We start from the raw sequence: 72,089 nt of genomic DNA on the forward strand, positions 1-72,089 counted from the left end.
TGCACTGTATGTGTTCCCCTTAATCCCCCCTTCCCTAATTAGGCCTTAGTGTTAGTTAAATACTCTTCAACCAGTGTAGATAAAGGAGAGAGGTTAAATAAGCATTTTTAAGCCTTGAGACAATTGAGACATGCATTGTGTATGTGTACCATTCAGAGGGTAAATGGGCAAGACAAAATATTTGAGTGCTTTTGAATACGGTATGTATGGTAGTAGGTGTAGGTTGTTTTTTTTAAATGTTTTTTTTTGACCAGCCCACCCAACAAAAATATGGTCCAACCCATCTGGCATTTGCCAGAATTGCCTGATGGCCAATCCTCCCATGCTTGAGAGATGTACATAGAGGAAAGCTCCCTCTCTCTGTATGGATGTGAGGTGCCAGCCAATTAACTTTCACTCAGCATCAAACAGATTCTCGGGTAATGAAATGAGAGACAGAGAGCAGATCGCAGTAGCCCCCACCTTCAACAACAGACAATTTCTTATTGAATTGAAATGAACATTAGACTCCTATTGTCACGCCCTGACCTTAGAGATCCTTTTTATGTCTCTATTTTGGTTTGGTCAGAGCGTGAGTTGGGGTGGGCATTCTATGTTTTCTATTTCTGTGTGGTTCTCAATCAGAGGCAGCTGTCTATCGTTGTTTCTGAGAAGCATACTTAGGTAGCCTTTTCCCACCTGTGTGGTGTGGGTAGTTTTCTGTTTTGTGTTTCTGAACCTGAATCATTTTTTAAATAAAAAATAACATGAACACTTACCACGCTGCGCTTTGGTCCTCACCTTCTCCATACGACGACTGTTACACCTATCTTAGACTGAACTGCTATTTTTTTCCCTCCCCACTCTCTCTTTCTCCCTCTCATTCATAGTTAGTAAAATAAGCAGAAATAATGATTTGTGAGTGTACATATACATTTATAGAGTCCTGCGGCCTGGTTGTATCTGTAAGAGAGAAACAGTGAGATCTGTAAAAGGTGGAGAGTCAATAGGCATTAGTTACTGTGTTTCCTAACCTCAGCGCCCCTTAGAGAGTTAGACAGAAGTCATAGAAGAGCCCTACAGCACTTTACATCAATTTAACCAGAGGAGATACATTTGTTATTTATGTCAACTTATCCCTTTCACCCAAACACTGCCACTGGAGACATGATTGTGCATATGTCTACCGTTGCCTGTGCGAAATTGCACTTTACGTCCATTTGAATCCCTGCCAAATGTATGTTCTATGCCTGTAGTAAGCTGCAAAGGTCTTGCATTCTACTTTCGCATTCCCCAATTGACACTTAAATGTATGAACTGTCACTTACCAAGCATTATCTTTGGTTGGAAAAATGAGCCCAAACGCATATAAAAGGAAAAGTGACAAGGAATGATGTGTTGGCATTTTTATAATTCAATTTATTACACATTGATAAAAATGTCAACATGACTTTTTTCCACTCTTTTATTTAAAGACTTATGCAGAGAATCAGATTCTACAGAGGGCCATATCGTAACAAAACCAAACATTTACAGAAGGTATACCTTTCCACCCAATCCAACAGAATACTACCCCATCTCCATCATCGTTTGGCTTGTAATCATACGTTATATACCACAAACACATATCAGTGAGTGTGGATGTGTTTTACCCCTCACCCATTATATATCTTCAACATTTGTGCTTTAAAAAAATGAGGTTTTATTTCTAAATTAATAGTTATTTTTTTATGCCTGAAAAATAAAAACACAAGAAAACAAAAAACTCCCACAAGTACCTAACATTGATCAAAGACCCAACTTTGAAAAGCAAGTACTGTCCAGAACAACAGTTCTAAATGGGGGATTACTTGGTCTCCAACATAGGGGATCGGTTTGCGATGCATTTATATACATGTTACAGCTGCTGTATGTGAAAGGAGAAGGGGTTGGAAGCTCATGTTTGCAAATGTGCCACAGATTCCACAGCCAGTGCTCTGGAACAGATACAATGCCTTCCTAAATGAGTATGAAAAAAATAACAACACTGGTGGAGGTCCACTTTCCACTCTGAATGGCAGGAAGTGTATTTTAGCTGAGGTTTTAATTAGCAAACAATATATAGAAACTCTTCTTTGATTTTGCTATCTTGAAAGCTAAAGGAAAAAGGAAAAACATTTATTTATCCACTTAGCAATTTATCATCACTGATTATTAGCAAATCCTCAAATATAATTATCCATGTGAACTTAATATACAGTACTTTTCTGGTTTTTCCATTGACTCCATTTATTGCCATAAAAAAAAGCCATCAAAGCCATCTCCCCATCAATAGATCGACCTGCACATCAAAAATAAAGAAGAGTAATTCACGATTACCCAGCAGAAATATGGTTAAAAGTCTAAGGATGCATGGTTGATTAAAGAGTTAAGCTTTTTACAAGACCTTGTTAATTTGAAAACACAGGGGTCGGGGGAAAGAGGCTAATTAACGTGTTTCAAAGCTGTCCTTGGATAGCACAAAGCTGACTACATGAATGTAAAGGACGCTTCTAATGTGAAAAATGCCTAACAATAGGTTGGTACAAACAATATTTATTATCTTGGGTAGTATTTTTCTATTAAATAGTCATATATGCATTATGTATATTATTTATCCTTTTTTCGTCATGATAGTAAACATCCATACAATAGGTTTAAATTGAAATATCTAAATATTTATATTTACACATTTCACACAGGACTTGTGTGCACTTTGCATACTGAAAGCCTTCTATCTCCAGCAACAGATCCTCTCACATCGGTCATAATGCAACCGACTCTCTCCTTCTCCCTCTGGGACGCTCTATAACCTTCTCACCCCTGTGCACTGATCTACAATACACACAAGTCAGTCTACACAGTCCAGAGATATCGTCACCACTGCACAATGTCCAGTACTACAATACCCATTTATTGTAAAAACACCACAACCCATGCCATACAATGCCCCCACTCTCAATTTGGATCATGGTTTTCTGAAAGCAAATTGGGTGCTGACGACTTGAAAACAAGAAAGACATGAAGCCCATGACCGTTATTCCAAAGAGTTTTTGGATACCGACGCTGCACATGGAACTATGATTACTGAGGTCAACATAAAGCTATGGATATCACCCCGGAGAATGCAGATCTTTTTTAAAAGCCCTTGCTAATCAATATTGCTACATTAACATAATTTGAGGACAATTAACTTCAACTTTCCACATCTGAGAAAACATCTCTTTAGTGTATGTTTGAATGTGAAAAAATAAAATCAATAAAAAGAAAGCAACAATATTTTTGGAACATGTTCGGTTTAGTACCCGTTGGGTCTCTCGGAGGAGGGATTGATATCATGCTACAAAAATATAGGTATTCGATACTATCATAGAACTACAAGACATTTCCTGTGTGTAGGACACAGCACTAGCCCATCACGTTTAATGCCTCTGTGTTCTCTCCCATCAACATCAAGCAGCAACAAATGCAGTCAAAAATGAACATTCCCCGAACGGCATGTGAGACTGAAGGCAGTGTAGCTGGTACTTTCTGAGTGTTGTCTAAAACATCGTCAACAGAAGATGGGAACCACGGCGCCTTCACAGGGTCACGGAAATAGAGCAGGATGTAAAACTTAGTGCCATGAATCAAGGGAGTAGCCAATCCCTAGTTAAACCCTGAAAATGTAAAAGGCACTGCTCTTCACTCTCAATGCATTTGCCACCGCCCGCCCGTTGCAATGCTTACTGCTGGCAGCCCTCTTAGAAACTAAACAATGCTGCTGACAGTCCTCTGGGCCCTGTAGAAATGACCCTCTAGGGGCTCTTCTATGCCATAGAAACCAGAAACCATAGTAAATAATAATAGTGTTTTTTAATTCTAAATATAAAATGCATTCCGACATTTAGATTTGACAGTTTTACATTCTTACTCATTTAGTAACCCGCCCCAGACTTTGACACATTGTTGTTGTTAGTGTGTACATAGCTATGGGATTTAGTTGAATAGATATGAACTTATATTTCAATTATAACCACTGGCAATGTTGACCAGCCATCGGTGGAACACTGACTTGGTAAGGAACTGTCACTTAGGAGTGAACCAGTGAATACTCTCTTCATACAAACTTTTTTTTAAATGTTTCATAAACAGTAAAAAAAAAAAAAAAATGTCCTCTGCCACATGTTGAATATTAATACCCTTTAGTTACACTTTTGCAAAAGCTTAAACGTAATATTGACATCTCTAACACTTGATACTATTTACAATAAAACGAAATAAATTGTATTCATAATGTTGCACATACATGACTGAATCGTTTCTATCCTCTTCTTAAACCCATGAATGAATGACATTGTTTCCACTGAGACATGTTTTATTGCTATTGCTGAACCCCTATCTTGATTCTTTCAACAAAGGAAATGAACAACCCCAAAACATCAACGACAGAGAATGGAAGAATATTTGACAGAGATTGCAGGTAGCATTTTGTCACTGATATCAAACAAACTAGGCCATCAGTTGATTGGTCTTTGAGAAGAAAAATTCCCAGTCCATGCAAAAAAACACAATTTTCTTTTACAGTGGCAATGATCTAATGCAAAACAACAACTGAACATATATATAAGATAGGGGAAAACTAAAACAAAGAATAGATCTTTATAAATTGTTGGGCTATGTGAATTTGTAGAATAGCATTCTCTTGCGTATATCATGTATTATTTATAGCATATTATCTTTAGTAGCATAATCTCTCCCTCCCAAAACAATTCCCATTATAGTCATCACATTGCTCTGATCCTAAAACCTTTTCTCTTTTTTACATGTTGAAGGTACAGTATGTGACATTGAAGCAATGTGGCGACTGGGAACTCAACCGGCTTTGGACACCATGTTTTCTGAAAATAAACATTCGGGAAAAAAGAGAAGGGAGGGGGATTGGGATTAGTGGGATCCCGGGGTCATCCCCTGTAACTTGGGCTTTTTATTCAAGTAAGTTGCCCAGTAGACCAGGTTAAAGGTTCCGAAGAGTAACGGGAAGGCTATTCTGGCGATCCTGTCGATCTTGCTGACGCTGTTGAAGGTCTTCTTGGCCTCTGGTGGCTTGGGCTTGGGCTCCTCCTTGGGCTCGGTGGGGGGAGGGGGGGCACTTTTGGCAATGGTGGCCAAACCAGGGTCCCTGGCAATGTTTGGAGCGAAGGCTGTGGCAGTGGCGGCGGTGTAGGCGGTGGTGTTGTTCTTCTTCAGGAGGGACTCCTTCTTCTTCTTTTGCTGCAAGTAGGGTAAACAAACAGTGCCTTGGATTATCTCACGAGAAACCAACCAACAAAGCACATTGACGAGCTAACAATTCAAACTGGGGACATCCTTTATAGATAAGTATTGATGTCTGATAAAAAAAAACATGGCAAAACAGTGTGTGATAATGGCAAGACATTGTGTAAGAGTTTGTCTAATATTTTGTCTCAATTTTGTTTAGGAGCAGGTAGAGACCACACAGTAATGTACTGTACGTCTAACTGCACCAGAAGACTGCAGGAACTCTAAACTATTCATGTTTTTGTCATGTCCCAAGAATCTCATTTGCATTGAGATGAGTTTGTGACATAAAACTAAACCCTCGCTTGCTGTGCTCCACCGATAATGTAGAAGTAACTGCTCTGGTTTTGGGTGGAATACCCCTGATGATTATGTTTGAGCTTTGCTATCTTAAAAGCTAGAATCCTTAATTGAAACAATAACAAAGCATTCTTCCTGCCCCTCTTTCACTAAAAAAGCTACGGGATGCGGCTGGTGAAATGTAACCACTCTCACATTCATAGACAGCTATTGATGCAAGGACTGACCATCCACGATATCAAATGTATACGTTTTAACGATGTCTGAGGCTATACAGTGTTTCTTTACATTTACGTTGTTAACAAACATCGGAGTAAAACAAGCAAGATATTTTAGGTTCTGATTGGTTGTACGGAAGTTGAACTAAGCTCATGAGGCTTTTATTCATTATATTCTTCAAGAATTAATGGATAACAACTAAGGATTCTAGGATTAATATATCACAACACATAATTTATGTGAGATAACACCACTAATACCTTCTCTGGAACCACACTTTTTCCGTCCCAGGCATAGCCCCTCTTTGTGAAATAGTTCACTGTAGCAAACTCAATGAGGGCAGAGAAGACAAAAGCATAGCAGACTGCAATGAACCAGTCCATGGCTGTGGCGTAGGCCACTTTTGGGAGAGAGTTCCTAGCGCTGATACTGAGGGTGGTCATGGTCAGCACAGTTGTCACTCCTGTAGGGACAGAGAGGGAAAATGAGTTACATTCTAGACGAGAATAGATAGACCATGTTCCTGCTGGTTTGGGTTTTACATTGTACGCTAAATAGGCATATTACGTCCTACAACTACACACTCTGTCCAACCTAGTCTAGGATGTGTGGCCATTTCCAAAATGGGGATGTTCTGGTGAGAGTAAAGCACACTGCTGTTGACATATGTAACTTTACGCATCTTGAATCAGTACCAACACAATTGGCCACTGGGTAAAATTGCTTAAATGGACAAAGCATAAGCTACCATTATGTTGGCAGCCTGAGCATAACATTTGATTGGCTGGTCGAAAAGCTTGCCAACTTCTCCAATAACCTCCCTGATTCCAGCTTCATGCATTACATGAACAATGAGACTGCAGCCCCAGAACAATAGGAATTATCACGTAATGCCGGTGGAGGCACATTTATTTTGGATAAAAGCACCAAAAGACATGCGTTTCATTTTAAGCCTGCATAATACCTGCACACAAAAAGGTTGTATCACTTTAAAAACAGAAAGGCGGAGGGTGTTAAGCCTACAGGATTATGCAAGGTTGTCGTTCTGTACTGTGGACGGGTTTTGTTAAAGCAGGGGGATCTGAGAAGAGAGTAGGGGGGGATCTGAGAAGAGAAGCAGGTCAGGGGATGTCTGTCGGTGCATTGCTCATCCACGCGGACTGCTGCAGATGTTTATACCACAAAACAACAACAGCCGAGCGGCTTAGACACAGAGATCTCGGCTGGGGCCAAAGAAGACAATTCAAGGGACAGAATGAGAGGCTGCTTATGAATTAGCCAATATAATATAGTATTCCTCCAACACCATAGTGTTACAATGCAATGGTACTGGGTGCACAGGTTTAGGGAACGGGCAATGCGCGCCTCGTCGTCATATGTTGATAGACTTGATAGACGTTGTCTCTCCCTGCTCTGCTCTGCTTGGAAGACTTAGTTCACTGAGACTGAAGTGGAAAGATGAGACACACATCAGAGAATCAGCCTGATGCTGTATAGACTGACAATTTGTGACTACTGCTTTTGGTCTGGACTTTGGTTGTGTGATGTGGTTTCTACACGACCATAAATTGCTACTGTGGAGCAATTTTCCCTCTAAAGCCACGTAGAGACAAGAGAAATTGAACTTTGCCAAGTTCGCCACATTAGATTGCACTATATAGATCAATGTTTTTTCTGTGATCGAATCAACATTATATCAGACCCTTTTCAATGCAACAAACCAAAACAAATGTAACTTTGCAAGATTGGGTCTGTGATTTTGCTGCAGGCAGAGCCAGAGCGCAACGGAGTAGAATGATTTTGGTGGGGGTAGCCCACAAGCGGTCTTTCAATCATCGAAGAGTGAATGCGCTTTTCAGTTCAGTTCAGATCAGATCACAGAGCCTTGTGTGTGCGCATTTGTTGATATTCTTTGCTAGTTAGCGAGTTATTAGGCCAGTTATAGATACAGTGCATTTGGAAACTATTCAGACCCCTTTACGTTTTCAATTTCTTTTATGTTACAGCCTTGTTCTAAAATTTATTAAATTGTGTTTTTTTCTCACACTACCCCATCATGACAAAGCAAAAACTGGATTTTAGACATTTTGGCAAAAGCATTAACAATGAAAAACTGTGAAGAAAAAAAACACTTACATAAGTATTCAGACCTTTTATTAAGTACTATGGCAGCAATTACAACCTCAAGTGTTATTGGGTATGACGCAACAAGCTTGGCATACCTGTATTTGGGGAGTTTCTCTCATTCTTCTCTGCAGATCTTCTCAAGCTCTGTCCAGTTGGATGGGGAGGGTCGCTGCACAGCTTTTTTCAGGTCTCCAGAGATGTTTGTTCGGGTTCAAGTCCAGGCTCTGGCTGGGCCACTCAAGGACATTCAGAGATTTGTCCCGAAGCCAATCCTGCGTTGTCTTGGCTGTGTGCTTAGGGTCATTGTCCTGTTGGAAGGTAAAACTTTGCTTCGTTCTGAGGTCCTGAGCGCTCTGGTGCAGGTTTTCACTAAGGATCTTTCTGTACTTTGCTCCGTTCATCTTTCCCTCAATCCTGATTAGTCTCCCAGTCCCTGCTGCTGAAAAACATCCCCACAGCATGATGTTGCCACCACTATGCTTCACCGTATTCGATGGTGCCAGGTTTCCTCCAGACGTGACCCAAGGCATTCAGGCCAAATAGTCCAATCTTGGTTTGATCAGAACAAATAATACTTTTTCTTATGGTCTGAGAGTTCTTTAGGTGCATTTTGGCAAACTCCAAACGGGCTGTCACGTTCTTTTTACTGAGGAGTGGCTTCCATCAGGCCACTCCACTATAAAGGCCTTAATTGTTGGAGTGCTGCAGAGATGGTTGTCCTTCTGGAAGGTTCTTCCATCTCCACAGAGGTACTCTGAAACTCCCTGACCAAGGCCCTTCTCCCCTGATTGCTCAGTTTGGCCGGGCGGCCAGCTCTAGAAAGAGTCTTGGTGGTTCCAAACTTCTTCCATTTAAGAATGATGGAGGCCACTGTGGTCTTGGGAACCTTCAATGCTGCAGAAATGTTTTGGTAGCCGTCCCCAGATCTGTTTCCCTTGACACAATTCTGTCTCAGAGCTCTACGGATAATTCCTTCAACCTAATAGCTTGGTTTTTGCTCTGATATGCAATGTCAACTGTGGGACCTTATATAGACAGGTGCATGCCTTTTGAATTTACCACAGGTGGACACCAAACAAGTTGTAGAAACATCTCAAGGATGATCAATGGAAACAAGATGCACCTAAGCTCAATTTTGAGTCTCATAGCAAAGGTTCTGAATACTTTTATTTTTATTAAATGTGCAACATGTCTATAAACCTGTATTTGATTCGTCATTATGGGGTATTGTGTGTAGATTGATGAGAAAAAAAGATGTATAATCCATTTCTGAATAAGGCTGTAACGTAACAAAATGTGGAAAAAGTCACAGGGTCTGAATAGTTTCCAAATGCACTGTAAGTGTAGATCAGTAATGGGGAGTTACTGCTTTCTACAAGAGTATAAAACATGTAGGCCACATTGCAGTCAGGTAAAAAGCTTATGTCTTAATTAAAGATGGAGTGTTGTATTTTAAGACAGGCTTGAATATATGCAAATAAGTCAATAGGCAGAGAGGTATCCTACATTGTCACATTATGTGTATGGTAATAACAATTGTTTTTCTTTTGTAAAATGGTTTCTTGCATCATACAAAACAATGCAATGCAATTTAAAGTCACATATTTAGCCCATGTTGTTACAGACCAAGAATTTTTTTTTTTTTACTATTGTCAAGCCCTTCATAATGTAATTTAAAAAAAAAATGTAATGTAAGCCTGCATTGAACACCACATACAGTATAGGCTACTGTCAGCTAAATCATATAAATCAAAATCTATTTCCATGTGAAAATGTTCAGGGATTTGTTTATTGTCATGCCTGCTCCCACTCTCCTTCCCTGGCGCTCGAGGTCACCAGACTGCCCTGCATTACACACTCCTGCCACCATCCTTACGCACCTGCTCCCCTCATGAAGCACATCAGCGTTTCATTACATTCACCTGGACTCACTCACCTGTGTTTATTTCCTCCCCTATATCTGCCTGTTCCTGAGAAGGTCCCCCGCTTCAGCATTAAAGTTCGTATGTCTTTGTATTACTCGGTTCTGACACTGTTCCTGTCCTGTTCCATGTCAGTGCTAAATTACATGTTCAACTCTCTGTACCTGCTTCTCATCTCCAGCGTCAGTTCTTAAACTTAGTTGGTTTGTTCATAGGCCTACATTATGCTCAAATAGCCACAATATTCTATTGGCTACTGTCTAAAACTGTAAGTGCACAGCCTCAGTGTTCCCTGTAAAAGCGCAACGGAAGATGCACAACATTTTCACAATGTTCGAGTTTCCGCTCACAAAACCAAAAATTTGCTCAGTGCCCAAAACAAATTCAGGGAACATTACTGGGGAGTCCAGATTATTCTTATTAATTCTATTCCTTTTCCATTTATTTTGGAGAATAGAAGAAATGAAAATAAAATGTATTCTTTAAAGCTAAACTATCCATTTGAACCAACTTCCCTGGTTTTAAACGGCCTATGTGGCATTGATATGAGTCAGAAACAGAAATTATTTTGTCAAAATTGACTACAAAGAGTAAATGTGACTGACCGGCTCAATTTGGTCTTATGTAGCAAAACATGTTTTTTACATTGGATAAAAGTAGAGACTCATAGCTAGACAATTGTATATCACACATTACAGTTGAGGAACAATGGGAAAGTAATTCTGCTTTGAAAGTTGATAAACTTGTAATCTCACTTTTGAGAAAATGGCCCTGAATGTTTTGGTACACCTACTGGAGAGCTCCACCCATTCAGCATCGTTCATTCCCTCTTATTAAGCTTTAGCCCCACCCATTTCTTTACAGATTCACATGTGAGGCCATGTACTAAACAAACAAAAATGTCAAGACTAAAGGCTGGTTTATACTATGGGTGTGTTCGCAAATTTAATTCGGAGTGCCTGTGTGCTCTGGGCATTCGTAAACTCAGAGCGTTGTCAAATTGTCCGTTCATAACTGAACGCTCTGGCCGAGGAGTAGGGTTGACACGAGCGTTCTGACTTAACAACAACAGTCAAGCACCCAAGAAAACTGGCTAACATTGGCTAGCTTGCTAGCTACTTCCAGACACAAATGAGAGAACAGCTCACTCTGACCGTTTTGTTTTAGAGCTGGTTAGGCTTTTATGTTATCCAGAGCGTTGGTGACTGCAACTGTGCTACTGGCAACAATTTAGTTCGCTTTTTTGCCTACGTTTACTGACACCGGCCATATTCAACAGGTGTTGAGCGTCTGTAACTTCATCAGTAATTCTGCACTCTGGCACCTTCAGACGAGAGTGCTCTGAAATCAGAGTAGATAGCAAGAGCGAATTTACCAGCTACATCTATGGACAGTTGTCACAGAGACATCATGAACATTCTATTGAAATGGTTACTTGCATCGTGCAGTCTTTTGTTTAGACATTGTAGCTAGCTAGCTAAACAATGAACTATAATCCCAACTCATAACGTTATTACCCTGCATGAATCTGCAGGTAACTAACCAACCAGGTTCAATGTCAGCTAGCTAACATTAGTCTGTAACTGGCAATGCAAATGGCTCTGAGATACTAATAATATTACTTCAATGATCATACACAAAATGTTAGCTAGCGAGCCAGCCAGCTAATGTTAGCTAGCTAGCTAACAGTACACTTTAACTTTAAATGAAAACAACTTTCTGACAAAATTAGAAACGTGTAATATCTGAAAATATAGTTAGCTAGACTATCTTACCCATATACATGGATGGACGCTTCACATTCTCTGTCACGGATGCCATGGTTGCCCTTAGTTTGAAGATGTAATCCGGAGACAGGTGTTTTATATAACAGCGTTCTGTGTGTTCTCTGGTCGACTCCGTCTGCATATTTGCAATCAAACGCCAGAATTTTCTCCATCTTCTTAAAAATCATACTCTAATTCCACTGTTTTCAAAAGCAACACTTATGCAGTTCTGCTACGTGATGTGTTAGAAAGGATAAGCTACACATACTGACCAGCTCATGTTATAGACATAACCATGCTACATGGCAGATCAATCCGAACTCATCTCTCGGCACGTCAGCCCACTCATAGCAGCCAGAACCTGGGGCGGCAGGGTAGCCTAGTGGTTAGAGCGTTGGACTAGTAACCGAAAGGTCGCAAGTTCAAATCCCCGAGCTGACAAGGTACAAATCTGTCATTCTGCCCCTGAACAGGCAGTTAACCCACTGTTCCAAGGCCGTCATTGAAAATAAGAATTTGTTCTTAACTGACTTGCCTAGTTAAATAAAGGTAAAATAAAAAATAAAAAACCTCCAGACAGTGAGACAGACCTGTCCATTACATAGCGCCTCTGTCTTGTTTACAAGTTTGGGGTCTGTCACTTAGAAAAGCAATTTTTTTGTCCATTAAAATAACATCAAATTGATCAGAAATACAGTTTAGACATTGTTAATGTGGTAAATGACTATTGTAGCTGGAAATGGCAGATTTTTTAATGGAATATCTACATAGGCGTACAGTCCATTATCAGCAACCATCACTCCTGTGTTCCAATGGCACGTTGTGTTAGCTAATCCAAGTTTAGCATTTTAAAAGGCTAATTGATCATTAGAAAACCTTTTGCAATTATGTTTCTCAAACTAGACACTCTAATGTACCTAATCTCTTGCTCAGTTGTGCACCAGGGCCTCCAACTCTTCTTTCTATTCTGGTTAGAGCCAGTTTGCGCTGTTCTGTGAAGGGTAGTACACAGCCTTGTACGAGATCTTCAGTTTCAATTTCTCGCATGGAATAGCCTTCATTTCTCAGAACAAATATAGACTGACGAGTTTCAGAAGAAAGAGCTTTGTTTCTGGTCATTTTGAGCCTGTAATCGAACCCACAAATGCTGATGCTCCAGATACTCAACTAGCCTAAAGAAGGCCAGTTTAATTGCTTCTTTAATCTGTACAAAAGTTGTCAGCTGTGCTAATATAATTGCAAAAGTGTTTTCTAATGATCAATTAGCCTTTTAAAATGCTAAACTTGGATTAGCTAACACAACGTGCCATTGTAACACAGGAGTGAGGGTTGCTGACAATGGGCCTCTGTACGCCTATGTAGATATTCCATAAAGAATCTGCCGTTTCCAGCTACAATAGTCATTTACAACATTAACAATGTCTACACTGTATTTCTGATCAATTTGATGTTATTTTAATGGACACCAAATTGGCTTTTCTTCCAAAAACAAGAATATTTCTAAGTGACCCCAAACTTTTGAACGGTAGTGTAAGTCAACACATCGACAGTGTTATGTTGAAATATCCCTTGGCCCTAAGACCTTTATGGAGTGGCTACTTGCTGATATGTTTGATAGTGTCAATTACTTGAGAATGGAGATGATCAGAACGCACTTGTATCCCAACTGCAACTTGTCAATATTTCAAAACCCATTTGCGAGCATCTTGTGTCGCCCCACGACTTGTTTTGTAAAATGATTCCCTATGAAACACTTCGAAACAGATGCCCACTCTGGTAATAGATAGTGAGAAAGTTATAAAAAAAACAAAATGGCACCGAAACACACACGTCGCCACTCACCAGTGACCTGATTGTGGCCTGGCTGCTCAATGTGCCTGCTAGCTAATAACATGACTTTCTAGCATCATTGAACAAGTTTAAACTTAGCTCACTAGCAAGTGATTTTTTTGGCACTGATAAACAGCATGTAGCTTGTACTTTATTTACGATAGTTTACCAGCTTGCAAATCAGTCAGCATCACTGTGTAGCATGCATACAACTCCATTCGGTGCACAGTAAGTAATGCTCAACTTGGCTCACTAGTACTATATAGTATCACACTCAAATACAGATAACTGCAGCGCCATCTATTTTCTTGGCGACATCTCGTAACATCTTCCTTTGCGCAACACATGCAGATAACTCCTCCTCGACTCATGAACAGGAGAACTGGGTTAGACTCTTGCCAGTGACAACATTACACTGTTAACCAAAACATATATCTGTGTTCTTATTCAAGTACCTTCAATAAGCATGAACTTTAAAGTCAAGAAGCAGACTACCCGTTTTCCTCTTACAAATATAAATGCAAAAAAATATATATATAACCTTTTAGATGAAACAACATATTCTTTGGAGTATCTCACAGGTGGCCTGATATTTGCCTTGGTTCTGGTGTGTCTCAGAGTTATATTTTGAGGAGGTGGGGCTGCTTCCATATCAGCAGCCTGTTGTTTACCACCAGCTTGAATGGCGGGTTGGTCCCATGGTCCCCAATCATCCTCATCCATATTTGTTTGATGGTCGTTCGGGGGGATCCTGAGTTGTTCAGTCACTGGCCAAATGTCTTTTCTGTTTCCCCCATATTGTTTACCATTCACTATTACTACATATGACCGGTCCCTGAGTTGATCAGTGCATATGCCCAGCGTCCAAGTGCTGGCTGAGCTGTTTGGGTGGAGAAGAATCCTTACTGTTTGTCCTTGGACGATGTTGCGCATGTCACAGGCATGTGTGTCATGGTGGTGTTTTGCTGTCAGCCCTTTTTGTAGTTTTCTTGGAATTCCATTTTGTACCACTTGGGGTTTGAGAAGTTTTGTCATGGTGGGTAGGATCGTGCGTGTGCATTTGGACATGAGTAGCTGTACCTGTGAAGTCTCTCTATTGGAGTATTCCGCCATCGCAGCCTTTCATAGGAGCGTTTTAGCCATTTTCACAGCTGATTATGCTTTTCCATTGCTTTGACTGTGATACGGTGATGACGTCACATGTTTCAAGTCCCACTCATCAGCAAATGCCCCCAACCCCCTTCTCATTCTGTGTGGACAATGCCATGTCTGGTGTGGTGTCCGTCAGCTCATCGAGCTCCCAGTAGTCCAAGTAATAATCGACCATGATGAGGTAGTTGCTTTTGTTGACTGTGAGTAAGTCCATCCCGATCTTGGACCATGGGAGGGATTTGGTGGAGGATGAGGGTCTCCTTTTTTTGTCTCTTCTGGATGGAGTTGCAGGTTGCACATTTGCTCATAAAGATCTACACCCTCTGTCATCCTTTGTCAGAAAACAGCATCACATCCCTTTCTGAGACTGGCCAACTATGCTTCAGTGGCCAGAGTGTATTTTGTGTAGAAAGTTAGCTCGTAACATGTCAGGAATGAATATCACTCCATTTTCTGTGGTGAGCTCCTCTTTGTACGTCCACTGTCTTAGTTGAGATGTTGACATCACTGGTGTGATCCACCTGTTCCAGGTCAGTTGTGGCTAGACCCATAGCGTAGACCATGGCTGGTGTTTGTATTTGTCTGTGCTCTGTGGTTGATTGAGCTGTTCTGGAAAGGAAGTCAACTACATGTAGTTCTTTGCCTTGTTTGTATTGCACGTGGAGTTGGTATATTTGTAGCCATAGCAACATTCTCTGCAGTTGCTTGGGTGCTGTGAGTAATAATTTCTTGAAGATCGTCTCAAGCGGTTTGTGGATGCTGTGTATTGTGATGAACTCTCTGCAGTGCAGATACTGGTCAAACTGCAAAAACAATGGAGAGACATTATTTCTGTCTGAGTCAATGTTCTGGAGGAAAATTCAACAGGTTGTCCTTTCTGTAGGCATCACACTGCAGTGTGACTTCATCATTCAGGTTGTAGTCTTTGAGCACTGGATGTTGTGTGACTAACTGATTGATAGTCTCAACTGCTGCGTCATGCTGTGGTAGCCATGTCCATTCAATGTCCTTGTCAGTCAGTCTTCTGAGCAGCTCACACACATCAGATAGGTGGGGCATGAATTTTGCAAGATAGTTCACAAACCCCAACAGCCGCTGTAGTGACTTGACGTCAGTCATTGTACCCATGTTCTGAATGGCTGTTATTTTCTCTGGGTCAGGGCGAAGACCCTCTGTGGTGAGAAGATGACCCATGTATGTCACACTAGGTAGCTTTAACAATAATGTATTTTTGTTCAGCTTCAGGTTGACATCTCTTACTCTGCAGGAGAGCTGTAAGGTTTCTGTCATGATCTGCAATCGCCTCTTCCTGTCACCACATCCATAGAGTAGAATGTCATCTGCGATCACGCTCACTCCTTTTAGTCTCTCTAGTACTTCACACTGCCTGCGCTGGTATTCTTCATCTGCTGACTTGCTTCCAAATGGCATTCTCAGCCATCTATACCTGCCTACAGGTGTCCAGAAGGTTGTTAGATCGCTGCTCACTTCATCAACTTTGACTTGCCAATATCCATCTTGGCATCGAGTACTGAGAATACCTTTGTGTTGCATATCTCTGGTAAAATCTCTTCTGTTGTGGACATCTGGAAGTGAGATCTCAGTAAGGCTTTGTTGAGTGCACTGGGGTTCATACATATACATAGTTTATCAGGTTTCTCAATGACAACCATGTTACTGACCCACGGTGTTGGCTCTGTGAATTTTGTGATGATGTCTGCATTGTCCGTTGAATGTATGGCCTTTGTGATCCTTTCCTTCAGTGGAATAGGTATCCATCTTGGTTGCTGCTGCACATGCCGGGCTGCATTGTCGACCTCAAGGTGTAGCTCTCCAGGAAGGCAGCCAAGCCCATCGAACACGTTCTTGTACTTGGAGATGATCTGCTCAGTTGTCATGATGACCTCAGTGGATGTGGTGCTCGGGGTGTCGACGTAATGTAACACATGGCTGTGGTTCAAATGTAGTAGACTGAGTCTTTCACACGTGTCAGCTGACAGCAGAGGAAGCTGGGATGTCTCCATGACCTGAAATTTGATATGAAACGATTTTCCATCATGATCTGCTTTGAGATTGCATTCTCCTGTTGGCTTTATCAGTGTGCCATCATATAGCGCTTGAGTGTAGCCTTGCTACTCTAGGTGGGAGAACTGGATTGGCATCTTGTATGATTCGCTGTAGGTCCCCATAGCTTATGACATCCACTGTTGATCCTGTGTCTAGTTGACATTTAATTGTATGGCTGAGGTCATATGTCAATGGCTCATCACTTAGTGGAGATGGCTTAAAACCTGTTTGGGATAGGGGGTGGTATTTTCACGTCCGGATGAAAAGCGTGCCCAAAGTAAACTGCCTGCTACTCAGGCCCAGAAGCTAGGATTTGGATAAAAAACACTCTAAGTTTCTAAAACTGTTATCTTTATGTCTGTGAGTATAACATAACTTATTTGACAGGCGAAACCCCGAGGACAAACCATCCAGGAAATGTGTTTTTTTAGTTGACTGTGTTTTCAATGATATTCTATGGGAATCTAGATTTCTGAGGCATCTGGTTGCAGTTCCTAGGGTTTCCACTAGATGTCAACAGTCTTTAGAAATTGGTTGATGTTTTTCTTTTGAGAAATGAAGAATTATGGCTGTTCAGACTGAGTGTCGAGTCTAGTGTACTGTTGTGTTTGGGGCGCTCCACTTTCATTTAATCCGCTATTGAATACAGTTTATTCCATCTTTTAAATTTGATTGATTATTTATGTTTTAAAATACCTAAAGTTGGATTAGGAAAGTTGTTTGAAATGTTTGGACCAAGATTATAGGTAATTTATTAGATAATGTGTAGTCATGTTGGGCGAGTTGGAACCTATGTTGTTCTGAATCAAACGCGCCAAATATATTGACATTTTGGGGATATAACGACGGAATTAATCGAACAAAAGGACCATTTGTGATGTATATGGGACATATTGGAGTGCCAACAGAAGAAGATCTTCAAAGGTAAGGCATGAATTATATTGTTATTTCTGAGTTTTGTGTTGCTTCTGGTGGGTTGAAATATGATTGTCATGTGTTTGTTTGATGGGGTGCTGTCCTCAGATAATCGCATGGTTTGCTTTCGCCGTAAAGCCTTTTTGAAATCTGACATGGTGGCTGGATTAACAAGAAGTTAAGCTGTATTTTGGTGTATGCACTTGTGATTGTATGAAAGTTAAATATTTTTAATAATTTATTTTGAATTTCGCGCTCTGCAATTTCACCGGATGTTGTCGAAACGTTCCGCCAGTGGAACCCCTAGCCGTGAAAGGTTTTAAGGTTAATTAACTTTTTTTTTTGTCTCGTCTTCCACAGAATTTACCTGTGAGATGTACCACATTGCATGTTGTTTGGCCATCTGACTCATTATCTTCCTCTAATAGATTCAGTTGAGGTTTGTGCTGTTTACAAACTCTGGCAAAATGGTTTTGTTTGCCACATGCTTTACAGGTGACACCATATGCTGGGCATTTGGCTTTGGATGAACTGAACAACAGTAATGACAGGGTAAGTCATTTGCATTCTATGTTTGTTATTATCCCCTGTAAACTCTGTCTGTTTACAACCATATGTTTGCCGTTTTGATTCTGAATGTCGCTCCCGGGAGGTATAATGTACTTGGGTTCAATTTTCCTGATTTCCATTTGTGCTTGTTCACTTGAACAACGCATGTCAATGGGTTCTTTGAGCATGTGCACTCACGCAGCTATATCTTTAGTGACTATGATAAGCCTGTCACAGACTACTTCCTCTCGTAATACGCCAAATTCACGTGTCTGCCAGCTTCCTCAGATTTGCAATGCACTGCTCTGATGTTTCACATTGACTTTGTTGACAAGCATTAAATATGTAACTCTCGTAGATCACGTTCCTGGATGACTCCAAGTGTTTCTGTAGTGCTTCTATATTTTTTTACAGTCAGTTCTCTCTACTTCAGGCACATGAAGATGCCTCTGTAAAGAGATTACGTTATTTTCCCATCACGGTTAGCAGAGTTGCTATGCGTACTTTTGCTTCCTTTTCATCCAGACCGGTAGCTATCTCATTGTGCTATAACAAATGTCCAGTTGTTGTATGTATCGCCCTTTATGTCCATAGGCTCACGTACTGAAATTACCGGGTAAGTCATTGTTGTCGTTATTCAAATGTTTTGATGCTGGTTAGCTAGTTTGGACGTCCCGTCCTACTATGTGTTTATCCCTGATTAGTCAAGGATATACAGTACCTATTTGGTTCTGAATTCTGACACCATGTTTTGTATGGCTTTGATTCCATACAAAAGCAAGGTAATGTTGATATGTCTACTTCAGCCTCACTGTGTAGCACGCATGCAGCTCCATTCAGTGCATAGTAAGTAATGCCTAACTTGGCTCACAGCGACTAAGACCTCTGCAAAAAAACTTGTAAATGAATAACAAGATTTCTTGATTTATCTTAGATTAATTCTGACTATTTTATTTGATTTATCTTAGATTAATTCTGACTATTTTATTTTGAGGAAGTGGCTATGTTGTTGCTACGGTAACCAATGTTTTATCTAAACTGTGCGCGTGCCGCCCCGAGACTGCCACGCAGCTCCCTTGGACTGCTATGCATAAATGTCAGACCACAGAGAGAAGCACAAGATTGAACTTCACTCAACTTTCTAGAGCAGTGGTCACCAGCCGGAAGTAGTCGATCTCTAAGGCATTCCTAGTCGATTGCCAAACATTTCTGTTAAAAAAAACGATAAAGCCTTTTGTGTCCCTATTTTTATTTCTTTGGTCTCGGGCTGTTGGTGCGTCCGATTCAGCTGCCCTGCATGCCGGGCAGGCAAACTGTTAACATTTTGAACCATTTCATGTGTCTGAAGGTACAAGATCGGATGCCTCAGATGACCATGTCTGCAGTAAATAGCAGGCATAAAAGAAAGCTACAGCAAAATTGATACTGTGAGATTTCAAAATGTTTAAAACCATTACTAGAGAGAGACTGTCAACGAACACAGTGAAGCGTTGCTGTATTTATGATTGAGTTCATGTTTAAATTCATACTCAGCACTGTCAACACTTTTATAAGCCATAAAATGCACATTCTTCCTATTTCCACTACAATAAGCAGTGCAGCAGTAATGAATGTTTAGGAAAGTTTATCTATAGGCTTGTGTTGTTGATATTATTAGCGGCTTGGGTCTTTTTTAATATCGAGGAATATTTCACTTTCTCTGTTCATAGGAGTAACAACATGAATTTGTGCATGAGGCTGACATAATCTGGTGCGACTCGAGTTTCTCCATCCGCTGGAAGAGACGGTGTCCCTTTTTGGTCCGTGTCAGTGGAGGAAAGGGAGAGCGGAGGGATGTTGAGAGGTGGACCCTCAGTCTGCTGCTCTCTCCCTCCACTGAGACTGACCATCAGATGCAGGCACCATCAGCCCAGTAAAATAAAAAAGCTCATTATTTAAATGTATGCTAACTCAGCAAATGCTCACTCAGCATTTTGAATCAAAGTGATCTTGACTCAGAAAAGGTTGGTGACCACTGTTCTAAAGTTTTCCCTGTTAACACCATTAACATTTCCCTTTACTGTGGCAATTGCGATTGAATCAAGGCAATATTAGCCACTTTCAATGCATCATACCGAAACAAAACTAACTATGCAAGAGATTTTGTTGTAGGCAGAACGCATCGGAGTAGGATTCTATTGCATTGACACGCACTACTCAGCCCGTACTCTACACAGACCAGTGCGGCATAAACAACCAGAGCTGCAGTAAGCTTATATGCAAATAGACCATTTCCATTTATGGATCTGTGCCATTACTTTGAACTGGAGTGTGTTTAAAGCATGAGCGGTCATAAGTAGATGCGCATGTTTTTGAGACCAAAGCGAGAGCTACATGTAGCCACGTGTGCAATTCTTTTCAAATCCTTTACTAGTTAGTGAGATATTAGCCCAGTTATAGATCATTTGTAGTCAGCAATAGGGGAGTGATTGGTTCCTACAAGAGCACAAAATGTGTACATTTCTAGACATCTTTGAAAAGTGAGTCAGGTAAAGACCTTTTATTTTTGTCTTAAAGGGGCAGTGTTATATTTACAGACAGGCTTAAATAAGATAAGTACTGTAGCATAATTGATTCTCAGTAAGAATGGTATGGAAATAATAATGCATTTGATTTTGTAAAGTGGTTTCTTGCATCAAACAACACAACAACATTTTCAGTCACCTTCTTGTCTGAAGGACAAGTGGATAAATAGGTTAATGTCAAGCCCTGCATATTGTTTTCAAAAGTCTCATGGAATGTAGGCCTACATTGAACACCACACATTGGCTGCTACTGTACGCTGAATGGTAGAACAGCTATTTTCATGTTCAAATGTTATGGGATGCATTTTCTCCATTGTTTTTGTTGGTAGGCCACTCTGGTAGGCCAACATTATGATAAAATAGCCACAGTAGCCTACTTGACCACTGTTAAAACTGTAACTTAAGGCGGGTACAGCCTCAGTGTTCAGAGTAAATGTGTGCTGGAAGATGCACAGAATTTTCACAACGTTCAAGGTTATGCTCAGCAGAACTGTCATTTGCTCAGAGACAACATTTTTTTCTGAGGGAACGTTGACGGTGACCCAGGAGGGACAAATCTGCCAGGGTACGATATGCCAACATAACACCCACATCAAACCACACCGCCAAGACATCTCTCGTTTAGCTTAAGCATTTCTTTATGAGAAATCTTCAAAACGAGGCCAAATCACGAAGTACAGTCGCCCTTTAAACCTACCTAAGGAATTATTGTAGACTTCGCAGTCTTTTGAGTGAAGTCTTTTGAAAATAATTATATCTGGTGGTGTGGGGCCTTCTGACATATATTTACCACTAATGACCTTTCCTTGTTACATTAATCTAATTTTTAAATCACAAATCAGACAGAACTCATGCAATCTTAAAGCTATGAAAGCAACTAAGTGAAGCGATTCACTTTCTCCTCCGAGCTCTGAATGTCATTGTTGGCCACCAGAATGAACAGTTCTCTGTTGTTCCCATGATGTTTTTGATGATTCACAGTCCGTCACAACTCCTACACCCTATTCACACACATTAAATGCTGAGACCCTAGTGTTACAAAGAGATCATAATAATGCAATCACGTCAACGACAAATACAAATGGTAAAAATAAAAAATAAAAAAAATGTCCCGAAAACATGCATGCTCAAACCTCTCCACTCCATTTTAGAGGGAACAATACATTTTGCAGATAGGTATAAATGGAAAAGGGAAGAGATACCTAGTCAACTGAAATGTGTCTTCCGCATTTAACCCAACCCCTCTGAATCCGAGGTGCGTATAGGGTCAAGCCATGTTGCCATTTCTACTATACCAAAGTACCATGACAGCGGTGTAATTTCTTTGAAAGGCCTTACTACCATCAATATTTATTTACACAATCTTGACAATGAAGCAGTCCTCAGACACTTTCCTTTATTTTAGGGTGTCAAATCAGCTCCATCTTCTATTACTGTCATAAATTGGCGACGTCAAAGGCTCAGACTGTTCGTCGTCTGGCTAGATAGGGCGTTTACAGTAGAAACATCTAGGTAGTGTGAAACGCAGCAGCGCTGACTTCACGTGATCCACCCCACGGCTCAGTCTGCTCATCACTGGCTGGGTTTCCATGCTAGGAGATTTGCCGGGGGTGATTACAAGTTGAGGTCCCCTACATGCCATCCTTTTGTTAGAAGTTCAGCTAGGATCCATAGCCTGCAGGAAAACGCATCACAACTGCATCTCGACGTGCCTTAAGAAGGTTCACGGGGGTTGGTTGGTGGTTGGATGGAAGTACGTTTGGGCAGCTGCCTCCCTCCCTTCCTTCCTTCCTTCCTTCCTTCCTTCCTTCCTTCCTTCCTTCCTTCCTTCCCCACCACACTCTTCTCCAAAGTATCCTGAAGGATCCACTAACATACATAAAGACAGCAAGCTGTGTTGCCATGGAAACATTGCACTGGCTCTAATGTTGTTTCACGTCGTATTTGTTTTTTTTTAACCACAAGTGTTATAATCCCAAATGACGTGTGGAATGAAATCAAAGTCATGTGGTAGGCACGGTAGCATTTGCTTATAGAATAGAGAGTGACACGGTTAGGTATTTCTATTTGTTTTTAACTTCAAATAACTGCAGCGAGGGATTCATTAAAACATGATTTTGACGCTCGTCTTAAATGACTGTATTGACAAGTTGGACTAATAGACTGCGTGTGGCGGGTGAGTTTGAAGGCCCTTAATGAACAGAGAAAACCATCCGGAAAGTTCTGGTGGAGTGGAGTGATGGCGGTATAAGTCAATTGTTGGGAACCCTTCCGCTCAATTGAGCTCTGTGTGCCGAAGCAACTGACACTTGATTTAGATAACATACATCTTTTAACAAGGTTTGCCTCGCACACAGACGGCAGGTAGCAGGGAGGAACATTTTGTAGATAAAGGGTGATAGTGTTGAAAGGTACACTGCAAAAAAAATGAAATTCAACATTTCAGGTAATGAATGGCAAGGTGGGGCAATGAGACTGTCACACTTTGCTGACTTAGATAGAGAGAGCACTGTAACAAGGAAATCATGGAAAAAAATCTGAACCAATAAATCAAGTACATCAAATGAAATCTTAAATTAAACTAATATTTAACTCTGGGCCCTCTCCATTCCCCTATCAGAGAAGCCTACTGTGTCAACCTTAAGGCTACTGGTTTATTCATGCCCTTATCAATAACTAAAAACTAATCTGCACATGTCGTACCGTGCCAGTGGCACGCGCCAACCCAGAAGACGTTCAATAGCGATGCTCACATTAAGAGAAGGGAAGAAAAAGAGCTAATCTTCCCGAGCACCGTTGATGTCTATGAAAGCCACAGACAAATAATAAGAGGACTGCGCTCCAAAATGAAATATAATGGAACATATGAATTTTCTTTCAGAGCCATACAATCATTATCATATTTGTATGTTTTTTTTTCATTGGGATGATAGATAAATAAACAGCAAATCGTTTTCCCACGACAATATCCTGGCTCTGAATTGATCTGCCTTCTTTAATCACAACAATGGCAAATAGATAACCCTATGCTGCGTTTTTAAATTGCCAATTTATCTAAAAGGGAGGCTGTGCATTTGCTATACGCCGTGTTTGCTCACTCACACGGAACCCCGACATCGGATATCAGCCAGGAGGCAATACACATAGCATTTTATGTTAGTTAATATGCTAGCAAATATGTTTTGATGAGACAAATACTACTTACTAATTTCACTAATTATTTCTTAATGTCTTGTACAAGTTACGTTGCAAGAGTTGTGAAGACAGGCTTGTTAATAAACGTCTTGACAACAAATAAACATGAATTTACTTTTTGTCAACAGCCTAGCGATTAATGTCACAATAAAACATACCAACTGCCACTCGCATCATTCATTATGCATTATTTATTATCAATGACATATGCCATTGACCAAGCCTATCTCTTGAAACATGCCCATCTCCTGCCTGAAATAATGAGTACCCTATAGCGAAGTGTAGTGTGCGTGAGTTCTTTGCTCCCAGAGACAGAAGTACGGTACATGACATGAGGAAGACACACGCTCCAGATAGTGCTGTGCATCTAGGTCAACTTCATTCCCCTACTCCTCATTCTGCCACATTATGAACAGCACCAGGTAGGCTGCGTAACAGCTCCGCATGAACCCTGCAGCAAACACAGTACAGGCTAGGGCTGCTGTTGAAAAATCATATGCATCACACTCACAAAGACACTTTATTATGTAGCTTGGAAAGCTCCTTTAAATACTCGGCCAAGGGAGACACGGACATCGGCGATGCGCATAGAGAGGAGGAGGTAAAGCAAGGACAGCCCAGCCAACCGCCGCTCTGTTCTGCTAGAGAGCAGCATTCTGCAGACTGACGAACAAGAGCCTTCCTTTTGGATGCTGTTGCATAAGAGCTCAGACACACACACACACACACACACACACACACACACACACACACACACACGCACATCCATGCTCACAGCCACACTCAGCCAACGTAGAACTTGAAATTCCACTGCAGCCAATGTTGAATCAAGAATTAATGCTCCTCTGGCTGGTGCAGTGTTCCAGTATACAGTAGGCTTAGAACTCAGACGGTAATAAGAGGATTCAACCAATCCGGTTTAATACTGACTTTAGGAAACCAACCAATGTGAGTGAGTGTCAGTGTTACTTTTCCTTCACTTTGATACAAGCTCATTAATTGATGGGCACCAGACCTCTATCAACATTGCTACTATAGTAATTGAATTCAAGCTGTTCCCTCTGGTGTGAAGGCCTGCTGTGGTTCGTTAACACTGTGTGGTGACTGTGTACATTGCATGTCAACTGGTTTACATTTGGTATGAAATAGCAGGGACTCACCGAACACAGTCCTGGCTGGGACGGACTCTCTGTTGAGCCAGAACGACACCTGGGATAGGATTACTGTCATGATGCAGGGCAGGTACGTCTGGATGACAAAATAACCAATCTTCCTCTTCAGATGGAAGTGTGTCGTCATGACAACATACTCTCCTGTTGTCGGGCGGGATGGAGAGAGGTTAAAACAGAGAATTATGCCAGTCGGAAGGCCACTTGTTAAAGCTCTTGTGCTCCTGTGAATCCTACAAATCCGACCTGATACACAATAAAGAAATAGTGAGATTGCAGTTTTGACTGCGACATGCTGGAGCTTGGCGCCTGAGACTTTCACTGCACCCTGCAATCACACCTGCAACCCTTGTACATGTGACTATTACACACTCTGGATCTGCATCTGAATCAACACCCCCCCTTTAAAAAAATGTACATGGAAAACATTAGATCCAATCTACAGTAGGTGCTTTGCTGGTCCATAATGTTCAGATGTGAAATAAGACTGTTATAACATACTAGAGAGGAAATCTGTTTGTGGGCTTTGCAGTGGATTGCCATGTTACAAGCATGGTGTTTTATTGCCATTGAGATTTATTAGTATTGTTATAGGCCTCATTTATCAACTAACTCAGTAACGTGGCTGTTACGGATACAGTTATCCTGTGTGTGTGTGTATCCTGTGTGTGTGTTTCTTTTCTCTCCTTCTCCCCTCACAGGTGAAAATCATCACTCCCCAATCAGTCAACAATCAATCATCAATCAGAAGACACACCTCCTCCTATTTCCTACCCTATCACAGTTCCTTCCCCATGGTTTAAAAACCCCATCATTTGTTTGCTCTGAAGCAATCTCTCGCTCAATCTCTCGCTCAATCTCTCTGTAAATGCCATGTCTGTAGGTCTCTGTGTTTCACTCTCGCTTTGTGTCTTAACCTCTCTTTTGTTTAAAGCACCTCCATAGCACTTTGTCATCACCTGTGAGTATTGTTTTTGGTTATGGTGTTTGTTTGTTGCTGGTGGGAAAAGGGGGAAACCAAGACAAGTCGCCCATGGGCATACACTACCCGAAGGTGAACTTTGTTAAATACACTAGTTAGAACTGGGCGGACCACCCACTGTATTTTTGGTTAGTTAGTTAGCTGTTAAAGTAGGCTAGTCTATCTTAGGGGTGTGTTTTTGTATATTTATTGTTTCTTTCCTTGGGTCCAGCTCAGCCCCTTTTCCTGCTCCCCCCATTACCGTGTGTTTATAAATAAACCTGGAGTTTGACGGTAGATTTCTGTTGTCGTGGTTATTTCGTTCACACTTTTACTTTGTCACAATAATAATTTGCATGAGTTATGTTACGGGTCTCATTACCATCCCCCCTAGACTGTCGGGCCAAAAGGGATTCGTAACAGTGGCATAACCCAATTCATCAATGGATTGACAGCAATGGGAATTAATTAGGTAGCAATAAATTGCCTCTTTATGTTTGACAGAGACATAAACAAAGGAATCAATATGCACTTATTAAATGGCCATGCAAAATGAATTAGATTTTTTTGATAAATCAATGGTACCTCAGAATTAGCATATACAATTTAATGAGATGGGTATTGTGACTTTCAAACACAGACCAATAAAGAAACAGTAAAGTCTGTCTTAAGCATAGATTTCTATGGTCTTATGCACTACCTCTCTGCCTGCAGCTAAACTCACTGTAAAGGGGTCACCCATTTTACACTGTCACTAATTATGCCATGCAGCATCAATGAACCAAAAAAAAGAGAAATGATGTGATGCCCACAAGGGAAATTACAAATCTGGGACATGTTCTTGAAGTAAACCTACAAATGGAGAGCAGTGGGAATGTTATGCAGCTCTTTGGAGAGAAAGGAGAGGGAGGTTTAGTGTATGAATTATTTTACAAGGGAAACAAACCTGTGCTGGACTGGACAACCCCAGAGTCCACACTTTGCCCCATCAGATCATACTGGTTGAGCCGAGAGCCATCTTCAGCCACCACGACAGACTGGGCTGCCCCTCTCGTCCACACGTACACAACCTCAGCTCTGGTGTAAGCATCTGGCAGGGAGAAGAGAGAGGGGAAGAGAAACAAACAACGTCTCAATCTGACTAACCTTTAAACAGCCAAGTCAGATGTCCTCCCTCCTGGCAAACCATCTGACACGTCAAAGCAATCCACAGTACAGTGTTGCTTCAGCACTGCAGAGGATTTGTACTGCAGAGGAGCCTCATTACTGAAATATTTAGCGAGCCAGTTTAAAGTTGAGGGTTGGTCTTTTATTCATGCTGTGTTATTCTGAACAGACTGACTCGTCATTGTCGGGCTCCTCTCTCTCTCTCTCTCTCTCGCTCTCTTTCGCTCTTTCTTTCTCTCTATCTTTCTCTACTTTTCAAGGATGTTTTGGGGTCAGAAGACCTGGCAGCCATGAGCACTTGGCACGATGTGCTGAAGGTATGACAGGGAGTACTGCATCCGATAAACAAAGGTCTCTGCTCTGCCATGCGCCTAGTGAGGCCTAGCGGGGCCTGGGAGGTCAGATCCTGCCTGAGGACAGCTGTAACGTCACTGTCAGCTCGTATCAGGTACGAAAAGCGGGTTTCCGGTCAGAAGGGAACAAGAGAGAGAGAGAGAGAGAGAGAGAGAGAAGGGGAGGAAACACTCACAGCTGCCAAACTTCAATGGACAAGCATGGGCATCCATGGGGAAGTCCTCCAGGTGCATGGGACACTCTGCCCTTACTGTCAGTCTGGAAGGAGGGAGGAAGTGAGGGAAAGATACAGAGAGAGAAAAAGAAAGAGAGAGGGAAAGCCAAAGAGAGAGAAAGAAAGAAATAGAGAAAGGGAGAGATGAAAGTGAAAGACAGAGAGAGAGAGAAAGAGAAACTGGCAGTGAGGGACAATGCTGCAAACCTGCAGCCTTTTCCTGACAACACAGTAAAAAAGGGGAACGTCAACCCACCCATGACCCGTCATCCATTCGTCACCTCTACATCGCCACGCCATGAATTAGAACTCACACTGTGTCCAGAATCTGCATAAAGAAGGTTTTATGGCCGGCCACCCCCTGTGACCCTCACGTTAGCTCTGTTTTGTGAGCATTGAAAGTTCACGTCTGGGACCATTAATTATAATGTTTCACCTCAAATGAAAACCCACAGTGGGCCTCCACTCTACCACTATATTCTACACTACTCGCTCTACTCACTAAAGGCCTTATCTTAGTGCTCCCCACTGCAGTATACAATCTCTTTAAGGATTCATATTTTGCTGGATACCAACAGTATTTTCTAGGGAAGAAACCTTACAATGTACTGGTTTCACGATCACCATGGGACTGGTAGACTTTACGACTATTGTCTTCAGAGAAAATCATGTTCTGCTTCCCAGTAACGATTTCCATTTTCAGTGTTTAAAAATACCTCTTCCTGAATCGAATGCAACGAAAACACGTACCTCATAGTGTAGAGCAGAGTTCCCTCCTCGGTGATTCGTAGGAGTTTGTTGGGCATAGTCATGTTGTGGGCCACAGACTTCTTGCCATTGTGAAAGAATGTGTCAGGGGTCCAGATTTTACTGGCCATTAGGTTGTTCAAACGGAGAACAGACATTGGACCTTTGAATTTTAGCCGCTCGTCCTTCCAGCTTTGACGAAAGAACACGTCGATGGTGTATTCCTGTGAGAGAGAAGGCAAGGTCAGGACCCAGGAGAGGTAGGTTGTCATCCTATATCTGCCAGGCATGTTACAGACTATATCTCTACTTCCTTTATCTCACTTCCATGTCGTAGAAATGGCCTGTTTTTCCTGCTGGTGACTGTCTTGTCTTGCCAAGGTAGAGGCTTCAACAAAGGTAGGTCTATCTAACTGGCAGAGTGGCTTCCATCTCTCCCTTCCAGCTAGTCCTCATGAATGTGTCGTCAATAAACATGAGGAAGAAGCACATTGCTCTAGATTTTAGCACACCTAATACAAACACTGGCGCGATATCTCACTCTAAACATGCACTAGTCGCCATTGGCTAAGAGCAGCTTTTAATTATTTCAGAATGCCTGACGGGAGTTAGCTAGCCAGCGAATTTACAGCGTTCCGGTTCTCTGTTCTTCCCCGGCCGTGAGTTAATTACTGTGAGCGGTAACAGAGCTGCAAGGTAATGGAAGTGGACTGGAAAGGGAAATGGTAGCTACTGTAGCTGTTCCTTTTGGCCAGCCCATTCCGTGACTTACTGTGATGTGGCGAGCAGCAGCAAAAACGTGCAGGTCCATATGTTAGAGCATGTACAGTAATAAAATCATAATATGTCAAATACACATGGTTCAAGTGCACCAATGGCAAACCTTCATCAAGATTGTGAGACAATATCAGAGGCAGAGAGAGAGAGAGAGAAAGAAAGAGAGAGACAGTGTTTCACATACTGTATGTCCCGGGACTTGTTATTTCTGTGTACATTACGCAGAGTCAGATTAGTAATTGTTTTACGCTGATTCATCCACAGTGGTTAAAGAAGACATCTCAACAGAGCAATTATGAATAAATCAATCTCACCACCGCTATTGCCATTCTATCAAGAATATCTCTTCAATATCCCACATGATTTTCAAATGGTAGGTACGCCCACTTTTGGTCAATGAAATTGCGTTTGGAAGCAGGTAGGAGGACAGATAGAACATTCTGAAGGGTAATTTTGCAAAGACTAGTCTGAATCATTTCACTGTCAGTTTATATCTCTGAGTGGGATTATATCAAATCACCTTCTCCCGTCATGATAGCCATAGGAAAGGTAATGTCTCTAGCCATTACCATAGTATCTGTTCTCTGTGGTTGAATCCCAAATGGCACCCTATTCCTTATGAAGTGCACTTATTTTGACCAGGGCCAATAGGGATCCATGAAAATGTGTCAAAAAATAGTGCACTAAGTAGGGGTTCTATTTGGGACAGGGACTGGGACTTTACAATCTAGTCCCAAGCACCTGCCAATGCACTCTACATCATGGCCAAATCTAAAGACAAAGGCTACACAAGATCCAAAGTCATTACACCCACATCAATACCAAGCCCTCTCCGCTTGGGTCATATGCCATGCAATAAAAATGGATATACAAATATAATTCCATTCAAGACTAGAAGTTGTATTCATCGCGGAAATGAATGAGCCAATTGGTCTCGTAACATTTCCTCGCTCGTGACATTTCATTTATGTCGAAAACTAATGGGGCTGATTCAAATGTATAAACATTTTTACCTTTGAAACCACATCAAAATAGGTTAAGGGGAGAACATGGACACAGAACTGGTGACATTTCAGAGAGGGGAATAACAGAGAGGAAAGACGGGCATACCATGTCATGGTCCGAGACGGGCCCAATACTCGTCACGAAAATGTCAGTCTTGACTTCAGTTACACGCTCTGTTGAACCAAGAAATTAGGAGAGTGAGTGTCGATCAGGGCTCCTCATTAGCTCTAACTAGCACGTAATCCTGGGGAGCATTGCCCTTTGATCGTATCAATCCCTAATTTTCACAGAGCCCCCTTCCAAAATGACACCTTTACAATCCTGATTTTGAGGTCAATAACCATTTCTGCAGTTCTCCGTGTCAGTGTCAGGACCATTACCTGGGGACTGATGCAATCTCTTCATGAATGTTCAAATCTCTTGGCTGAGATCAAATTTCACCTGGTCTGACGTATGTTGAGTACCTTCATCTGTACAGCATTATGTTTTGAAGTGGAAAATGGAAACATGATTTACATCAGGAATGGTGTCCATCATAATGTTTAATTTCTCTCCATTTGCCACTGAAAATGTAATATTCCCTTGCCTGTTTGCCTCCACACAATCAATTCCATAAGAATACCCTTCACGTTCCAGTAGGTCTAGATGTCTCTCCATTACTCTGTCAAGTTGAGTCGAATATAGAGCAGAATACGCAAGAACTGTCTGGCACAGTGCACTTCCCATGAAAAGTGACAAAACTACCCAAGGTCCCAATGAGAATATCTACACCATACACTATTTCTCAAAATGATTAGTTGAGTTATTCACCAAGGAGCTTTATTTTCATGTTAAAAAGATACTTGCTCTTGATATCATGCTTCTAAGGAAGGAGCGAGCAGTAAATCGCCCTCCTGTAGATTCCACTGATATGACTGCAAAGGCAGAAGAAGAAAGAAAGACATGAGGATGTGACGATAAGCGAATTAAATGCTGATTTACTTTTCATCAAGCAGGACAAAGGACTCCAGCCGTCCTTTTTGTATGTGTTCTGGAGTGCTATCATCCAATTAATGGTATTGGCAAACGACCAATAGTAAACCTTCAGGGTGGTGCAATCTCGTGCCATCAATTCCAAAATAAGACAACAAAGGATTCCCGAAAATCAGCAGCTGTAAAGGTAATTTACCGCATGCAATAACCATGTTATTGAATAAATCCAAGTAGCTCATCATCACCCTTTTATCTCCTACCAGCTCTAACTTGAGAATGTTATGAGTTGGTGAGAAACCATTGTACAGTACTGTACCTCCCAACCCTGGTCTGAGACGATTGTCATAGCCATCCAGGAGACGGTCTAGGATCCGGGTGAACACTGTAGTGTTGTCTTTCTGCTCATCCGTCTGGCCATTCTGTCCAGAGCTGACAAAAAGGAAGAGTAATTTTGGACAGTGAATTCAGTAAATTGATGCAGGAGGGTTGGAGCTGAATCCCAGCTGAGCAACTTCTCTTGATCCTCTAAAATCTACTTCCTCGGAGGAAACAGAATTTTTATAAAGCCATATGAATGTGAGAAATACGTTTATTTTGATCCACAGGGCATGACATTGTACACATGCAGAACTCATAATGCATTACACCGTAATGTGGCCTATTAACAGCAAAGGACTAATTGAGTATGCTCTTTGAGCAACATGAAACTAAATGCTTAAGGCAAACTCAGAATACTCACAATCAGTAAACGTGCGAACGCAGTTAACATCACCACTCATTAATATTTCAACACAGTAATCAGTAACAATACAGATTTAATCACGCTGTGTAAATTTGTATTTTATCAACAGGAGGTGTGGATGGAGAGAGAAATGGTCGGCATTGGAAGGGGTGGGAGAGATTTCTTCTCTCCCTCAAAATAATCACAGGAAAGCCTTAATCATAAATAATGGTTTGCCTCTAAGCAATCATCTTCCTTTTTTTCAGCCCAATCGCAGACCACACTGGTTTGATTGCATGCTAAATAAACTGTCCCCAGTGTTTGGAAACAAACTCTGCTCAGAACACAGCTCCAAGGAGAATGGAAGGTCAGCAAAGATTAGTTAGCATGGACCGTTGGATGGGAAGGTGGGGAATCTGAAGTAACGAGTAGCAAGAGGAGTCCACAGAACAGCTGAGAGGATGTGCATGCAGGCAGCCACAAATGAGGGAGAGAGATAGAGAGATTGAATGAGGAGGGGGAGGGGGGAGAGGCTTATCACACGGCTTTAAATGTGATTCTTCTCAATAAGGACATTCTACTCACATCACTGCAGAAATAATATAGTTAAAATGACATCAGCACACCATTCATTACCACATAGGTGATTTGTTCAAATGCCACTTCCTGCTAAAATGACTTTTATGGAATCTAAATAATATTAAGAACTTTGATAAATGACGGAATATGACACACATTGGGCGTCAAAAAGTCTTACTGATGGCAATTCCACGTTCAACTTTTTGGGTAAAACTTGAAGATATGGCAAAGCCTTCCTTGCCTTAGCTCAAAGATGATAGACTGAGTAGACACAACATGCCGAAGGTTTTCGATTTACCACAGAGATACAGTACATTCCAACAGATAAGTTCATTATATCCTCCTTACAAAAACAAAAACACAACAGCAAATGTGCAAGGATGCCTCAGAGTGCTTTCAAGTGAGCAATAATTAAAATGCACTTGACATAGGGTATATTTGGAAATGGGGGGGGGGGGGGGTAAAGGAGGGGAACGGCAGAGGGAGGGGTGCAGATAACCAGAGAGCAATGGACTGGATGTTTATGAGCTGACTGGGGCCACTTCCTCATAAAACATTGTACACCATCCCCATCTACAGGTCATCTGAACAGCAACAGTGCTACTCACTGCTGCAGCCCCTGCTTGCCTGCCTGTCCACAAACTCAGGAGCTCTCTCTCTCTCTCTCTCTCTAGACCTTCTTCAAAACACTATAGTTACCCCCATTATAAGGTCCTTCTCTCCATCCACAACACAAATGTACGCACAACTGATTACTGCACCTGTTTAAAAACCCTCCAAGAATTGTGTCTGAATTCTAGAGGTAAATACAGTGAATTGCTAGTTAATAATTACACTGCAGTTTATGGGGACAGTTGTAAGGTAGAGTAATCAGGAGAGGTGTTTATTGGCTAAATGGGCCATCCTTGAAGTAGGGCAGTTAAAATACATTCAACTCACGGTTGATTACTGGGGAGAATGTCACAGCTCACGGAAAATAAATCCTTAAAATGGCAATTTCATTAGACTGATGAGATATGCATGCATGTTCGACTACATATTCCAGCTACAAACATGTTCTTGAGCATATAAACGGTGGTGTTTCCTCTAACTGCACATACGAGAGTAACCAGGACGCAAAATACCAAAATATCTCAATAAATAACCATTTAAGTCAACTTCAGTGAATGGCTCTGACAGTTCAACCCAATAATTTAGGCTTGCAGAATAGCAAGACCCAACATGACTCATTTAAGAGTTGACAATCTTTATGCTTATCTAGGCATATACGGCTTCATTTGCAAATAGTGAATCCTTGGTATTTGCATGATTTTGGTTAAACGTCAAACTTCTTCAAAGTTTACCCTAGGACTGGATTAGTATTGAGATGCTCACACAAATGTCTGGCATTTCAATGGCAGGACTAATAGTGTGACAATCACATTTCAGAACCACATATTGCTGTCATCTCTCATCCCATCACACTGTGGTACTGAGTGGTGTGGTCAGGGCACAGACCCCATCTGTATTCCCAAGTGTGACTTTCTATATTGGACTACCCTCTAGCTAAAGTATGTCACTTGAGACACAACCATCATTTGAATGAACGACAGATCTGAGACATGCACTTCTCTACGTTGGTTAAATATTCAGTGTTGCCCCATGTGGCTGCTGAGCCGATGGAAACTTTAACACAGTAATTGCTATTTTGGGCAAATCAGCCCCAGCTCGTGTTCACCTCGTATTACCTCATTGCAATTACAGTGTGGAGTCGTGAAGTGATGGCCTAATTACTGCCATCCTAGTGACTTAGGCGCAAAGGAACTGGCAAAACGTGATCATTACATTGTTTTCTCGCAGACTGTCAGTGAGGGATGTTCTCCAACATGACACGACGGCACATCACAAAATCAATTCTAATTCCGCTCTGTTGGGGACTTGAGAGACGAATACATTTGTGTTGTACCTAGACCATAGAACAAAACACTGATTCTCCGTCCTGGGTCAAATCTAGCTCAGCTAATGTTTTGTCGGTGTGGTCGCCCACCTTACCTTTTCCCACAAAGCACATTGGCCATCATCAAACAGGCCCACACACATAGTACGACCGTTCCTGTCCGTCCACCCATGGTTGGAGAATGGTTGGTCACTGAAGGAGGAAGAAAACAACACATTATAAAATACAACAGTAGGCTACCATTGACAGGAATGGCTCAAAAGACAATCAAAGAAGACACAATTGAGGAGTTGAGGGATCCTCAAACCAAGACGATCAAGGAGAATAAGAGGCAAGGCAACGTTCTACTAAGACCAGCCATTCCCAATCACTATGTTGTATCTTTTGGTTTATATTAGTGCCCAACTTTTGCAAACACGCAACAAAAAAACGAATTACATTAAGATATGGTGATGGGTCGAACCTCAAAGCACTATATGTTTCACAAGTTAGCCAACCTGAACTGCATCTGCTCATATGTCATGATTCAGTCCCACTATTTATTATACTGCCTAAAAAGAAACACAGTGAGAGCGCGTCTGAATGAATTTGATACATTGGAGGCGATGTATCCGTTGCTTCAAACAGGACTACGTTCCATTATGAAGAATATATTTCGCATGATCCGACGACACACATTACGCACGCATATTGCGATAAATAATTGCGAAAATAATCAAACACGTTACCGGTTACAGTCTTGTTTGTCGTGTGTTATCCTGATACTAGTATTATAGCTTACTCATAGCCTGCAATTGAAACGCGGCCGTACCGCAATATTAAACCAAATCCTCTTATATTCACCCATTTTCACCTTATCCAACATCGTCATGTCAACCCAGTTTCAGATGATGTTAATAGGTAGGCTACGTTATTGCGTTATACAAAGACAATTGTTTGCCAGATGCCCGTTTAACTGAACCCAGAAAAAATATATAACAACGTTTCCAACAGAAGCAATGAATTACCCACGAAAAATACGCTGTAATCAATAGCTACACCATTATGCCACAAACGACTACAATAACCTGTCAATAAAACATACGTAGAAAAACTGCGCCTGTTACTCGCTTCAATTCCTCCAAGGTGCACTTGAATATGCTGAGAACGAAGCTGTGCAAAGGACGTGCAATGTTCTGTTAAAATTCCGTTAGTATGACAATGATTTGATAAAGCAGGGATAATGCAGTTTAGCGTAAAAAATCCCATACAACCACACTTTCTAAATCATTCCGTTGAAATGCATCCGCAGTATAAATAAATTGAGTTTAGGGAGATATTTAGCATGCAACTGGCATTTCTCAAGGCTCATCTTAAACATGACCAGGAGTCTAATTCAATTCGTGCGTGGTGAGTAGCCTATTAAGCAACTGTATGATTCTATATTCGGTGTTCGGTCCAGTGCTGAAACAACCTCGACAAAAACACAAAATATCATACCACAGCAGATGCCCTCTTAAATAGTCTTAATTTTCAATAGCAAACTCCACGTCCTCCACTCCCCGATCGTTGCAACTCCTCTACCATTCTGCCTCTGTTAGGCTGAACACAACTCACTGCAGTTCTAAACGCAAGTCAAAATCCCCCGACCTCCTTCTGCACTGATAAAGACAAGCAAAATGAAAAACGATTAATTCACTTACAGCGATATACCAGAGATATTCGAGGCTGTCGTGTCCTCAAACTTTTATGTACATCTTTTTTTTTACACGGATTCAATGAGAAAAATCCTCAAAGATCTCAGATCTACTGCCGAATTTGAGCTTGAGGCTGGAGAAACGGCTGCTGACGATGCTGAGTATGCGCAGGTCTCGCGCACTATTCATTGGTGTGGGGGGTTAAACTCTTCTCAGTCCCCAACAAATTGGTAATCTAACTACAAAATCTACTGTAAATACTGATATTGCAGCCAAATAAAGCTTTACTTTACCAGGACAATAGTGATATGTCCCTGGGTAAACCGGATGTGAAATAGGCTGTGACTTCATGCCAGGGCAATTTTATTTTAGAATGGAAGGTGGTACCACTCTCTCATCTAAAGACCAATCCGCCCATTTTTTTTATATGCAGCACAATTTAACTTCCACTGCTGTCGACTTAATCTCTTTTCAGTGGCTGCAAAATTAAATCCTCTTACATTTTCAACTGGCTCACTTGTTTTTTGCCCCTCTTTCTCTCTGACTGATGTTTGATGTTTTCCTATATAAACTGCGTTTTATATTTATTGAATGGATAGGCTATATCAACTGGCACGACATTCCTCTATGACCAAAACGAATATCTCCAATCGATTATTACATGTTTATCACATAGCCTATCAATGAAGACACTCAATACATATAATAAATAACACATTCATACATGAATAGGTTACATTCTTCCCAAAATTGAATAGGTTACATTCCTCCCATCGTTCCCTCACCCGATAGATTTGATGAGACGAGCCACACCGAAATCACCTTGAATCACTCACCCACTGTACCCTAAAAGTCCAGGATTCGCATCGAGACAATAGGACCGCCTGTGTTTACAGGCAAATATTATGCTGCTATTGCCTGCACTCCACGACTGAACACAGACAGTGCTGGAAAAGCAGAGCTGTGCTGTGCATCTGCAAAAAACCGCCTGATGAAATCAAGCGTATATTTTTGTAGTCATCTGTGTATTTCAAATTAAACTACAAACCAGAAGACATTTTAATCATGATGGGACATGTAATAACTCACAATTGATGTAGTCGGTTTGTTGCCCTTATCAACGCATATTACACACTGATATCATGTGTTTGCTTTATTACGTTTACAACAGACTATGATGACATCTAGACTACTCGTCCTTCATGCACAAATCATAACTCCTCAATGCAATACTAACACTGAATTGTATTTACCAGACTACGGTATCTCTGACCCATGCTGTGCATCTGCAAAAACCGCCCGATTAAACCAAGGGTATTATTCGTCTTTTCTGAAATGGAACAGGGTTTATGTGTTGAGTTATGCATACTTAATATAGTGTATGAATGAGTTATGGAAGACGTCATAGACTATATGCATCGGTATTCAGTAAGGTTTCTGTCGCCCTCGTCTCTCATTCTCACTCTCTCCCTGTCCGTCTGTCTTGTGCTCTACACAGACAGTGAGGTTGCCTAGCCCACGTGCATCGACCTTAATGCTGCAAGTGCATATTTCTACCCGTTACTCAAAAGGAAACGCCGAATAATTAATGTCATTCTAATGTATGTAATATATTCCCAGAAATGCTTCTTCACTGTCCAATGACATGAAAACGGGCACTGCGAGTTGGTTTGCTTGTGTGGCCACGCGCGTGCGCGTTCATTGCATGTGTGTTCGCACGTGTCCAGTTATCAAAATTACACACGAACACATTTAATGCAATTCTCATTGCAATTCTCTACTCATTTCGCCATGGACTGGAGATAAATGTTTGCATTTTTAAAGCACATTTCCTGCAATTCTACACATTTACCAATACTGGAGGTCGGGGTCCCTGGGCACATAACCTAAAAAATGTTAGCTGATGTGGCTAAAAGAGTGACTGTCAGTGACTGACATAACAAGTGAAAAACTGTGATCCACAACCAAATTACAAAATTGGTATTCTACTATACCTCCATCCCCCCCAAAAGGACAATATCTGAGAGTTGCCCTACTTTCCTTCAGTGCAAGTGAGGGAGAGGGTCTGTGGTGTCGTGTAGTGTGGAGATGTAGGGCTAAACATCAAAGAGATGGACGATAGTCATTTGTGTAACTGCCTTGTTTGATGTGCAGGTTATACGGATATAATCACTGCTTCTAAAGTAATGTTTTGAATCAAAAAGTACATTAGACTTTCTGGCATTTTATGGGTCACCATTTACATTGACTTTTATTTTCTGTTTTCATATTCCATGTCGATGAGCATACAGTTGCCCAGTGAAATGTGTCATCTTTCTTTGCGGTTTTTGTTCCATTATCTACAGTGCTTTCAAAAAGTATTCCTACCGCTTGGCTTTTGTTGTGTTACAGCCTGCATTTAAAATGGATTAATTTGAGATTATTAGTTTATCATTGGCCTACACAAAACACCTTATAATGTCAAAGTGGAATTATGTTTTTCCAAATGTTCACAAATTCATTACAAATGAAAAGCTGAAATGTCTTGAGTTAGTAAAAAATGTGCTTAAAAAATCACAAAATAAGTTGCATGGAGTCACTCTGTGTGCAATTACATTTTTATTTTTTGAATGACTACCTAATTTCTGTACCCCACACATATAATTATCTGTAAGGTCCCTCAGTCGAGCAGTGAATTTCAAACACAGATTCAACCACAAAGACCAGGGAGGTTTTCCAATGCCTCTCAAAGAAGGGCTCCTGTTGGTAGATGTGTAAAAACATTTTGGGGGAAGAAATTGAATGTTCTTTTCAGCATGGTGAAGTTATTAATTGCACGTTGGATGGTGTATCAATACACCCAGTCACTACACTTCCTAACTCAGTTGCTGGAGAGGAAGGAAACCGCTTAGGGATTTCACCATAAGGTCAATGGTGACTTTAAAACAGTTACAGAGTTTAATTAATGTCGGTGATAGTAGAAAACTGAGGATGGATCAACAGCATTGTGGTTACTCCACAAAACTAAACGCAATGATAGAGTGAAAAGAAGGAAGCTTGTACATAATTAAAAAATACAAAGTGCTATGTTTGGGGGAAAATCCAATACAACACATTACTGAGTACCACTCTCCATAGTTTCAAGCATAGTGGTTGCTGCATCATGTTATGGATATGCTTATTATTGTTAAGGACTGGAGTTTTTTAAGATAAAAAAGAAATGGAATGGAGCTAAGAACAGAAAAATCCTAGAGGAAAACCTGGTTCAGTCTGCTTCCCCCAGAAACAGGGAGATGAATTCACCTTTCAGCAGGACAATAACCCAAAACACAAGGTCAAATCTACACTGGAGTTGCTTACTTAGCCTATAAGACAGTGAATGTTCCTAAACTACAATTGTGACTTAAATCTGCTAGAAAATCTATGGCAAGACGTGTAAATGGTTGTCTAGCAATGATCAACAAACATTTTGGCAGAGCTTTAATAATTTTGAAAAGAATAATGGGTAAATATTGTACAATCCAGGTGTGCAAAGCTCTTACAGACTTACCCAGAAAGACACACAGCTGTAATTGCTGCCAAAAACATGTATTAATGAATACTTATGTAAGTTAGATATTTCTGTTTTTCATTTAACAAATTTGCTAACCCTTCCCCTAACCCTAACTTTAACCCTTTTAGCTAACCCTTCCCCTAACCCTAACTTTAACCCTTTTAGCTAACCCTTCCCCTAACCCTAACTTTAAACCCTTTTAGCTAACCCTTCCCCTAACCCTAACTTTAACCCTTTTAGCTAACCCTTCCCCTAACCCTAACCTTAACCCTTTTAGCTAACCCTTCCCCTAACCTTAACCCTTTTAGCGAACCCTTCCCCTAACCCTAACCTTAACCCTTTTAGCTAACCCTTCCCCTTCCCCTAACTTTAACCCTTTTAGCTAGCCCTTCCCCTTCCCCTAACTTTAACCCTTTTAGCTAGCCCTTCCCCTTCCCCTAACTTTAACCCTTTTAGCTAGCCCTTCCCTTAACCATAACATGAACCCTTTTAGATAATTCCTAAACTTAACCCTAATTTCTGAAAACATGTTTTAAATGTGTCATTATGAAGTGTTATGTGTAGAATGGTAGCACAACAACATGTGGAATAAGTCAAGGGGTATGAATACTTCCTGACTGTACTGTACATTCCCCACAATGATTGTATACAGCATAGTAACAAAACATCACCTTCACTATCAATCAATATCCATATATATGTGTGAGTGTGTGTGTGTGTGTGTGTGTGTGTGTGTGTGTGTGTGTGTGTGTGTGTGTGTGTGTGTGTGTGTGTGTGTGTGTGTGTGAGTGAGTACATGATGCACCTGTCTTTGTGTGTCTGTCTGTGTGTGTTTGTGTGTATGAGTGAGTGAGTGCATGATGCACCTGTCTTTGTGTGGGTGTGTGTGTGTGTGTCTGCGGCACAGCGATTGGTACCAAAATCTCACATTTGGACTCATCATACCAAAGGACAGATTTCCACCGGTCTAATGTCCATTGCTCATGTTTCTTGGCCCTAACAAGTCTCTTCATCCTATCGGTGTCCTTTAGTATTGGTTTCTTGGCAGCAGTTCTACCATGAAGGCCTGATTCATGCAGTCTCCTCTGAACAGTTGATGTTGAGATGTGTCTGTTATTTGAACTCTTGTGAAGCATTTATTTGGGCTGCAATTTCTGAGGCTGGTAACTCTAATGAACTTACCCTATACAACAGAGGTAACTCTGGGTCTTACTTTCCTGTGGCGGTCCTCATGAGAGATAGTTTCATCATTGCGCTTGAAGGTCTTTGCGACTACATTTGGAGAAACTTTTGAAATTCTGGAAATTTTTTCCACATTGACTGACCTTCATGTTTTAAATGAATGATGGACTGTCATTTCATTTTGCTTATTTGAGCTGTTCTTGACAAAATATGGACTTGGTCTTTTACTAAATAGGGCTATATTTGGTATACCCCCCTACCTTGTCACGACACAACTGATTGGCTCAAACGCATTAAGAAGGAAAGAAATTCACTATTTAACTTTTAACAAGGCACACCTGTTAAATTAAATGCATTCCAGGTGACTACCTCATGAAGCTGGTTGAGAGAATGCCAAGAGTGTGCAAAGCTGTCATCGAGGCAAAAGGTGATTACTTTGAAGAATCTCCAATATAAAATATATGTTGATTTGTTTAACACTTTCTTTGCATACCACATCATTCCATATCTGTAATTTCATAGAATAAAACTATTAGTATACTATGTAGAAAATAGTAAAAATAAAGAAACACCCTGGAATGAGTATGTGTCCAAACGTTTTACTGGTGCTGTAATACAAATTGTAATTTGTAACATACCATAGGAAATGGGTGATGAACATTCACAAATTAATACATACCATACAAAATGTATTAACGTGTCATACTAAATTGAGCTTCTCGGATTTACATACAGAATAATACCAAATGCTCGGAGTCCAGGTTGGCTGTGAAGGAAGGGGTTCCCCACAGCACAATTACTCTGGGCTTCAGCCAAAAGCTGACATTGCCTGTGACTCCACAGTGAGGCAGAAGGAAGTGTCAGTTGGGATATTTTTTTAAAATTTGAAATCATTCTAAGTCATTAGGGTCATAATGTTCCATCTCGGTGACTCAATGCCAAGTTTGCAGGCCGGGTTGCAGTGCAAAACAATGGTGCAAGCTACTCCAAAACACACTGCTGGCCTGAGTTATCGATCAATAATGCGTTACATATGCATTCATATGTTTCGTTAATCTGATTTATGTTTTGTCTTCTCTCTGCTGAATATACTGTATAAGGCTGCAGTGGATAATATATCACCATCCTCAAGATGCTATATTGGAACTTGTATATATGTAACTGTGAGTAATATGTTCAACATCAAATTGTGAAGGCTTCGAAATGGTATGAGATTAAAACCGCAACCGACCTGCGACGGAAGAGGGCTGATTGTACAGACTAACAGTAAAGCATTGCGTTATGTTGTGTGCCTAGGGAGTGCAGGCAGACGGCACAATGCACCCAGTCTGCAGTTTACATAACACTGATTATAACCAAGAGATTTACCAAAGCGCAACAGTTTGGCTCAGGAATTAAAACCTCCACTGGCCATCTGTTCCTCCTCTTGTTTGTTTTCTTTCAAACACTTTCTCTACAGAATAACTTTTATTTGAACAACAATGTTCGTTTCTAAACTCCAGATAATTAAAAGTAGCAGTTACCGTGCCTTCAGCAAGTATTCACACCCCTTGACTTTTTGCAAATTTTATTGTGCTACAAAATGGGATTTAAATGTATTTAATTGTCATTTCTTTTGTCAACGATTTACTCAAAATACTCTTGTATGTCAAAATGTAAGAAAAAAAATTATATATGAAAAATAAAACACTTTTATTTCTTTATTAGATAATTATTCAACCCCCTGAGTCAATACACATTAGAATCACCTTTGGCAGCGATTACAGCAGTGAAATATTTCTGGGTAAGTCTTTAAGTGTCACGCCTGCTCCTGCTCGCCCTCTCTGACGCTCGAGGGCGCCAGGCTGCCTTTCATTACGTAAACCTGTCACCATCATTGTGCGCATAAGCACTCATTGGACTGACCTGGACTCCTTCATGTTTTGATTGCCTTCCTTACATCTGTCTGTTTACTCTGTTTCCGTTTCCCCTGTCCAGATGCTGTCTGTATTCTGTTCCTGTCGGTGGTTATTAAATGTTCACTCCCTATACCTGTTTCTCGTCTCCAGCGTTGATCCTTACAGAATACTGACACCCCTATACGAAGCATCAGGGAGGTCCTTGTTTTTTGTTTTGTTGGGGATTTCGGGTACGGGTGCCGCCGTCGATGGAAACGGTGGTGCCTCAGCTGGCTCGAGAGGTTTCCTTTCCCCGGTTGGGTCAGCAGGCTCCCACCCCACGTTATGCCTCAGCCGGCCCATCAACCTCCCATGCCTCAGCCAGATCGCCAGACTCCCACACCTCAGCCGGATTGCCAGACTCCCACACCTTAGCCAGGTTGCCAGACTCCCACGCCTCTGCCAGCTCGTGGGGATTCTATGCCCCAGCTGGCTTGTCCAGTGCCCATTCCTCGGGCCGGCCTTATAAAGGGGGGTTACTGTCACACCTTCTGCCTTCTCCCGCTCTCCCTCTATGGCGCACGGGGGCGCGAGGCTGCATTTCATTACGCACACCTGTCACCATCATTACGTGCACTAGCGCTCATTGGACTCACCTGGACTCCACGTTTTGATTGACTTCCCTATATCTGTCTGTGTCCTCTGTTTCATCCCCATGTCAGCATTGTTGTCATTTCCGTTTCCCCTGTCCAGATGCTGTCCGTATTCTGTTCCTATCCATGGTTATTAAATGTCACTCCCTGTACCTGCTTCTCGTCTCCAGCATCAAGCCTTACACTAAGAGCTTTACACACCTGGATTGTACAATATTTGCACATTATTATTTTTAAATACTTCAAGCTCTGTCAAGTATGTTGTTGATCATTGCTAGATAGCAATTTTCAAGTCTTGCCATAGATGTTCAATTTAAATCAAAACTGTAACTCGTCCACTTAGGAACATTCACTGTCTTCTAGGTCAGCAACTCCAGTGTAGATTTGGCCTTGTGTTTTAGGCTATTGTCATGCTGAAAGGTGAATTTGTGTTTGTTGGATTGCAGACTGAACCAGGCTATCCTCAAGGATTTTGCCTGCGCTTAACTCTATCCCGTTTCTTTATATCATAAAGAAACTCCTGAGTCTTTCCCAAAGACAAGCATACCCATAACATGATGCAGCCACCACCATGGTTGAAAATATGAAGAGTGGTCCTCAGTGATCTGTTACGTTGTATTTTCCCAAATCATAAAACTTTGTATTCAGGACATACTGTAAAGTTAATTTATTCGCCACATTTTTTTCAGTTTTAAAATAGTTTCTTATTGCAAACAGGATGCATGTTTTGTACAAGCTTTTTTATTTTCACTCAATTAGGTTAGTTTTATTTTACCAGGCAAATCACTCAAGAACAAATACTTATTTACAATGACGGCCTAACCCAGGACCAATTTTACACCGCCCAATAACAGTCGGATGTGATACAGCCTGGATTTGAACTAGGGGCTGTAGTGATGCCTCTTGCACTGAAATGCAGTGCCTTAGACCACTGTGCCACTCGGGAGCCCACTTGTGAGTATTGTGGAGTAACTACAATGTTGTTTATCCATCCTGTTTTCTCCTATCACAGCCATTCAACTCTGTAACTGTTATAAAGTCACCATTGATCTCATGGTGAAATCCCTGAGCAGTTTCCTTCCTCTACAGCAACTGAGTTAGGTAGAGTGTATTTGAATTGACTGGGTGTATTGATACACCATCCAAATTCAATGTCAGCTTTTTTTCTATCTATCAATGGGTTCCCTTTTCACGAGGCATTGGAAAACCTTCCTGGTCTTTGTGGTTGAATCTGTGTTCGAAATTCACTGCGACTGAGGGACCTTACAGATGATTATACTGTATGTGAGGGGTACAGAGATGAGGTAGTCATTCAAAATGCATGTTAAACACAAATTGAGTCCCACAAAGTGAGTCCACACAAAGTGTGTCCATGTAACTTATTATGTGACTTGTTAAAACCTCTCAAGGATCTCCCCCTTTTTTAAATTTTCACCCCAAATAATATACTGCCTGTAGCTCAGGACCGGAAGCAATAATATGCATATTCTTGGTACCATTTGAAAGGAACCACTTTGAACTTTGTGGAAATGTGAAAATAATGTAGGAGAATATAACATATTGGATCTGGTAAAAGAAAAAACAGCCATGAAAAAGACTGCAAGAGAAAGGCCATAATGCAAGAGAAAGGCCATAATGTATTATGCAAGAGAAAGGTCATAATGTATTATTGCAGACCAGGTATAATTTAGATTTTTGGCCACTAGAAGGCAGCAGTATATGTGCAAAGATTTAGACTGATCCAATGAACCATTGTATTTCTGTTCAAACTTTTGTATCAAGACTGCCCAAATATGCCTAATTGGTTTATTAATAACTTTTTAAGTTCATAACTGTGCACTCCCCTCAAACAATAGCATGGTATCATTTCACTGTAAAACTACTGTAAATTGGACAGTGCAGTTAGATTAACAAGAATTTAAACTTTCTGCCAATATCAGATATGTATATGCCCTGGGAAATGTTCTTGTTACTTACGACCTCATGCTAATCGTATTAGCCTACGTTAGAGATCCTTAAGAGGTTATTAACATATTATCTTTTTACTCCTGAACCTATTTCGGCTTGCAATAACAAAGGGTTTGAATTCTTATTAACTCAAGACATTTCAGCTTTACATTTTAAATTCATTTCTACAAGTTTCGAAAAACATAACTCCAGTTTGACATTATGGGGTATTGATTGTAGACCAGTGCCAAAACATCTCAATTTAATACATTTTAAACTCAGGCTGTAACACAACAAAATGTGGAGAAAGTCAAGGGGTGTGAATGCCTTCTGAAGGCACTGTATATATTTATATTTCGGACTGACATTGCTCGTTCCGATATTTCTTAATTCCTTTCTTTTTATTTTGGGGATTTGTGTGTCTTTTTTTGTATTGTTTTTGTTGTTGTAAAAAATGAAGGACAACCCAGGAGAGTGAGTCTATCCCTCCTAGAGTTTCCATAATGTGCCTGTTTTGAACCCACTGTAATTCAAAGTGTATGTGCTTCGCATTCTGCATATGGTTAGTTTGATAGTCCTGTAAATATTTACTGCATAGTTGTTGACCTTTCTCTCTGTGACGAAGGCCGATCATTTATTGCTATGGATACTGTACATATTTCGGTTACTTGGACATCCCACGAGCCCAATAAACTCCAAAGACACTTTGCTTGTAAGTATTAGCTTCCTCTCTCTCTCTCTCTCTCTCTCTCTCTCTCTCTCTCTCTCTCTCTCTCTCTCTCTCATATATTCAATAGGAAGTATTTACAGGTTAGAATACGGATATTAAAGGCTCGTAAATTCCACTTCCCCTCCTCAGGCTGAAGAAATACAGAAATTGTCGGGCTGTACCATTAACTATGACGTCTTTATGGAGTGACAGTAACCGTCGAACCAATCCCAAAAATAAAGAGGAAGGAGGGTGTAGGAGAAGGTGGAAGAGAGTGAAAGAGGTACATCTCTGATTGTTAGCACTGCAATTAAACACTGAAAAGGTGACATTATCAACAGATCAACACTGTCAGACAAGACTGTCTCTATTTCTGGAAGAAGTGCAGGAGTGTGTGTGTGTGCTGAACACACGGTAACACACAGTTACTATGCCCCCGCTCACATGTCCCAGTCTCTCATTAGATCCAATCATATGACTGTTGAGCCGAGAGCTCCCGTTCTGGCTGATCTGCCACCAATACCTATCCGTCTCATATCTCATCAATCCCATGGGCCTGACACACACCCACACAGGGACTACTTCATGACTACTTCACACCCACACAGGGACTACTTCATGACAACTTCACACCCACACAGGGACTACTTCATTTGGGCACAGAAAGGTTTTTCACGCTCAACAGTTTCCTGTGTGTCACAAGAATGGTCCACCACCTAAAAGACATCCATGCAACGGCAGGCCAGTGGTCAAAAATGGGTCATTATAAGAGGACAGGAATTGTGCAGAGCAACAGACAGGCTTCATTTGGTCAACTGACAGTCCAGTACAACATTGGTGCCCAAAGACCCATAAAAGAATGCACAACTCGTCCTACCTTGACACAAATGGGGTATGGCAACCGACGACCTTACAGAGTTCCACTTTTTTTCTGCAAAAAAACAAGAAACCGCTGTTTCAGCAGGCTAAGGAACGAAAACACTGGACATGGGAGAATTGGAAAAACATTGCCTGGTCTGATGAATCACATTTTTAAAGTGTTTTACGCTAATATGAGGACTAGGGTAGGGAGAAAACCATGAGCACCATACATGCATCCATCATGCCGTGCGTCAACATTGCAAGATTGTGGCGGTGGTATGATGGTGTGGGGTGTGGTTTCATGGCACACATTGGGCCCCTTGATAAAAGTGAAGCAACGTTTGAATGCCACAGGATATCTGAACATCATTGCCAATCAGGTGCATCCCTTCATGGCAGCAGTGTATGCATCTGCAAATGGATTTTCTCAGCAGGATAATGCCCCATGCCATAATGCTAGGATTGCCCAGAAATGCTTCCACGAACATGACAGCTTGCTGCAGTGGCCTGACCAGTCACCAGATCTCAAACCAAATAAGCATCTATGGGATGAGATGGAACAAGCTATTCAGGGTAGAGATACACTACCAGCCAACTGTGGGAAGCATTGGAATCAACATGGACAGCATCCTTATACCCTGATGAATTTATTAAGATGCTCTGAGGGCAAAAGGGGGTGCCACTCAATATTAGGAAGGTGTTCGTAATGTTTTGTACCAACAGTGTATTCCCGTCAGTGAATATGATTGCTTTTCTGAGATGAAATACTGTGTGGTTTCAAAACTAGTTTGAGTTTCTCTTTACTCTTTCATTTTTAGCTCTGTCCTTTTGAAACTATTTTGGAAATGGCTCTCTCCAAATAGACCCTCCAACTGACACCTATATCACACACACGCGCACACCTGCACACACATGCACACACACACACAGTCATTTATTTTGTGCAATCAAGAGGGTACCTCTAGTGACCACAGGGTGTCTGAAGGGCTTGGGTTGCGGTGTGTGGAGGGAGGGAGCTGTCCATGGTTCTGACATCTATCAACACTCTCAGGCCAGACTGCTACTCCTCTCTTCCTCTCCCTCCTCCTCCAGGTGAGATGGGCCAAGGCAGGTGGAGGTGCTGAAGCATACCTCTCCATTGCCTTTCTCCCTGGGGGAACCTCATTGGCAGTCCTCCCAGGGTCTGAGTAAGCCAACAGACACCCCCCCCGAGATCTGTGTCGGCAATAGAAGCAGCAAGACGATTTAGAGTCTAAGTCCTCTGCCACGCTTTAAGACAAAAGAACAGGCTGTTCTAATGTTGAGGATAATGGCACCACAACAGGTGGCTGTGGTTTGGGTCTTGTTGTGTTTCGAGCAGGTGCCAGGAATATTCTGAGTCACAGACTGTTTTAACTTGAGTGAACTGGTGCATTTAAACGTTTCTTTAATCTTCTTATGATACATAAACATCTGGATGTACTGAAACATGACTCTCTCGTTCTATCTCTCACGACTGCAGAGAGTTTACAATAGTAGGGTGTCGGTCAGCACTTCTTGTTGTTTTCATAAAGTAGAGCTTCCATAAAAAGTTCTCAGGAACAGCATGAGAGGGCCCGATCTATTTTAAACACTGTCATTTTCAGCCGCACAAATAGATTCAAACAGGTACAAATGAACTACCACAACGAGAGAGCCGAGGTGGGAGACTTTCAGCTCAGAAATTTCAGCTCATAAAACGTCTGGCACATTTTGGAGAGTGGTAATTTCAGAAAAAGTGTGCACTAAAAATACCACTTGCCAGCCAATCAGACACGGACCCTTCAAATTGGATGGGTGTCTGGTCAGGTCCACACCGCGCTTGCATCAATCATCATCACCCAACTGACTATGGGGTGACCGGCGGGCGCTACCACCTGGCCATGAGCCACAGGGCCTCTCTGCATTCCCTGAGCCCTGCTACATGGTTCCCTCCCCAAGCCCCCACTCATTTACACAATCCCCCTCCACAGCTTGTTTAACATGATGAATGAATGGCAGCGAGCCAACATGGTGGAGAGAGAGAGAGGGACCTGTGTAATGGAGGGTGAGAGTTAGAGCAGATGTTAGGACATGCAGGAGAGGAATTGAGCTTGGTCTCCTGCCTCTCTGACAACAGGAGAGGGATTAAGCTTGGTCTCCTGCCTCTCTCACAACAGGAGAGGGATTGATCTTGGTCTCCTGCCTCTCTCACCGCAGGAGTGGAATTGAGCTTGGACTCCTGCCTCTCACCACAGGAGAGTGATAGAGCTTGGTTTCCTCCCTCTCTCCCTGCAGGAGAGGGATTGAGCTTGTTCTCGTGTCTCTCCCCCTGCAGGAAAGGGATTGAGCTTGATCTCATCTGTCTCTCAATGCAGGAGAGGGATTGAGCTTGGTCTTCTACCTCTCTCACTGCAGGAGAGGGATTGAGCTTGGTCTCTTGCCTCTCTCACTGCAGGAGAGGGATTGAGCTTGGTCTCCTGTCTCTCTCACTGCAGGAGAGGGATTGAGCTTGAGCTCCGCCTCTCTCACTGCGGGAGAGGGATTGAGCTTGGTCTCCTGTCTCTCTCACTGCAGGAGAGGGACTGAGCTTGATCTCCGCCTCTCTCACTGCAGGAGAGGGATTGAGCTTGGTCTCCTGCCTCTCTCACCGCAGGAGAGGGATTGAGCTTGGTCTCCTGCCTCTCTCACCGCAGGAGAGGGATTGCGCTTGGTCTCCTGCCTCTCTCACCGCAGGAGAGGGATTGCGCTTGGTCTCCTGCTGTCTCTCTCACCGCAGGAGAGGGATTGAGCTTGGTCTCCCCTCTCACCCTCTAATTATTTTCATAGTGCCCCCCCTCTCCTCTTTTTCTTGGCCTCTATTTACTAAATCCTCCCTCTTATTTATCTATCCTACTCTCCCTTTCTTACCCTCTCTCGTCTCTTTTCTCTCCCTCTCCCCCCTCTACCTCTGTCTTTTCTCTGTGCCTCCCTCATCCCCTGTTTCCCTCTTCGGCCCAGATTGTCTGCCTCATACACAGTGACATGCCCTCTAGTGTGCACTGTGCAATGCCTTCACTCAGGGTAGGAGCAGAGCACTGGGGAGTTCAGGACTGACAGCATGATAAGGTTGTATGTGCTAGCAGCTTGGAATCATACTGTATGCAACTATGTCACACACAGATGAGTAGACAAAATGTGCTGTTTTAATCAGAGCATTGATCTTCTGTATGTACCTTCTCTAATTTACGGAACTTTCACATACATAGTTCATCCTTTCTTCAGAATATCATGCGTGAAGTACTTGTCTACCCACTAGTATAATGTGTGTGTAACACAATGATATATTGTGCTCTGAATCTCCAGAATGATATATTCAGCTAACCTCCATGCCATAATGTATCAGTATTCCATGTGTTAAGTGTGAGCTTACAGAAAAAATAACTGCTTTTCTATCTGTAGGACAGGACAGCATTTTCTGCTGTTTACTGGGATCCATCAGTGGGTGGTTCAAAAAGTAATTCTGTGCATATGGCCCTGATCAAATGTCACAGTTCATAGGTCCTCTGTGCTACCAGTCATAGACAACCTTAGTGACAATTGCAGACAAATGTTTTCTACCATCTACTGTACAAACAGACAACACCGACAAAGGGTCCGGAGGCCCTGAAGGGGACCAGGCAGTAAATGATTTCAACCAACAAAACGTATCTTGACTATGAGCAATAAATGTCAGTTTTTGGAGCATCATTTGCTTCAACGATCATACTTGAGTAAGCATCTGGCCCTCTACATTTGCATTAGTCAATAGTTAGATTTCCTTCCAATTAGAGATGTGTTTCCGTCAAATTGATAAAAGGCTGCCCGTGATGACTTAGTGCACATGAAAATGACTTTTTGCAGTTAAAAAAATACAAGTTAAATGGGTTTCTTTCCCATTTTCACCAAAAATTGTTGCGTTATTTAGCAAATGTGCTCACTCTGGTCTTGGCACGTGTGCTCTAGCCAACAGCTCGCAGATACAGTGAGGGTGCCCTCACCACGCTGCACCTTGGTCCTCTTCATTCAACGGCCGTGACCGGAGCACCACATTAGAATATATTTTTGCCATCGCGGGCCAGAATCTTATTACAGGATTATACATCATGTATATGACTGTTTAGACAAATATATCTACTATAAATCACATCCAGATAATCTATTTATTTTACTTTTTTAACACACACAGAGAAAAAAACACATCCATGTTCTCCTTTTGGTCGGTATTTTCATTATTAAACATGCAATGAACGACACAGAGGGAAAAGTACGCTGTGCATTCAGCACCATGGACAGAACTCTTGTTAATGGGTATGCACAAAAACACAAGAAAGAGAGAGAGAGCTCAACATTACATTTAAACTACTCAATCAGTGTGAGGAGTGAAGTCTCTGATGGGCATTGACTAGAGCAGGACGTCAGGCATAGTTTCTGACGTTGCTATGGGCAGGATTGCTGAGAGGTGAGAGTCAGTAAGAGTTGATCTGTGCCTTGACTTGCTATATTTCATCACTGAAAATGTCTGTTCACTTTACATATGTTGACCCAAACAGTACAAACCTCTTCTGAGCATGACTCCTAATCTTTGAAAAATGGTGTTCATCGAGAGATGTATAGAATATTTTCAAGTGACATTGTTCTGAATAGTTCTCTAATCACTGCATCAAACTGAAGATCGATAAGCTCAAGTTGCAGGTCAGTGGGAGCGTTATCCACATTGAAGAGGAAAGGAGAGGAAACCAACAGCATGTCATTTTCCAACACTTTGAAATCCTCAAAAGAACGAGAACTCACCGTTCAAAGCACGCAGCAGCGATGTATACTTCTCCCGCTGGTCATCTGATAGGCAACAGACTAGTAGTGTCGGAAGGTGGACGAGATTGTTGGCTTCTACTTGGAGTGTCAGGAGGAGTCATTTTCCCTTGTAGGCTTTGACAAGGCTGTACATCTGATGTGCAAAAAGACCCTTCCCTTGTAGTTTGGAATTCAGGTCATTCATGAGAGCCATGATGTCCAAGGTGAAGGCAAAATCAGCCAACCATTCTTTATCTTGCAGAAATCCACATATTTTCCTTTCATTTGCAAAAACTCCGCAGTCTCCGACTTCAGGTCCCACACCCTTTATTAAAGCAACTTCCCCAAACTCAGCAATCTCCTGTTTGTGTGGTAGAGGAGATCTGCGTGACCCGACTCTGTCTGTTGTTTACAGATTTTGCTCTTATGACGTTTACCACTTTAGTGACTGCATCCACAACAAATCAAATCGAATCACATTTTATTGCTCACATTCACATGGTTAGCAGATGTTAATTTGAGTGTAGCGAAATACTTGTGCTTTTCGTTCCGACCGTGCAGTAATATCTAACAAGCAATCCAACAATTTCACAACAACTACCTAGTACACACAAGTGTAAAGGAATGAATAAGAATATGTACATATAAATACATGGATGAGCGATGCCCAAATGGCATAGGCTAGATGCCGTAGATGGTATAGAGTGCAGTATATACATTTGAGAGGAGCAATGTAAGGAACGTAAACATTATATAAAGTGGCATTGTTTAAAGTGACTAGTGATACATTTATTACATCCTGTGACATTGGGTGCTGTAGGTGTCCTGGAGGGCAGGTAGTTTGCCCCCGGTGATGCGTTGTGCAGACCTCACTACCCTATGGAGAGCCTTACGGTTGTGGGCAGAACAGTTGCTGTGCCAGGTGGTGATATCAAATGTATTTATATGGCCCTTCGTACATCAGCTGATATCTCAAAGTGCTGTACAGAAACCCAGCCAGCCTAAAACCCCAAACAGCAAGCAATGCAGGTGTAGAAGCAAAAAAAAAAAAAACTCCCTATAAAGGCCAAAACCTAGGAAGAAACCTAGAGAGGAACCAGGCTATGTGGGGTGGCCAGTCCTCTTCTGGCTGTGCCGGGTGGAGATTATAACAGAACATGGCCAAGATGTTCAAATGTTCATAAATGACCAGCATGGTCGAATAATAATAAGGCAGAACAGTTGAAACTGGAGCAGCAGCACGGCCAGGTGGACTGGGGACAGCAAGGAGTCATCATGTCAGGTAATCCTGGGGCATGGTCCTAGGGCTCAGGTCCTCCGAGAGAGTGTTTTTGGTGACAAGCCAAATTTCTTCAGCCTCCTGAGGTTGAAGAGGCACTTCTGTTTCTTCTTCACCAAGCTGTCTGTGTGGGTGGACCATTTCAGTTTGTCCGTGATGTGTATGCCGAGGAACTTAAAAGTTTTAACCTTCTCCACTACTGTCCCATTGATGTGGATAGGGGGGTGCTCCCTCTGCTGTTTCCTGCTGTCCACGATCATCTCCTTGGTTTTGTTGACGTTGAGTGTGAGGTTATTTTCCTGACACCACTCTCCGAGGGCCTTCACCTCCTCCCTGTAGACCATCTCTTCGTTGTTGGTAATCAAGCCTACCACTGTAGTGTCGTCTGCAAACTTGATGATTGAGTTGGAGTCGAGCATGGTCATGCAGTCGTGGGTGAACAGGGAGTACAGGAGAGGGCTGAGAACGCACCCTTCTGGGGCCCCAGTGTTGAGGATCAGTGGGGTGGACATGTTGCTTCCTACCCTCACCACCTGGGGGCGGCCCATCAGAAAGTCCAGGACCCAGTTGCACAGGGCGGGGTCGAGACCCAGGGTACTATGGTGTTAAATGCTGAGCTGTAGTCGATGAACAGCATTCTTACATAGGTTTTCCTCTCGTCGAGATGGGTTAGGGCAGTGTGCAATGTGATTGCGATTGCATCGTCTGTGGACCTATTGGGGCGGTAAGCACATTGGAGTGGGTCTAGTGTGTCAGGTAGGATGGAGGTGATATGATCGTTGACTAGTCTCTCAAAACACTTCATGATGACGGAAGTGAGTGCTACAGGGCGATAGTCGTTTAGCTCAGTTACCTTAGCTTTCTTGGGAACAGGAACATCAGACTGCGATAGGGATTGATTGAATATGTCCATAAACACACCAGCCAGCTGGTCTGCGCATGCTCTGAGGACGCGGCTAGGGATGCCGTCTGGGCCGGCAGCCTTGCGAGGGTTAACACGTTTAAATGTGTTACTCACAATGGCTGCAGTGAAGGAGAGCCCGCAGGTTTTGGTAGCGTGCCGTGTCAGTGGCATTGTATTGTCCTCAAAGCGAGCAAAGAAGTTGTTTAGTTTGTCTGGGAGCAAGACGTCGGTGTCCGCGACGGGGCTGGTTTTACTTTCCGTAATCCATGATTGACTATAGACCCTGCCACATATTGAATATATTGTGTATGAGCCGTTGAATTGCGACTCTACTTTGTCTCTGTACTGACGCTTAGCTTGTTTGATTGCCTTGCGGAGGGAATAGCTACACTGTTTGTATTCGGTCATGTTTCCGGTCGCCTTGCCATGATTAAAAGCAGTGGTTCACGCTTTCAGTTTTGCATGAATGCTTCCATCAATCCACGGTTTCTGGTTGGGGAAGGTTTTAATAGTCACCGTTTATACATCATCACCGATGCACTTGCAAATAAACTTGCTCACCGAATCAGCGTATACATCAATGTTCTTGTCATGGCTCATTTTCTATAACACATTTACAGAGCACCTTCTGATGAATAATTCAATGCAGGAAAATACATTTCTGATCTGGGTTCAGCTCAACTACCTGATCTTGTATCCCTTTCAAAAGGCCAATGTTTTTTTTCCTGTCAAGTTTGGGCACCCATCAGTGGTCATACTGGATAACTTTTCAAAACTCAGTACCAGCTTTGCCACACACCTATTAACCTCCTCCAATAAATGTTTTCCTGTGGTTGTGCTCTTCATTGATTGCACTGAAGCAAGCTCCTCTGTAATTTTAAAGTCTGGGGTTATGCCTCGTAAGAATATCAACAACTGCGCTGTGTCACGTGCATCATTGCTCTCATCCAGGGCCAAGGAGAAATAGGTGAAATCCTTTACCCTGTCTTTCAACTGTTGTTCCATATTCTCTGCAATGTCCTTAACACTCCATGTCACTGTTCGTCTTGACAGGGAAAAACTTTCAAACAGCTTTTTCTTGTCGGGGCAAGGTATTCTATTAAACATTCTTTGAAGAATTCGCCCTCAGCGAATGGCTTAATATGTTTAGCAATTTTGTGAGACAGAACATAGCTAGCTCTCACAATTCCGTCATTTGCTGAATGCAGTTTTGTGAAAAGTCTTTGCTGCTTTTGCAACAGCGAAAGCAACTATTTTGGTGCACTTGCCCTCTGCTCATAAAACGTGCTCCTATATTTCTCTGCATGCTTCGTCTGGAAGTGTTGGGACAAGTTGGGACAGCTTTCTCTGATAGCTCAATAAAGAAATATTTCGACGCCACTCTTTCTTGAACATCCTACATCCATTGTCTACTTTCCTTTTCTTTTAAATCTTTGAAAAACTCATTTTTGCGCAACGTCTAGCTAGCTGTTATTTGTAACTGTGACGTGTTTCTCAGCCTGTCAGTCACCGTCTGTCATCATGTAGTTGTTATTTATAAGTGCCTTGAAAATAAATGTTTGACAAGCGGTGTGAAATCATTACAAAGGCGAGTATTCACTGGGCAAGTATTCACTGGGCGAGTATTCACTGGGCGAGTATTCACTGGGCTTTTAATTTGAGTAAACCAAAACCTTTTTCAAAACATTACTATCGCAAATTCTGTATGTGATCTGAGTATGATTCCGAGGGCCATATTGAATCAAGTCGTGGGCCGCATACGGCCCCTAGGCGGACCCTTGCCCGGCATTAGAGTAATTGTCATTCCTCTTCATTTGTTCTGTTGTATTGTCGTGACATGTTAAGGTTAAAATCGAATAGTTGTGTAGGTTCAATGAGGCTAACAGAGGTGTGTGAGTTTCTCAAAAACCTCTGCATATCCTAAAGTTGGAATACTTACCACTTTATTACTACAGTACCTTCAGAAAGTATTCATACCCCTTAACCTACTCCACATTTTGTTGTGTTACAGCCTGAACTCAAAATGGATTCAAAATAGTTTTTTTTATCACCCATCTAAACACACAAAACCCCATAATGTGAAACATGTTTTTATAAATGTTAGCAAATTTATTGAAAGTGACATTTAGAAACATCTCATTTACATAAGTATTCACACCCCTGAGTCACTACATGTTAGAATCCCCTTTGGCAGCGATTATAGCTGTCTTTCTGGGTAAGTCTCTAAGAGCTTTACACACCTGAATTATATAATATTTACACATTATTTTTTAAATTCTTCAAGCTCTGATAGCCATTTTCAAGTATTGCCATCGATTTTCAAGCTGATTTAGGTCAAAACTGTAACTGGGGCACTAGTTCAATGTTGTCTTGGTGAGCAACTCCAGTGATGATATGGCCTTATGTTTCAGGTTATTTTCCTGTTGAAAAGTGAATTTGTCTCCCGGTGTCTGTTGGAAAGCAGACTGAACCACGTTTTCCTCTTGGATTTTGCCTGTCCTTAGCTCTATTCCATTTATTTTTATCCCACCCCAAAAAACTCCCTAGTCCTTGCCGATGACAAGCATACTCATAACATGATGAAGCCACTACCATGCTTGTAAATGTGAAGAGTGGTACTCAGTGATATCTTCAAATCAAATGCTTACTTACAGGCTCTAACCAATAGTGCAAAAAAGGTGTTAGGTGAGCAATAGGTAGGTAAAGAAATAAAAACAACAGTAAAAAGACGGGCTATATACAGTAGCGAGGCTATAAAATAAAAGTGTTGGGTATTGCCCCAAACATAACACTTTGTATTCGGGACATAAAGCTAATTTGCAGTTTTACTTTAGTGCCTTATTGCAAACAGGATGCATGTTTTGGAATATTTTTATTCTGTACAGGCTTCTTTCTTTTCACTCTGTCATTTAGGTTAGTATTGTGGAATAACTACAATGTTGTTGATCGACCCTCAGGTTTCTCCTATCACAGCTGTTAAACTCTCTTAACTCTTTTAAATTCAACAATGGCCTCATGGTAAAATCCCTGAGCGGTTTCTTTCCTCTCCAGCAACTGAGTTAGGAAGGACACCTGTATCATTGTAGTGACTGGGTGTATTGATACGCCATCCAAAGTGTAATCACTAACTTCACAATGCTCAAAGGGATATTCAATACCTGCTTTTTTTGGTGAAAGAATTCAAGCAGTGTGAATACCTTCTGAAGTCACTGTATATGTAATCAGCAATGTTAATATTATAAATATTATATTACAATATGTAATATGCATAAATATCGAAGCATTTTTTTTATATGCACTGCACAATCTTAACTGAGGGGATTGAATGTATTTTATTCAACAAGGGAAAAGGGCTTGCAGGGCTGGATTCCGTTTCAGTTTACTTCCATTCAGCCTTCTCCACACAACGGTCAATCTATGCATGCGCTCCACTGACCTTCCTCGGACATCCTAACAGTGTGACAGGGAAGACTTTATATAAGCACTCCATTATCGTCACTGGGCTGCACAAAGCAATCAGGTGCTGTTGCAGCGAGAAATTGCCCATAAAAACGTTCAGACGCCAAACACTTTAGCCACGCACCCAACTCGTGCCTTAAACCCAAGGGGACGCTCCTGCACTTCTCATTAGTATAGGCTCTGTCCACGCTGTTCAAACTGTCATCAATCTTCCACTTAGGATATGTAAAAGGAAAGCAACACAAAATCTGGATCTGTGTGCAGCATCTATCTACCCTCCCAGTGACCACATTCATTATGTCATGTTTATTGTAATCTACTACTACAATCTACCATCTGTCATGTTCCATACTGTTTGGACCTACAGCATTAACTTGATTCTACCCTCCTCCGTCAGTTATTGTTACGTTTGAGTGATTACGCATAGAATGCAGCCATTCAGTCATAATCTGTGCCTTGTGGGCCAGTAAACTGCTTGCTTGTGGATATTGCACAAGTGTTTGACTTTTGTATTACCCCCAATAACCTCCCAGGCCATCTTTTTGGTGTTATGGTGTCAGAGGAGAGATGAGAAAGATGCGTAAAGGTTTGAGGCTGGATCAAAACAAAAGGTGCAGCACTAGACCGTTTTCACTGGGTCATGGATGATCCAATAATCCGACAGTTTACATGTATGGTAGGAGGTCCTAAACATTATGGTTTTCTTCACATTCCCTTCCCATATACACTGACTGTATAAAACATTAGGACCACCTTCCCTTTTGCTCTCAGAACAGCCTCAATTCTTCGGGGTCTGGACTCGACAAGGTGTTGAAAGCCTTCCACAGGGATGCTGTCCCATGTTGACTTCAACGCTTCCCACGGTTGTGTCAAGTTGGCTGGATGTCCTTTGGATGGTAGACCATTCTTGAAACACACAGGAAACGGTTGAGCTTGAAAAAACTAACAGCGTTGCAGTTCTTGAAAACACTCAAACCGGCACTTACTGCCATACCCCGTTCAAAGACACTTAAATCTTTTGTCTTGCCCGTTCACCCTCTGAATGGCACACTTACACATTCCAAGTCTCAATTGTCTCAAGGCTTAAAAATCCTTGGGAAAAAAAACCTGTCTCTTCCTCTACGCTGATTGAAGTGAATTTAACAATTTACATTAATAAGGGATCATAGCTTTCACCTGGATTCACCTGGTCAGTCTACGTCATGGAAAGCGCAGGTGTTCCTAATGTTTTGTCCACTCAGTGTATATATCTGCAATATTAACTGCACTCTCATTGTATTTAATCGCCGCCTGGAAACACCCTAAAAGAGATAAGGCCTCTTGAATGGACAGCAGCGAATCAGATCGCTCTGGTGTTCAATAAAATGATCCGCTTTTAATGAGCCCCTCGTTGCTGCAGGACACTGGTTGCCCCCAATACTCGTCACAGGCCCCCGGCCCCCGGCCAAGACACCTGGTTTGGCGGTGAGTCATCAATGCCAATCACTTCAAGTCATCCCTTGATTATCTCCACATGCTAAAAGGAGCCTGGGGGCCCAGATGCATAAAGCACCCCTTCTGCCCTTTAACTACAGCGTAGCGGAGAAGATCGGAGTGGCAACACAGCATACTGCCGCCTGGTTGGATCCAGCTCTCTCTCTGGATCCCAGAAAAGCACAACTGTTGCCATGGCATGAGAAGAGCTTTTAATCATAAGCTGGAAAGCAAGGCCTCCCACCATGTGTGTATGAGTATCTCACATACACATACAGAGTGGTTCCATGCTAAACATTAACCATCTATGCTTGCAGGGCCACGTGGCGCTAAATGCTAACCATCTAGCTTGTGGGGCCGTGTGGCGCCCATCCCCACTGGGTACTGCTGTGAGCTACGCTCCACCGGCCCCATGGCAGTGCAGGATCCTAGAGTCCTGGAGCAACAGAGGTCACATGGTAGACCATTAGGCATGCATATGACACATTGATTTCTGACTAAAAGGGATTTGATTGTTCATGAAAATATATAATAACTTAACCAGCTAATATAGTCAGTCACTTGTTATGCAAGTATTAAGTGCTAGGCAATTATGAAAATGGTTGCCCCATTACCTCTACGAGAGACAACAGACAGATCCCGGGGGAGAGTCACCTTGTACCTCACCTCTACCCTGCCAGGTTAATTGCCCCCTCGTGGATTTATAGGCATTTACCTGAGAATACTTCTTAGAGCAATGGCTACGATACAGTACACTCTCTCTCGGCTTTGTTTACTTTAAATTAGGCCACAATACACACCCACCAGGTTATTTTGGTTCTCACAGCAAAACAGGGAGCATTTCTCAATGAGGATAAGGCCAAGGTAGCTAATACTGTAGGTAGGTTCAGTGGGTTCAGAGGCTATTCATTCTACAGGACCTCTAGTCTTCTGCATACAGCATGACTTATCCCCAGAGCATATCTATCCTCACTATATAGTAATGTGGGGTTGATATCAGACATCACTGTGTGGGACACACCAGCCTCTTCAATCCGAAGCTGAATTCCCCCCCCCCCCTCTTACCATCATAACTGTAAGGGAGTGTGAAGCATTGGAGCCCATCGAACACGGCCATTTGTCACTGATTTGAATTGATTTTCGACTGTGCCTCGTGAGAGTTTTAATCAGAACATGCTGTTCTATATAATACATTAAAACAGGAATTATTTGTCTTATCAAACGGAACTCGTGCACGACTATAATTGTTGATAGCTTAGCAAGAGCACATACAGCAATGTGATGAACACGACTGGCCTATTTAAGATGTGTGATTTAGGATGACATACATCAACACCGACTCCAACTCTTAGTGTTCAGTTTCAACAAAGACAGAATTTAGCTTGGCAGACATTAACCCATGAGGTTGAGCATCTCTGAGCAGAAATTGAATGGTTGATCCATCCACAGACGATATAGTGGTCATTCCTTCATATATTGGAATAGACTGAAATACAATTGAGTCAAAATCTGTCTCAAAGGCTCCACACGTTATTTGTGTTAATTATTTGAGCAGATTTGCAGTCATGTTTTTCAAGCACCAGCTTGGCATTTCAGGCATGAGAGAGTGGGAGTTCTGCATCTATGCTTCTTTTATTCATTCATCCTTCTCTTTCTACCTATCTTTCTCTCTAATTCTCTGCTGGCTCACCCTCCCACCTTCTCTTTAGCTCTGACAGTGTCAGGGATGTTGATGGATCCAACTGCATGTGACAGTCTGACATATGAGTGAATACGATGGGCCTAATATGGTGCCCTCTGACAAGCCTGTGGAAAACATCATAATACTCAGTGTGATGGAGCCTGAGACACAACAGCAGTCTGCCTCCCATCCACACCACTGATTATGCCTCTGTGCCTGACTGTGTGTGTGTGTGGGGGGGTCAGGGTTTCTTTTGGGTTTGGGGTCCGGGATGATCATGTCTTCTCTCTTTGCTCTGTATCCACCTACACATATCAGTGTGGCTCCAGAAGGCACAGCAGCACTCCTTACAACTAAAAGTTCCCCTACTTTAGCAAAAGTTCACCTCAAAAACAGAAAGCAGACACAAAAATGCCATTCCCTCATCCGACTGCACATGTAGTGCCTACGAGAAGACCTGTGTGTGTGTAAGGGATATGCTGAGCCTGTGCAGAGCAGAGGAGGAGGTGTAGTTGGAGGAAACAGGCAGTGCACCAATAGGTGGCACTCTACCCTTTTTTGACCAGAGAGGAGGGTGACCCAGTGCTTTGGAGCGCATGGGCGTCCTGTGGTTTGGACCAGAGGACAAGTGAAATGAGGAAATCTCTCTCTCGTACCCGCTCACACTCCTCTGCCCTGCGGCTTCTTTCAGGATGTTGGGACAGAGGAGATAGAAGGAGACGGGGGCTTCTTTTACAGTAAGAACAGCCCCGCCACACTACCGTCATGAATGAAAAATACATACGCCTGAGATGTACTACACTGGTTTATGTTAATCTCAATTTCTCAATCTCCAGTTCGGTTACTTTGTTTCATTCCTACTAAAAGGGCTGAAGGGACATATTCTTGGCTCGCCACATTACCCATCACATAAACAACTGTACAATACATTTCTATCTGACTGGTTGAAAGGGATGTTTCATCATGTCATACATCATGTTTTGTGATGTGGGTTGTGCATTTGACAAGGAAAGAAACACTCAAAACATATTTTGACTTTATTCAACATGATAATATACACACAATCCTGAGGGAAAGTATTGAGGAGATTGTTAGTAAAACGACAATGTCTAAACACCAAAATATTGTTTTCTATGGCAATAAAAACTGTCTCCAAGGGAAAATAAAAACAAGTGGATTTTAATGTGCTAAATAGAGAATATAATGATATATAATGCCTCGCAAAAGTGTTCAGATCCTTTGGATTACTTCACATTTTATTGTGATACAAAGTGGGATTAAAAATGCATTTAATTGCCATTTTTTTACGTCAAGAATCTATACTAAATACCCTGTAATGTGATAGTGGAAGAACATTTACATTTTTTAAAATTAAGATAGAGATTCAACTACAAAGACCAGGGAGCTTTTTGAAAGCCTCTTAAAGAAGGGAAGTGATTTGTAGATGGGTAACAATAACAAATCAGACGTGGTCAAGTTAATTATGCTGTGGATGATGTATTAAACCACCCAGACACATCAAAGATACAGTCGTCCTTCTGAACTGAGCTGCAGGACAGGAATGAAACTGCTCAGGAAAGTTACGAGGCCATTGGTGATTTTAAAACAGCTACAGAGTTCAATGGCTGTGATGGGAGAAAACTGAGGATGGATCTACATTGTAGTGACTCCATAATCATTACCTAAATGACAAAGTGAAAAGAAGAGTACAGAGCATTCAAACAAAACGTGCATGGGAAAGGGGGATACCTAGTCAGTTGTACAACTGAATGCATTCAACTAATTTGTGTCTCCCGTATTTAACCCAGCCCATCTGAATCATAGAGGTGCAGAGGTGTGCTGCCTTAATCAACATCCAAATCATCGGCACCCAGGGAACAGTGGGTTAACTGCCTTGCTACGGGGCAGAATGACATTTGTACCTTGTCAGCTTGGGGATTTGATCCAGCAACTTGTTGGTTACTGGCCCAACGCTCCTACTCGCCAGGCTACCTGTCATATGCAACAAGGTACTAAGGTAATACTGCAAAAAAAACACAGCAAAGGAATACTTTTTTTGGTCTAAATTCAAAGCCTTATGTTTGGGGCAAATCCAACACAACACATCATTGAGTAACTGCCTCCTTATTTTGGTATCGGTAAATACTGGGGAGGTTATCATGAGAAAAATAAAGAGGAGAGAGCTAAGCACAGGCAAAATCCTAGAGGAACATCCTCCTGTTTCAAAATCCTTCTGTTTCAGTCTGCTCTACACCAGACTGGGAAAGGAATTCAACCTTTCAGCAGGACAATAGCAATAACAACAAAAGGCCAAATCTACCTTGTAGTTGCTTAACAAGAAGAGTGGCCAAGTTACAGTTTTGACTTAAATCTGCTTGAAAATCTATGGCAAAACTGGATAATTGCTGTCTAACCCTGATCCCCAACATCTTGACAGAGCTTGAAGAATTTATAAAATAATAATGGGAAAATATTGCACAATCCAGGTGTGTAAAGCCCTTACAGACTTACCCAAGAAGCCTCGATGCCAAAGGTTTATCGAACAATTATTTACTCAGGGAGCTGAATGCTTCTGCAACGGCTATATTTGAGTTATTTCATGTTTATTCATCTAGAATTCTTCTTTCACTTTGACATTAGAGTATTTTGTGCAGATTGCTGACAAAAAAAGTATAATTAAACCAATTTTAATCCCACTTTTGTAACACTACAATGTGAAGAAATCCAATGGGTCTGAATGCTTTTGCAAGGCACTGTATATACAAAAGCTGCAATACATTTCAGATCAGTACAAATAATTAACATAATAGCCATACATCAAGCAGGATATTTAAGACAGGAAAATAAAAATATAAATCTATAACTACAGTAATCATGAAATATTCACATATGCACAAAGACCAACATGTTACCATATTGCTGCTTCATTTTCACATTTGCTTAGCCTGTGAATAAAAGCTAGCAAATAACAGTGGTTAGGAATCAATGTGACTCATGCCTGTAGTGAAATACGATATTGAGGGGGCGGTAGATGTCATGGTCTTCGATACACAAAACCCCAACACTCCAAACCCCTAACAAGGACACTGAAGGGTCACAGGTCATGCTAGTGCTTGTCCCCCAAAGAGACCAGTAAGTTTGCCATAAGCAGGCAGGTTGAGGTTGGAGAAAAACAATAAGGTCTCCAATACAGCCCCCTCCATCTTCCTTTTCCATTTCATTCAACTAAATAACCAACTCAATAGGGCTATACAGTCAGAGCTATACATCAGCCACTCCTCTGCCTCTTCCTTTAGGTTCAGTCAGTCTTATTCAGAGGCAACTGTCAAGAGGTCCCTTCCAGGGCCTGCCAGTGTAGTCCGAGCTGAAATGTTGTGTCTCCTCAGACTCCACATCAAAAGCAGAGAAGGAAGGTTCAATTTGAAGGCAGTCCATCTAGTTTTCCTTCGCCAAAAAATATCACTACATTATCTGGGGGAACATGGAAAGAAATGCGGAAAGGTGTAACGGACCGGAGTAATATTAATGGACTTTATCATAAAATAAAAAAGTCAAACAGATGCTTGATGGTGCTGATAAGTGTGTTGATAAAGCTGCAGTATGTGCTGCAGAGAGAGAGAGAGAGGCAGCCAGTGGAAAGACAGTCATGAATAACCAATAAACACACACATACATATATGAACGTGGGATATATTTAGATGGCGCTACTCTGTGGATTTAATCATTTACTTCTTTCTTTTAATTGGAAATAGTGCATAATTACATGTAAATCCAGACCGAAGTTAATGAATGCATTTGGCATGGTGCATAATTGCTTGTGAGAGGATGCAGTTCTAAATTAAATGTAAATCGGTCATTTAATTAATAATTGCCAACCACAAACCACCTTAGCATTCTTTCATGTCCAATAACGACAGATACAATTACATAAAAGTGCAAAAATAGAAAACATTAAAACAAACAACAACACTGACATTAAATAATATATCCATTGAATGAGAGGCGGGCTGTTGCCAGGGAACTATATTTGTATTCTCTGATACGCCAAACATAGCCAAGTAAAGTTAGCAAGGAGAGAATATTGTGAATTCATTAAAGTCCAGGGTTTAGTTTGAGTTGGTGGATGCCAACAAATACAGGCCTTGTGATTGATCTTTGACCTACGTGGAGAGACCGATGATCCTTGCATTTATTTGGATTTGACTGTCTTACAAGATTGTCCCTGTGAATGTGTGTGTGTCTTTGGGTGTGTGTCTTTTGAGTAGTTCCGAATATTAAAATGTATGTGAGGAACCAAGAACAACTCTTTGACGATTTGGCTTCATCAAGGAAATGTTTCATGAGAGGAGTGAAAATAAGACAATGAACCGAAAACCGAGAGCGATTAGAAAGTTTAAATTGGGGGGAGACAGTCAGTCAGAGTGGAGGCAGTGCACAGTACTCCCCTCAGGTGTGTTTTCCAGTACTGTCCAGGGTAGACGCAGCCAGGCCGTGTATTGTTTCACACAGACGAAGTGACTCCGCTATCTCCAGTCCTGTGGCAGATACTCGCTACTTTTAGGAAAGTCCCTCTGTTTCAGACAGGGACCGGGAAGGGGCAGAACACTTGAAAGAGAAGTGCCAATGCACATCGTTTCTCTTCAGGGGGAAGACGCAGCGGGGTGTGTGTGAGAGAAAGAGATTGAGTACCTGTTTGAAATAGACCGAGAGCCCTGGCCCATGAGCTATGATAAAACTTGAGCTCCCAGGTCAACAGTTGGCAGAGCACTTCAAATCAGTCACACACTGAAAGTAAAAAACAAAAAACACAATGTACAGAGGCAGCATCAAAAAGAAAACCTTGGCAAGCTTCTCTGTCATCTATCCAAACGGCGAGTGTCCTTGTGTTTGTTTGTGTGTGTGTGTGTGTGTGTGTGTGTGTGTGTGTGTGCACATGTGCATCCGTGTGAGATCAGTGAGGGGGCTCACTCCAGGACGGGGCTCACACGCTGTCTCTGTAACAAAGAAAAAGGAGAGAAAATAAGAACCCAGAAACGTGCGGTTATAACTACAGTCCAGTTAACAGAGATATTGCTGTGTGTGTGTAGTAGAGGGTGTACTGAGGGGGTTGGAGAATGCTTATGGGCAACATGTGACACATTTTTGAAAAGAAATAAAGCTCTGCTGTCATCTTGTGAACGCAGGAGGGAGATGGAGTGTGTATTAGCACACACAAACGGCCCAGCAGCCAGCCAGCAGTGTGAACCGCCATACTGAAGGAGTTCTAATTTCATTCCCTCCCCGGGTTGGCAGGCAGGGCCCTTATTATTTGAATCAATCCCTTGCTCATGGGCTGTCGACAAAGACCTTGCAAAACTAGTCCACCTCTTTCATTCCTTTCCTGGGAAAGACTGCCAGGTATTCCACACCTACGCCTCCTCTGTCTATGTGTCAAACCGAGGGATTATTCGGAGCGAGCTCTCAGCCATCCTCAACCGTGTAGTACTGCATTTGGTGTTATCAAGAATGCCTGTTTCCGGTTTCCTATGGGTGTGTGTGTGTGTCTGTGAAATGTAATCAGAACCACAACTCTATTGATCTGTGTGGACAACAGCACTAGGAAGGAATAGATCCCTTTGTATTGTCTTAGATGACTTTTTTTTGCAAAACCACTGACTAATCAAGATAAGGGGATGCTGTGCCAAGCACGATGTCCTTTTTAAAAGGAATATGGAATAGGAATATCTCATAAAAGAGATGGGAAATTGAATTCACCCTGACAACCCTGAAGACTTTCGCAGTGAGCAGTCATGGTAAACTATTTGCTAGCTTACATGGATCTATAAATATTCATACTTCTCTGCCTGAATAAACACACAGACATGCATGAAAACACACACACACATACACACACATGTAGCATGCACGTAAATACACACAAAACGCACGCACGCACGCGCACACACACACACATAGGGTCAATACTTCTCCCCTGGGGCTATAAAGACAAATATGTCAAATGAGGATTACAGTTTTACTGGCCCCTTCTATTATCTGCCTGAGATGCAGTAATGTAATGATCATTAAACTGAAGCTATAGCAAAGGCCTGTGCTAGAAAACAGAAATTTAATTAGAAATTAGATGTTGTGGTTTCTTTTATGAGTGACCAGGAAAGAGCTATTTTTCAAGTCTGGAATAAAGAAAGCTTATTGCCTATAGTTAGCTTTAGCTTCCACATGACATGTGCAGTGAGCACTGGGCTCACAGAAGCCCTTTGCAGCAAATGTGTTTCCTTGATGTCAGGTCTAGATGGCCCTATTCATTAAAAAGCCACACAAGGCAGGTCTAGTCTGGGTACCAGTATTTTTAGCTAACATTCCACTCCTTGTCACTCCATGTCATTGCCAAAGCTCCTCAGCATTTACAGCAGAGTTGCTCATTGGTTGTTGGAAATAACATTAATATTTTACTGTAAGCAAGGGAAATGGTTGTATTTTGATGCCTAAAATCAAAGCAAAGAGGTTTTGTGGTTGCAATTGCAGTATGTATATAGTTTGAGAATTTAGATTGGCATTTGCAACTTTTGACAGACTGGTTTCATTTGGAAAAAAACAAAAATGGTTGCTTATCAACCGTATACCAACTTATTCTGTGGAGAGAAAAAAACTGTGCCAATATTTCATTAATCGTTGTGAATGGACAATAGCTGTGAGGGTTATCGAATCAGGATCAATTCCTCTGTTATCCTCTGTTGATCATTGTAAGACAGTCTTACCATAGATGTTCAAGCCAATATAAGACAAAACTGTAACTAGGTCACTCAGGAACATTTACTGTTGTCTTGGTACTGGAGTGAATATTTGGTCTTGTGTTTTAGGTCATTGTCTTGCTGAAAGGTGAATTTGTCTCCCAGTGTCTGTTGGAAAGCAGAAGGAGAAGGAACCTTTGCCTCTAGGATTTTGCTGATGACAAGCATACGCAACATGTTTTAAAATACGAAGAGTGGAACTCAATGATGTGTTGGGTTGGATCTGCCCCAAACATAACGCGTTGTGTCCCGGGACAAAAAGAGAATTTCCTTTGCCACATTGTTTGCAGTTTAACTTTAGTGCCTTGTTTCAAACAAATCCAATCAAATCACATTTTATTAGTCAGTTACGCATATTTTGCAGATGTTATTGCAGGTACAGTGAAATGCTGTCTAGCTCCAACAGTGCGGTAATAACTAACAATACAAAACAATACGCACAAATCTCCAAAATAAAAAGAAAGGAATTAAGCAATATCAGAATGAGCTATGTCAGTCCGGAATATAAACACATACAGTGCCTTCAGAAAGTATTCACACCTCTTGACTTGATGCATATTTTGTTGTGCTACAGCCTGAATTTAAAATGGATTCAATTGAGATTGTGTATCACTGGCCTACACACAATACCCCAGAACGTCAAAGTGGAATTATGTTTTTTTAAATGTTAAGAAATATATTAAAATGAAAAGCTGAAATGTCATTAGTCAATAAATAGTCAACCCCTTTGTTTATAGCAAGCCTAAATTAGTTCAGGAGTAAAAATGTGCTTTACAATTCACATAATAAGTTGCTTCACTTTGTCATTTATGTAAGTTCTGTGGAGTAACTACAATGTTGTTGATCAATCCGCAGCTATCTCCTATCCCAGCCATTAAAAACAGTTAAATGTAACAAAATGTAATCTATGTAATCCCCCAAATAAATGATTTATCATGAGAGGGCCATAAACAATAACTTGTAATGCTGCATACCCCAAGAAAAGGTACAAATCAACACTTTTTGGAAAAAATTACAAATTGCTGAGATGTAGTCCCGTTTGAGGACACAAGCTCAAGTACACAGTAGAAATATGATACAAATATGAAATATTTTATATAATGTATTTCATATTCAACAAACTATGAATAAGGCTTAGAATTACTTAGTTGTCATGACTTGCCCTTTTGGGTGAGGATCACAAGCACCAGATCCCCCCCCCCCCCTCATCCCATCCCCCTTCTCTATATCTCTCTCTCTCCCACCACAGTTTTACGATGGTCGTAAATACCTGCAGCAAAACTCTCTCTCCAACTCTTTCAGATATGGAAGTTAAATCGCTTTGTTACCACAGAGAGAGAGACGTTGCAGTACGGTAACATCAAAGGTTGAATAATGAAACAATATTTCTGTAATCCAAACATTTGGAAGGGACCGTGGGTACTTAAAGAACAATCATGTCAAATTCATTACTCATTTGTGAGGTAACTAAGGATAGTAGAACAACATAACTGTATCTCTGAATGTGTATTTTTCCCAGTGATCAGATTCGCATCTAAATGTTACGGAACGTATATGATTAAATATGAAACTATTTGTGAGAAGATGAAATGTGATGTTAGCCTCCTAAATTAAATAATTGTTATTCATATAAAGTCTTAACCAGTCAGTGACCACACCCACGTGAGCACAGAGACATTATGTCGGCGTCATGCAACACACCCTTTTCCAGAGTACCTAAAACCCACTTCTAGCGAAATTAACATTAGTCCAGAAAGCGGAAGGATGAGAGTCCCCACATTGAAATAGCTACCACTCGATAGACCAGCGGGACCGACAGTGTGAGCTGGAAGGTACGAAATGCTTAGACACTCTGAAACCTTCAACAAAGAAGAAGAAAATCTCTATAGACCAAAGAGCATGGAGCTGTAGCAACATGTTGAAATGGTTGGCAATTTAAATGGCTACCACTCTATAGACCAGTTACGCGCAGCACCAACTAAATACATTACAAATGGTTAAGAAAACTACAAAACTAAAGACTACACATTCACAGTCTGCAGCTGTATATGTAAAATATCTAGGAAAATCGACCAAAGACGAGAGAAGAACACATCCCTAACAAATGAACATTGGTACGTCTGACGTATCCATTATAACTGACACTCTGAGAAGTCTGAGAAGCTCCAGCTACAAAAGACATTGTGACTTCTGGGGAACACAACCAAATCAAAATAAAATCAAATCAAATGTATTTATATAGCCCTTCGTACATCAGCTGATATCTCAAAGTGCTGTACAGAAACCCAGCCTAAAACCCCAAACAGCAAGCAATGCAGGTGTAGAAGCACGGAAGGATGAGAGACTTCTGATGAATTACTCTCCACAGAAAATGGACCGTATTATGGAAAGTATTAGCATTTATATCAACTGTATGTAGTGAGTCCATTCTGTCTTTCCCGCTCTTTATCTGTCCCCACCCTTTCCATTGTCTACCAAGCCATCATATCGGGTTAGTTCATAAGGGACTTTTCATTGACTTACGTAGCAATCAATGTCGAAGCTATTCTGTTTGTGTGTTCATTTAATTCTGTGTGATTATTTAGTTACTTAGTAAATAAATAATTAAGCCAATTTGTACATCGCTGATTCATCATTTATGCTAGGGTTCGTGCAGATATCCAAGGATTTTGCGACATTCAGAATGAGACTGAAGGTAAATAACAATTAAATAATGACTGATTGATGACTGAAACGTGAGAGATCTTTATATCTTTTGTGAAATACACTTTTTCCATTGTGCCCCAAGATTGCTAATGAGTTAACTGTTACGACGATTAATTTAATCATCGTAATAATTAAACATAGTTAATTGACGTGATAAAATAATTGTCATCACATTAATGAACATAGTTGTGTTATAATTTGATTATACTACATTTAGAAAGCATATAAGATTGCACCTTTCTAATAACTGTAAAATACACAAATGTGCACATTTTCTAAAGGTCTCTCTTGATCAAAACATCTGACCCCATCGCTGTGATCATCTCACAGAGCTCTAGCTTGGGTTCCTGAACTCATTAGGAACTTGTATTTCATCTCATATTATAGTTGTCCGTCTATGACAAACAGAAAGTGTTTTTGATTTAAACCTATTAATTATTTTAGATGAATGGCTAATAGATCTCTGAATGTGATATAGTGATGAAACCACTCTCTCCTGCTGCACTATAATATAGTGAATGCAGGCATGTGGTTTGTCAGTGCCTGTGATGTAGGGTTCAGCCAGAAGTTGATGGACAGTCAGAAGAGCAAATGAAATGGTAGAAGGGACATCCCAGCTTCCAGTGGTTTCAGATTTCACATCCTACGTCATGTGGGAACCAGGGGTATCGCTCAACGCAAGCCATTTCAATTTATGGTGTCCACAGATCTACAAGCAAAACACTTGTTCGGAACCAGTACCAGAACCACGCAGGTCCCTTTACATCTAAGAGGTTTTAAACTCTGTAACTGTTTTAATATCACCATTGGCCTCATGGTGAAATCCCTGAGTGGTTTCCTTCATCTCCGGCAACTGAGTTAGGAAGGGTGTCTGTATCTTTGTAGTGACTGGGTGTATTGATAAACTATCCAGAGTGTAATTAACAAATGCACCATGCTCAAAGGGATATTCAATGTCTTTTTTTAAACCCATTTACTAATAGGTGCCCTTCTTTGTGAACCACTGGAAAACATCCCTGGTCTTTTTGGTTGAATTTGTGTTTGAAATTCCCTGCTCGACTGAGGGACCTTACAGGTAATTGTGTGTGGGGTACAGAGATGGGGTAGTCATTTAAAAAATCATGTCAAAAACACAGAGTGAGTCCGTGCAACTTATTGTGTGACTCGTTAAACACATTTTGTATTCTGAATTTATTTAGGTCTGTGACAACAAAATGGTTGAATACTTATTGACTGAAGACATTTCAGTTTTTCCTTTTTTATTCATTTGTAAACATTTCTAAAAACACAATTTCACTTTGACGTGGAGTATTGTGTAAATTCAATTAACTTTAAATAACACAAAAAATGCGGAATAAGTAAAAAAATAAAATAATCACCTTTATTTAACCAGATAGACTGTTGAGAAAAAGTTCTCAAATACAACTATGACCTGGCCAAGATAAAGCCAAGCAGTGCGACAAAAACAACAAGACAGAGTTACACATGGGATAAACAAACATAGTCAATAACACTATCGAAATGTCTGTATACAGTGTGTGCAAATGAAGTAAGGAGGTAAGGCAATAAATGGGCCATAGTGGTGAAAGAATTACAATTTAGCATTAACACTGGAGTGATAGATGTGCAGATGATGATGTGCAAGTATAGATACTGTGGTGCAAAAGAGCAAAAATAAATAACAATATGGGGATGAGGTAGTTGGGTGGGCTATTTACAGATGGGCTGTGTACAGGTGCAGTGATCATCAGTAAGCTGCTTTGACAGCTGATGCTTAAAGTTATTGAGGGAGATATGTCTCAAGCTTCAGTGATTTTTGCAATTCGTTCCAGTCATTGGCAGCAGAGAACTGGAAGGAAAGGCAGTCAGAGAGGGAGTTGGCTTTGGGGATGACCAGTGAAATATACCTGCTGGAGCATGTGATACGGGTGGGTGCTGCTATGGTGAAAAGTGAGCTGAGAAAAGGCGGGGTTTTACCTAGCAAAGACTGGAGCCAGCAGGTTTGGCGACGAGTATGAAGCGAGGGCCAGACAACGAGAGCATACAG

At 41.5% G+C, this 72,089-nt stretch overlaps 2 protein-coding genes across 5 annotated transcripts in view; both read right to left on the bottom strand.

Moving 5' to 3' along the window:
- Nucleotides 1-1,373: 1,373 nt before the first annotated feature.
- LOC115105261 (gamma-aminobutyric acid receptor subunit alpha-1-like) lies at nt 1,374-37,129 on the bottom strand. Of its 4 annotated transcripts, none has more exons than XM_029627062.2 (10): nt 37,019-37,129; nt 34,602-34,698; nt 31,587-31,699; nt 30,404-30,471; nt 28,520-28,740; nt 27,731-27,813; nt 26,981-27,124; nt 25,065-25,217; nt 6,078-6,280; nt 1,374-5,250 (listed from the first exon to the last, which is right to left on the bottom strand). In XM_029627062.2, exons 2-10 carry the CDS (start codon nt 34,676-34,678, stop codon nt 4,924-4,926), a joined length of 1,389 nt encoding a protein of 462 aa, XP_029482922.1. In that variant the 5' UTR covers nt 34,679-34,698; nt 37,019-37,129; the 3' UTR covers nt 1,374-4,923. The 4 variants fall into 4 exon arrangements, with proteins under 4 accessions (XP_029482922.1, XP_029482920.1, XP_029482919.1 ...); XM_029627060.2 differs by having other exon boundaries at nt 36,968-37,129; XM_029627059.2 differs by lacking the exon at nt 37,019-37,129 and adding an exon at nt 36,189-36,529.
- Nucleotides 37,130-61,567: 24,438 nt separating this feature from the next.
- The window catches only part of LOC115105263 (gamma-aminobutyric acid receptor subunit alpha-6-like), a 39,461-nt gene continuing 28,939 nt past the window's right edge, over nt 61,568-72,089 (bottom strand). Inside the window, exon 10 of the mRNA XM_029627065.2 lies at nt 61,568-65,542. Coding sequence (XP_029482925.2) covers nt 65,530-65,542 — 13 coding nt within the window. The 3' untranslated portion in view covers nt 61,568-65,529. The remainder of the gene's footprint in view (nt 65,543-72,089) is intronic.

Source organism: Oncorhynchus nerka, linkage group LG22, assembly GCF_034236695.1.
Source record: "Oncorhynchus nerka isolate Pitt River linkage group LG22, Oner_Uvic_2.0, whole genome shotgun sequence".
Lineage (NCBI taxonomy): Eukaryota > Metazoa > Chordata > Actinopteri > Salmoniformes > Salmonidae > Oncorhynchus > Oncorhynchus nerka.

Coding starts and splice junctions, on each gene's coding strand:
- LOC115105261 (XM_029627062.2), bottom strand. CDS start 34,678: ATGGGTGGACGGACAGGAACGGTCGTACTATGTGTGTGGGCCTGTTTG. Junction 27,814..28,519: donor ACTCTGCTCTACACTATGAG/GTACGTGTTTTC, acceptor CCCTCCTTCCAG/ACTGACAGTAAGGGCAGAGT. Junction 6,281..25,064: donor CCCAGCCAGGACTGTGTTCG/GTGAGTCCCTGC, acceptor CTGTCCCTACAG/GAGTGACAACTGTGCTGACC.